At 36.1% G+C, this 71536-nt stretch overlaps 7 protein-coding genes across 14 annotated transcripts; 1 reads left to right on the top strand and 6 right to left on the bottom strand.

The window, feature by feature from the left end:
- Nucleotides 1–16621: 16621 nt before the first annotated feature.
- LOC140819027 (uncharacterized) lies at nucleotides 16622–24604 on the top strand. 6 transcript variants are annotated; one of them, XM_073179029.1, is made up of 14 exons: nucleotides 16622–16779; nucleotides 16878–17027; nucleotides 17455–17505; nucleotides 17806–18076; nucleotides 18159–18230; nucleotides 18314–18372; nucleotides 18471–18606; nucleotides 19842–19938; nucleotides 20026–20092; nucleotides 21743–21841; nucleotides 22323–22412; nucleotides 22943–23097; nucleotides 23748–23849; nucleotides 24146–24604. In XM_073179029.1, the coding sequence occupies exons 4-14, from the start codon at nucleotides 17824–17826 to the stop codon at nucleotides 24267–24269; spliced, it is 1254 nt and encodes a 417-aa protein (XP_073035130.1). In that variant the 5' UTR covers nucleotides 16622–16779; nucleotides 16878–17027; nucleotides 17455–17505; nucleotides 17806–17823; the 3' UTR covers nucleotides 24270–24604. The 6 variants fall into 6 exon arrangements, with proteins under 6 accessions (XP_073035130.1, XP_073035129.1, XP_073035132.1 ...); XM_073179028.1 differs by adding an exon at nucleotides 17200–17268 and having other exon boundaries at nucleotides 16622–17027; XM_073179030.1 differs by lacking the exons at nucleotides 16622–16779; nucleotides 16878–17027 and adding exons at nucleotides 17093–17114; nucleotides 17200–17268.
- A 173-nt stretch (nucleotides 24605–24777) lies between these two features.
- Nucleotides 24778–26328, bottom strand: LOC140819028 (uncharacterized). The gene is made up of 4 exons (XM_073179033.1): nucleotides 26051–26328; nucleotides 25640–25772; nucleotides 25415–25529; nucleotides 24778–24971 (listed from the first exon to the last, which is right to left on the bottom strand). Exons 1-4 carry the CDS (start codon nucleotides 26269–26271, stop codon nucleotides 24922–24924), a joined length of 519 nt encoding a protein of 172 aa, XP_073035134.1. The 5' UTR covers nucleotides 26272–26328; the 3' UTR covers nucleotides 24778–24921.
- Nucleotides 26329–33932: 7604 nt separating this feature from the next.
- LOC140819780 (NDR1/HIN1-like protein 6) lies at nucleotides 33933–34778 on the bottom strand. Its single transcript, XM_073179984.1, has one exon. The coding sequence runs from the start codon at nucleotides 34771–34773 to the stop codon at nucleotides 34075–34077; it is 699 nt and encodes a 232-aa protein (XP_073036085.1). The 5' UTR covers nucleotides 34774–34778; the 3' UTR covers nucleotides 33933–34074.
- A 954-nt stretch (nucleotides 34779–35732) lies between these two features.
- Nucleotides 35733–40357, bottom strand: LOC140819779 (alcohol dehydrogenase-like 6). The gene is made up of 9 exons (XM_073179983.1): nucleotides 40097–40357; nucleotides 39870–39916; nucleotides 38953–39275; nucleotides 38031–38113; nucleotides 37844–37919; nucleotides 37685–37746; nucleotides 37109–37204; nucleotides 36874–37035; nucleotides 35733–36135 (listed from the first exon to the last, which is right to left on the bottom strand). The coding sequence occupies exons 1-9, from the start codon at nucleotides 40289–40291 to the stop codon at nucleotides 36019–36021; spliced, it is 1161 nt and encodes a 386-aa protein (XP_073036084.1). The 5' UTR covers nucleotides 40292–40357; the 3' UTR covers nucleotides 35733–36018.
- A 989-nt stretch (nucleotides 40358–41346) lies between these two features.
- On the bottom strand, nucleotides 41347–47344 carry LOC140819326 (uncharacterized). 3 transcript variants are annotated; one of them, XM_073179359.1, is made up of 4 exons: nucleotides 47194–47333; nucleotides 44640–44693; nucleotides 44001–44403; nucleotides 41347–43746 (listed from the first exon to the last, which is right to left on the bottom strand). In XM_073179359.1, the coding sequence occupies exons 3-4, from the start codon at nucleotides 44345–44347 to the stop codon at nucleotides 41457–41459; spliced, it is 2637 nt and encodes an 878-aa protein (XP_073035460.1). In that variant the 5' UTR covers nucleotides 44348–44403; nucleotides 44640–44693; nucleotides 47194–47333; the 3' UTR covers nucleotides 41347–41456. The 3 variants fall into 3 exon arrangements, with proteins under 3 accessions (XP_073035460.1, XP_073035459.1, XP_073035462.1); XM_073179358.1 differs by lacking the exon at nucleotides 44640–44693 and having other exon boundaries at nucleotides 47194–47344; XM_073179361.1 differs by lacking the exon at nucleotides 44640–44693 and having other exon boundaries at nucleotides 41347–43638; nucleotides 47194–47344.
- A 10650-nt stretch (nucleotides 47345–57994) lies between these two features.
- Nucleotides 57995–64091, bottom strand: LOC140819309 (pentatricopeptide repeat-containing protein At3g29230-like). Its single transcript, XM_073179329.1, is given in 3 exon segments — nucleotides 57995–59183; nucleotides 59186–60824; nucleotides 62927–64091. Coding segments are annotated over 3 exon segments (1833 nt in total). The 5' UTR covers nucleotides 62975–64091; the 3' UTR covers nucleotides 57995–59037.
- Nucleotides 64092–65475: 1384 nt separating this feature from the next.
- On the bottom strand, nucleotides 65476–69231 carry LOC140819907 (phytochrome-associated serine/threonine-protein phosphatase-like). Its single transcript, XM_073180179.1, has 10 exons — nucleotides 69082–69231; nucleotides 68752–68898; nucleotides 68614–68679; nucleotides 67947–68006; nucleotides 67572–67682; nucleotides 67173–67223; nucleotides 66725–66868; nucleotides 66469–66564; nucleotides 66296–66367; nucleotides 65476–65858 (listed from the first exon to the last, which is right to left on the bottom strand). Exons 2-10 carry the CDS (start codon nucleotides 68803–68805, stop codon nucleotides 65775–65777), a joined length of 738 nt encoding a protein of 245 aa, XP_073036280.1. The 5' UTR covers nucleotides 68806–68898; nucleotides 69082–69231; the 3' UTR covers nucleotides 65476–65774.
- Nucleotides 69232–71536: the final 2305 nt, after the last annotated feature.

Here is a 71536-nt window from a genome sequence, read left to right as displayed (position 1 = left end):
TTTAAGGAACCAGACAGGGAGGAGAATGGTAGCCGTCTATTCAACTCCCAAATTCCACGTGTCCCTATAAAGATATATATATATATATATATATATATGCTCACCACATATAATTCAATTTTATGTTTTTACGTTTACATAATAAAATGAAATAGAAACTTAATAACACTCAAACACAGTTTGTAATTTGTAAGATCGAATATTTGTCTTTTTTCTGGGTAACATGTATCTACCCGTCTAATGGTGAGTTATGACAGCTTACGAGCAAACCTTCGAACTAGGGATATTCATCGGTCGGTTCGGTTTGGTTTTCAGTATTTTATTTCGGTTTTTGATTTTACAAATATATAATCTGATATCCGAACCATTTTTCTTTGGTTCGATTTTTTACCGAAATGGCTCGGTTCCTTTGTTCGTTTATTTCGGTTTTGATAAAATATTAAAATTAATAGGATAAATATATTGTAAATTATAATATGTTATCTTTTTACATTATTTCTTCGTAAAATATTTAAATATAAAGTCTAAATGAATTACATAAATAACAATCAACTAAATATCATTCAAAATAGTTCATTATTCACTGATATCATCTCAAAAATATATAATAAAATTAAAATTATTAATTTATTCAAATTTCGGTTTTTCGGTCTGTTCGGTTTTGACATATATAATCCGAAACTGAACCAAATAAATTTCGATTTTAACATTTATATCCGAATTATAAAATTCGGGTTTTCGGTTCGATTCAATGTTCAGTTTTTTCGGTTTGGATTTCCGGTTTTATCTGAAGTTTGAACACTTTTACCCCGAACTACACAAAATTATACATAAATTTGTCCAAATCTTCGAGGGCAGCTCTTTCCGCACTTAAAATAAGTGAATAGCCTCAAAATCATAGGTCGTTATGTCTCGTCAACTCATTTTGACATCTACATTGACAAGATAACTTAAACAACACGTTTCAATCATTCTTCGAATAAAGACGATTATTATATCATATCATCAGTTAATTAATTATTAATATTTAAAAGAAACACAGCCATCTTCATTTGACACGTTAATACTTAATAATACGTTGTGATTCCTTGAAAGGGAATACGCTTTACAAATAGCTTTTTCCTCATTTTCTTGAGATAATATTTTAATAATTGCAGATGAAAATAATAAATAAATAAATTTATATTCAAGAAATAATATATATTATTGATGATAATTGTAATTTTATGGATTTTATCGTTATTATTACTCACAATATATATATTTGATTTTAATTAAATACAATAAAAGGTGTAGCAGACACGTACGAGTGGCAAAAAAATGGACTATTTTTGGACAATACGTGACACGCACCATAATAAATCTTCGGCCTAATTTTTATTATTGTTTAATTTTACTTATAGCTTTTTCCTAAAATATTTATTGCCAAATATACATAAAATATAGTAAATTATTATTATATATATAATTTGTGCATGTAAATAAATACAATATTATTAATTATTATATATAACATATTATTAAATTAGCACATAACTACTAACTAACTTTATATGTTAACGTGACACCAAAATTTCTTTGTAATTTTATTTTTTATAATATGTGTTAGCTAACTTTGTTACAGTGAGTTTATCAGTAATTTTTGTCATATCTCTAATTTTTTCGATTTTTTTTTCAATTTATTTTTAATTTATCTAAAATTTTAAACTATTTCAATTTTTTTTATAAAAATCTTTAATATATAAATGTCATATTTTAAAAATTTAATATAAATTTTTTACATAAAAATTATCAAATAAAAAATTAATATCGAGTAGTTCTACTCTTACCAGTATTAGCCATTCATTTATTGCCACAGTACCTATTTTTCTGGAGGTCAACTGTGAAAAAGGAACGTGGCACCCAATGACTAATCGGCCACAGGACTACTCGATATTTCCCAGTCAAATGGTCCTTGAATTCCTGAAATCTACATCAATTTTCCTTTTCTGAGACAACAAAGTTATATATATATACGGTCTCACGAATCTTTATCTGTAGGACAGATCAATCCTATCGATATTCACATTGAAAAGTAATAATCTTAGCATAAAAAATAATATTTTTTCATGGATGACCCAAATAAGAAATCTGTCTCACAAAATATGACCCGTGAGACCGTCTCACACACGTTTTTTCCAACGAGATATTTATTATTATTGAATCTTAAATCGAAGATCTCGTCTTAAATACGAAAGATTGCTATCCGGAGGATTATTACTCATCGACTTAATAGCAAAAGATTGAGCTGAATTGTTACATTAATTGATATGATTTAATTTGATTGAGCTCAATTTTTGTTACAAGCAAGAGATTTAGATATTATAGTATTTTAGCTTTATAGATTAAAAATCAACAGATTCAGTGTTATTGAAGTCTGAAGACTCCTTGTTTTCAATTTGGATTTGCAGATAGCCCCAGTACAGCATGATTTGTTAAGAGTTTGCTATCAGTAAAAAAAATATTATTAAATTTTGGGTTAAAAAATCAATTTTGTATGTTTATAAACTCAAATTATACGTTAGTGTAGGACCGAGTGTTTTTCGCTTTATCAAAAGATATAAATAGCAGTAATGATGCAACTCAAATATTTTAAACTGCATATCAGCTCAAGGATCATGATTCGATCGCTCTACCAAGCAGAGAAAATTATTGTACCTTACGATCTCTCTCTTAATAATTGCAATCTTTGCAATAAATACGAATCGAACTCATGACCTAGCTCTGATACCAATTGTAGGATCGAACGCTTGTCACTTTAGTAAAAGTCGTAGATAGTGGTAATTGTTCAACTCAAATTTTTTAAACTGCATAATAGCGCGAGCGTTATGGTTCGATCGCTCTACCCAACAAAAACAATTATCGCACATCAACAATTAGGTTCTGCTTAATTTAATTGAAATTCAAAAGCTAATCATATAGTGATTTTGATTATCCAAAAATGATTATGATAGTAAGTTATAACTTTTTTTTTGGACAAGATAGTAAGTTATAATTAAAATAACTTATTCATCGAATATTACTCATTTTCGATTCTTAGTTTTCAAACTATGTACTTCAATTTTTTCCATGAGTTACACTGTTACAACGAGTTATAGCTTGCGGCAAATGCTCGGTTCTACCATTGGTATCAGAGCCAAGGTCACGGGTTCGATTCTCATTGATTGCAAAGAGTACAATTATTGGGAGGGAGATTGTTGGGTGCAAGAATTGTCCCTATTTGATAGAGCGGTTAAACCGCGGTGCTTGAGCTGCTGTGTGATTTAAAATATTTGAGTTGCACTATTACCACCAGTTATAGCTTTTGGAACCTGGATTCTGATCTCCAATATAATTATGTCTAATGGAGACAGATTAGTTAATGTAGGAAATATATTAAGGATTATAATTATTGTTATTATGGTCTTAAGGTTCTTGTGATTGGTCTTTATTAGGGGTGTTCAAATTTCGGATAAAATCGAAAAAACCGAAAAAACCGAACACCGAACCGAACCGAACCGAAAGTCGGATTTTATAATTCAGATATAAATGTTAAAACCGAAGTTTATTTGGTTCGGTTTTGGATTATCTATAGCAAAACCGAAAAAACCGAAAAAATCGAAATTTCATTAAATTAATAATTTTTTTATATTTTTATTTATATTATATATTTTGATATGATATTTAGTGAATGAAAAACTATTTTGAATAATTTTTAGTTGATTGTTGTTTGTTTAATTAATTTAGACTTTATATTTAAATATTTTACTAAGAAAACATATAGAAAGTTAACATATTATATTTTACAATATATTTATATTATTAATTTAAATAATTATACGAAAACCGAAATAACCGACCGAAATAGCCGAACCGTTTTGGTAGAAAATCGAACCGAACCGAAGAAAAATGATTCGGATTATATATTTCTAAAACCGAAAACCGAAATAAAAAACTGAAAACCGAACCGAACCGACCGATGAACTCCCCTAGTCTTTATAACAAGTGACTAAAGATCAAGTCTCAAAATATGTAATAAACAGTTTATCATATGCAAAAAAATTAAATTAATCTTGGCTAATTATTATTTCTCCGATACCGAATCACAATTATAGAGATCGCGTTTGGATCGACGGATTTAAAATAGAAAATCAAAATAAATATAATCAATTTGTCCGATAAATTTTGAACTGGATCATATTTCACATAATAAAAATATGATTTGCAACTACAATTCGATTACTTAAGAGGCTTTCTGATGAATTTTAAATTTTATATAATATATAATTTAGAGTGACGAAGAAAAACTTTATACAATTTTTTTTTTTTTTAAAAACTTTCCAGCTATTTTATTTATATTTATGTGATCTGACGTACGTGGATCTTCACAAAGTACGATAATACACGTGAATAGACCCGATCATAATTAATTATGGGCAAAACTTGTGTGAGACGGTCTCACGGATCTTATTTGTGAGACAGATCTCTTATTTGGGTCACCCATGCAAAAGTATCACTTTTTATGCTAAGAGTATTACTTTTTATTGTGAATATGGGTAGGGTTGACCCGTCTCACAGATTATGATCCGTGAGACGGTCTCACATGAGAGTCACTCATTAATTATTACTAAAACTAACTAACTTTGATACATAATTATGTATATAGATATCTCTTTTATAATTGGATGTTTAAGTAGGTGAGATAGATGAACGTTTGATTAACGTGATCAGTAATGTGATTCCACTTATCAACATATTTTCAGACAAGTTTTTTCATTCATGATTTGTCTAGTGTGGTTTACTTATCCAACGTATTTTGGAGACTATTGTGTCAATCCAAAGCTTTACCCAATGTACACAGAAGAATAACGAATGTGAATTCCCATGTCATAAGAAAATATACTTTTATGCTATAATTTGATGTGACTTTGTGACATCAATAGACTTTTACAAAAATATACATATTAATACATTCAAATATTCACATATTATATTCTACAAAATAATAATCACTTTCTTAAAATTCAAATATTCACACATAATTTTCTAAAAATAAAAAAATTTAATATAGTTGGTGTCATCTAACAATAATTAAAGTATAACTGATCATTGAATGATCTGATAAGTTCTGATAGGCGAGTGCTAATGTAGTGACCCGTTCCAGAATCACCTACTAATCAAGAACTAAGCATGCGATTAACTTAATTAAAAACAATCAGAAATAAATGCGGAAAACTGTCACCAAAAGATAGATATACAACCCAATCGAAAATCCAGGACAACTCAACTAAAATGAAATATACGGTACAACCATATCGAATCAAAAAGATACCGAAGAACTAAACCAACCAGCTACTCAACGTCCTCCTCCTCCTCCTCCTGAGCTGTCCAACCTGAGGCCTGCCCCGTGGGAATGGGGTGTCCAAGATAAACAAAACCGAGGACATGAGCGATAAGAACGCCCAGTACAAAAGCATGAGTATACAAACCTATATGAAATGCACATGCTATGATATGATACCAGGGTAGTCAAGAAACAGGAGTAACAAAGGATCTCAATATGCTCAGTCTAGAGGCGCCAAGTGGATAGTGCCGCGCGGTACTCCTCTGGGTCACTGCATCCACTACAAGAACAGACGTGGACCTAAAATGTCCCGGATCACCGAAGCCCTCCGGACCCGTCGGCCACTGTGTACTCTCGGTGTCCATGCGTCCACAACACAAGACAGGGCTGAGCGGCCCCACAAGATATAGCTTATCTCGAAAGAGATACAGCTCAACAGTAAAGGCTATCTCGAAGGAGATACGGCTCAACATGAAATGCAACATGCATCATACAGCGTGACATAATAGCATGCATCATATGACATATATCAATGCACCACATAATCATGCAACACATATAAGAATGTATACTCGACCAGGATATCTCGGATAGTACTTTCGTACCTCTATCACTGCAATCCTAATCCACTGGAAAACCAGACAAACAGGTCTATTCCAAGCCTATTCATCAAGTGAAAACCATCACTAAAACTTATCTACCAGACTTAACTAGATAATCCTGAAATAATAATGATACAATTCCAAACCTTCGTCCGTCGCTAGCCCGCTGATGCCGCTAGCTCCCAACTAGAGCACAGCTCCGCTACAAAGCCAGTAGCTCCCTGCTAGTGCCTGAACCTCGGGAAAGACTAGAAACCTCTCAGAAACGACTAAAACGCTCTGGAACGCTCTGAAATGGCGAGTAAGAAATGAAGCCTCGCGCCTCTATTTATAGCCAATGTTCGGACGATCCGATCCACTTCGGAAGCTCCGATCCGGTACACTTCGGACGATCCGAACCCACTTCGGACGATCCGAACCTTGCATGCGTTCTACGTGTCCAACCACCTGTCTCGGACGATCCGAACCCTTGCTTGGACGATCCGAATTCTGCATGTCTGCCACGGGTCCAGCCACCTGGCTCGGACGATCCGACATCTGGCTCGGACGATCCGAACCATGATCGGACGATCCGAACCCGGTTCGGTCCTTCCGATCCTACCGAAAATAATTAATCCAAATTAGGAATCGGGATACTACATTCTCCCCCCTTAAAAAGATTTCGTCCTCGAAATCAGGTTTATAGGATGAACAAAAAGGAGTAACAACATTGTTATTATATCTCAATTGTTGTTGAACACAACTGATCTTTGGATTACAACGGAAAACACACACACACATCCATAGTACAACTACAGTACAACTCAAAAGAGCTCTGGATGCTCCGAACGCATACGACTCTCTAGCTCCCAAGTGGCTTCTTCAGTGCCTCTGCACTGCCACTGAACTAAGACAAGAGGAATGATCTTATTCCGGAATACCTTGTCTTTGCGATCGAGAATCCGCACTGGTCGTTCCACGTAAGACAAATCCGAATTTAGTTGAACTTCAGAGGGATGCAAGATGTGAGACTCATCTGCTACGTATCGTCTCAACAAAGATACGTGGAATACATCATGAATACTTGATAGGTATGGCGGCAATGCAAGTCTGTAAGCCAAATCTCCCACGCTTTCCAATATTTCAAATGGACCAATAAATCTCGGAGACAGCTTACCCTTGAGACCAAATCTCAAAATCCTGCGAAAAGGCGAAACTCGGAGAAACACTTTCTCACCTGGCTGAAAATAAAGAGGTCGCCGCTTGGTGTTCGCATAACTAGCCTGTCGATCCTGAGCGATCTTAATCCGTTTCTTGATTACTGCAACCTTATCAATAGCCTGCTGGACTAACTCCGGTCCCTCAACATGTCGTTCCCCAACTTCGTCCCAGAATAATGGAGTACGACAACGTCGCCCATACAACGCCTCAAATGGTGCCATACCAATACTACGATGATAGCTGTTGTTGTACGCGAACTCAATCAAAGGCAAATGATCCTGCCAAGCGGGTCCGAAATCCATAACACAAGCTCGCATCATATCCTCAAGTGTACGGATAGTCCTCTCTGTCTGACCGTCGGTCTCTGGATGATAAGCCGTACTCAAACTTAGTGAAGTGCCCATTGCTGACTGGAAACTACCCCAAAATCGTGAGGTAAAACGAGGATCTCTGTCACTAACAATACTGACTGGCACTCCATGCAGACGTAAAATCTCTTGAATATACAAGCGAGCCATACGATCGAAAGTGAAATCACGGTTATATGGCAGAAAATGAGCAGACTTGGTGAGTCGATCCACCACTACCCAAATAGCATCACTATTCCTCGAAGACAATGGTAAGTGAGTAATGAAGTCCATCGCGATATGCTCCCACTTCCATTCAGGAATAGGTAAGTTCAGCAATAATCCTCCCGGTCGACGGTGCTCTGCCTTAACCTGCTGACAAACAAGACACTTGGAAACAAACTGATAAATGCTGTGCTTCATCCCTTTCCACCAAAATCGTGTCCTCAAATCTTTATACATCTTATTGCTTCCCGGATGAACACTCAACTTGCTTCGATGGGCCTGAGATAAGATCTCTTCCCTCAAAGTATCATCCTCTGGTACTACAACCCGATTAGACAAACACAGAAGACCATTAGACTGATAATGGAAATTACTATCTCCACCAGCCAACCGAGCTAATCTCTGAGTCTTGAGATCAGACATCTGAGCATCTCGAATCCGAGCGAACAAAATTGGCTCAGATAAAATGGTAGCAACACGAATGCTCTCCATACCTTTCCGATGTTTGAAATTAAATCCCAACGAACAACAATCCTGGATAGTACTAATCATAGCACTGGTCTGAAGTGCAGAGGCTCTCACCTTGCGACTAAGAGCATCGGCTGTGAGATTCGCAGAACCTGGATGGTACTTGATCTCGCAGTCATAATCTTTAAGTAGATCCATCCAACGACGTTGTCTCATGTTCAACTCAGCCTGAGTGAACAGATACTTCAGACTCTTATGATCAGTAAAAATTTCAAACTTAACCCCGTACAAAAAATGACGCCATATTTTTAGCGCAAACACAATAGCAGCTAATTCTAGATCATGAATAGGGTACTTCTCCTCGTGAGGTTTTAACTGCCTGGATACGTAAGCGATCACATGATCATTCTGCGTCAACACACACCCTAAGCCTTGAAAAGAGGCATCGGTGTAAACACTGAAACCATCAGATCCTGACGGTAACGCCAAAACAGGTGCAGAAGTCAGAAGTCGACGAAGCTCTCTGAAACTATCTTCGCACTCAGATGACCACTCAAATGGAACATCCTTCCGAGTAAGTTGCGTCAATGGTCTAGCTACCTGAGAGAAATTCACAATGAAGCGACGATAATACCCTGCCAGACCTAGGAAACTACGGATCTCAGCCACCGTCGTAGGACGTGACCAATTCAGCACTGCCTCAATCTTGCTGGGATCCACAGAAATTCCTTCCTTGGAAATCACATGACCAAGGAATACTACACGATCAATCCAGAACTCGCACTTACTCAGCTTAGCATACAATTGCTTCTCGCGAAGAATCTGCAACACAATCCTCAAGTGCTGGATATGCTCTTCCACACTGTGAGAATAAATCAAGATATCATCGATGAAAACCACAACAAACTGATCCAGAAAATCACGAAAGACTCGGTTCATTAGATCCATGAACACCGCTGGCGCATTCGTCAATCCGAATGGCATAACTAAAAACTCGTAATGCCCATATCGAGTACGAAATGCAGTCTTGGAAATATCATCATCTCTGACTCTCATCTGATGATAACCCGATCGCAAGTCAATCTTGGAGTAAACAGAGGTACCCTGAAGCTGATCAAACAAGTCATCAATACGAGGTAATGGATACTTGTTTTTGATCGTCACACGATTCAGCTGGCGATAATCAATACACAATCGCATCGATCCATCCTTTTTCTTGACAAACAAGACTGGAGCTCCCCAAGGTGAAACACTCGGGCAAATATAATCTTTATCAAGAAGATCCTGCAATTGCTGCTTCAATTCTCTCATCTCTGACGGAGCAAGACGATAGGGGGCACGAGAAATCGGTGCAGTCCCTGGCATTAACTCAATGCCAAATTCCACCTCTCTAACCGGAGGAAAACCAGGAATCTCATCTGGAAAAACATCAGGAAATTCACAAACCACTGGAATATCATCTATACCAACACTACCTGTGGAGGAATCAATCGCATAGATGAGGTAGCCTTCCCCGCCCGCCTCTAAAGCACGACAGGCTTTCAGAGCAGATACCACTGGCATCGGAGGTCGCGCTCCCTCACCATAGAAAAACCAACTAGAGCTCTCAGTCGTACGAAACTGAACAAGCTTCTGGTAACAATCCACGGTAGCTCGGTAGGTAGTCAATAGGTCTATACCTAGAATACAATCAAAATCTTCCATCTCCAGGATCATAAGATTCGCAATCAATTCGTTACCCTCAAAATCTAAGGGACAACCCATCACTAGACGCTTAGCTAACACCGAATGACCCATCGGGGTAGAAACGGAAAGAATGACGTCTAGAGAAACATACGGTAACTTATGACGCTTAACAAATCGTGCAAATCAAAACGCCTAGGACCATCCCGACGATGACGATGTTCACGATGACGCCTACGATCGTCCTGGTCACCCCAACGACCTACACTTCCCTGACTACTCTCATCACCAAAGTGGTCAGCCATCGCTACAAGATAGAATGGGGAAAATGGTAAAATGGTCAACGAAAATCCCAAAACAGAAATCTATATCCCAAAATCGTAAGCATGCTCTGATACCATAAATGTAGTGACCCGTTCCAGAATCACCTACTAATCAAGAACTAAGCATGCGATTAACTTAATTAAAAACAATCAGAAATAAAGGCGGAAAACTGTCACCAAAAGATAGATATACAACCCAATCGAAAATCCAGGACAACTCAACTAAAATGAAATATACGGTACAACCATATCGAATCAAAAAGATACCGAAGAACTAAACCAACCAGCTACTCAACGTCCTCCTCCTCCTCCTCCTGAGCTGTCCAACCTGAGGCCTGCCCCGTGGGAATGGGGTGTCCAAGATAAACAAAACCGAGGACATGAGCGATAAGAACGCCCAGTACAAAAGCATGAGTATACAAACCTATATGAAATGCACATGCTATGATATGATACCAGGGTAGTCAAGAAACAGGAGTAACAAAGGATCTCAATATGCTCAGTCTAGAGGCGCCAAGTGGATAGTGCCGCGCGGTACTCCTCTGGGTCACTGCATCCACTACAAGAACAGACGTGGACCTAAAATGTCCCGGATCACCGAAGCCCTCCGGACCCGTCGGCCACTGTGTACTCTCGGTGTCCATGCGTCCACAACACAAGACAGGGCTGAGCGGCCCCACAAGATATAGCTTATCTCGAAAGAGATACAGCTCAACAGTAAAGGCTATCTCGAAGGAGATACGGCTCAACATGAAATGCAACATGCATCATACAGCGTGACATAATAGCATGCATCATATGACATATATCAATGCACCACATAATCATGCAACACATATAAGAATGTATACTCGACCAGGATATCTCGGATAGTACTTTCGTACCTCTATCACTGCAATCCTAATCCACTGGAAAACCAGACAAACAGGTCTATTCCAAGCCTATTCATCAAGTGAAAACCATCACTAAAACTTATCTACCAGACTTAACTAGATAATCCTGAAATAATAATGATACAATTCCAAACCTTCGTCCGTCGCTAGCCCGCTGATGCCGCTAGCTCCCAACTAGAGCACAGCTCCGCTACAAAGCCAGTAGCTCCCTGCTAGTGCCTGAACCTCGGGAAAGACTAGAAACCTTTCAGAAACGACTAAAACGCTCTGGAACGCTCTGAAATGGCGAGTAAGAAATGAAGCCTCGCGCCTCTATTTATAGCCAATGTTCGGACGATCCGATCCACTTCGGAAGCTCCGATCCGGTACACTTCGGACGATCCGAACCCACTTCGGACGATCCGAACCTTGCATGCGTTCTACGTGTCCAGCCACCTGTCTCGGACGATCCGAACCCTTGCTTGGACGATCCGAATTCTGCATGTCTGCCACGGGTCCAGCCACCTGGCTCGGACGATCCGACATCTGGCTCGGACGATCCGAACCATGATCGGACGATCCGAACCCGGTTCGGTCCTTCCGATCCCACCGAAAATAATTAATCCAAATTAGGAATCGGGATACTACAGCTAGGTAATGTCTTGAAAATATGATCGCTTAAATGTGCTCAGAAATCTTGTGATATTGCAAATCAAAAGATGGACGAGAGTTCTTCTTCTTAACCTGAATCTTTATTTTATATAGTTAAAAAGCTTCAACGGTCAGATTTATTTTTCAACAATCATTTGTACTTGTCTCTGACAGAATGACCTTGTCTTTATCAACATCGTACAAATGTCATTGCATGTTCCATTGAATTTTTCGGCTTTAACTCGAATAACCTCTGAAAGTTCTTTTAAATTATGTCATTTTAGGAAATATTTTGTCACATCAGGAATTAGTGAAGTAGTGTTTTTCATGCTAAAACTGGTAGTCTTCAGAATGGTTGGAAGTAATACATCCTCATTTGTTTGTTCAATTCTGATCAATGTTTGGATAGTAATGGTCTTCATTTAATACGCCTGGTCAGAACTTAGATGATCTACCACTTGTAAAGAATGATATAGTGGAGAGGCTGGATTTTGTATCAATGGTGGTAAACTTGAAATAAATATTTTATATAGACTGGTTTCCTGAAACATCTTGATTTTGTTATTGTGTCAATCACCAAAACTTATGATAAAAATAATATTCTAACAATTTCTCCCTTCTTAGTGAAAACAAAATCAAGTTGCAAGTCTATACAAAGATTTCAGGAATAATAAAAATAATGAGTTTTAAAAAAATGAATTTAATTAAGGAAATGAAATTTCATTGCACATGTGCAGAAAGTAAGACCTAATACACCTGTAGAGAAAATATAAAATCTAACGTCTATAACTCAAACCGTTGATGCCATCTCCTCTATTCCTTCTATATTATTCCCTTCTTCTTACTTCGGCTATATTAGATTCTTCGTATTTGGCCCTCTCAACTCGCATATTTTGCTCTCAATCTTCTTGTAGTCCACTATTTCTTCTTTTTTGGCATCACCGTGTTGCATATATTTTAGAATTTTGTGCAACTTGCTGCCCAAAGTATCATACCATTCATCCATATGCTGTCAAACTTGAGCCACTTGGACTTTCGACTTTGCATTCATATTGATTTGGGCTCCAGTGAGTTGAGCCGTCAATTCTCCATTTATGACAAATATTTGACTTTTAATCTGCGATTGAGCAGCAGTTGGCTGTGCGAACTTGGGACTCAATGGTGCTTAGATTTTTGATTACTTGGGCCTTGAAACTATCGAACATCGCTCAATGAGCATAGTTCTTGACTTCAATATCATGGACGAATTGGGAAATGACAATCATTTGGCACATGAGATGATCAAATAGAGTCTTGGTTGAAGAGTTAGGATGTTTAGATAATATATTGGACCAAAGAGATTCATGTAGAGAAGTTCTGAACATCGGATCGTTGAGTTTTTTCCGTTGTTCTTGAAGGTTGATATGAGTTGTTTACCTAACAGATATACAAAAAAATAAAAAGCTTTATCCTTAGTGAAATATATGTTAGGTAGTCCCGAGACTAGTTTTTGCTTACTCAAGCTGATAATAGATTTGAAATTTAAGTGATTGAGATGTTTATGTCAAAACATATTTTTATTACCATGAAAAACAACAAAACACATATGAGCAACAAGTTTGTAATCGTTACAACTTACTTTATAAGTATTTTGTTATCTTATTCTGGTTAACATAACATCTCCATTAGCTGATTTAACTATGCATGTGTGTTTGTGAAATTCAACAGAGTATCTGTTGTCACATATTTGACTAAGGCTAATCAGAAAATAACACATATTTTCAACTAATAAAGCATCTTTAATGATTAACTTGTCATGAATAATCTTATCCTTACTCACGACATTACCATTGAAGTTTTCACCAAAAGTGATTTTGGTCTTTTGTAATAAATTAACTCGGAAAACAACTTGATGTCACCTGTCATGTGTCTTGAACAACCACTATCCAAAAACCGGATTGATTCTTTGATGATGTTTTTCTTTGATTCTTGAAATCAATTAACAAAATTTTTGGTACCCAAAACTAGTTGGGTCCTGAACATATTAATATTTTTGGGACATATACTTGAATTAGTCTAACTGACTTACTCCTGTGTATCGAAAGAGTGTGAGCATGTGTATAAACCTATGAAGTTTTGTGATGTGTTTTCTCTATCACCATATGTAGTTTAGGTCGTTCATCCTTCTCATTCATGTTGTATCTCTTTTGGAAAGATCTATAGTTGTGGTTATGACTAGATGTCGCCTTCACAGAGTAATGTCCAATTGGAGTTGGTTTTTTGCAAGAACAATTCTAGCCAGTGGAGCTAGATTGATTTTATCAGCATATAAGCTATGTTCGATTTAACTTAAAACTCTCCGGTTCTATATGACCTAAACTCCTATGTTTGACCTTATTCTCAAAATTTACATTCTGTTTGGGTTGGTTTTTTGGCTGATTATGTTCATATATCGTGTTAGATCAGACATAGTCTATCATTTCTGAATTTCTTGACGAACAATAACATCGCGTCATTGCTCAGTTGTATTCTCAACTGAAACTGTTGGCTCCAATTTCAGAGCACTGAGGGCGATTGTAACTAATGGGACTACTGGTTTTCCCTCTTTGTTTGCATCTCGAATTCATAAGCTTTTAAATCTGCAAACAAGTCATGTAGTTCCACCTTGTTCAGGTCTTTTGATTCTCTCACGACCATAGTTATACTATCTCATTCTTTGGGAAGACCACACATCACCTTTAGAGCAATCTTTTTGTTTGAATGCACTATTCCTAGTACATTCAGTTCATTTATGATGCAACTCACTCTTTCATCAAACTCATTTATTGATTCTCTAGCTTTCATTTTGATATTGTCGAACTTTTGTACGACAACTGAAAGTTTATTCTCCTTAGTCTGCTCGTTGCCTTCACACAACTGAATCAGCTTCTCCCAAATTTCTTGTGCTGATTTACATATTTTGATCTTGCTGAACGTGTTTTTATCCAACGTCTAGTCTAGTACAGAATGTTCTTGGAAACTTTGTCCAAGTTTGCCTTCCTTTTATCTTCTGTGGTTCACTCATCGCGTAGTTTTTCGATACGATGAGGTGATCCGTCAATTAGAGCAACAAATGTGTTAGCTTTCATAATTTTCACGGGTCTGTCAATTATGACGTACCACATATCATCGTCATGTGCATCTAAATGAGACTGTATTTTGATTTTCTAGTCATCGAACTTCTCTCTTAAAAACATAGAGATTTTGTTAAATAAAGACATTATTATCAGATTTGAGCTTATGGAATATTCAAGACCAGATTTTAACCGCTCTGATACCACTTGTTATGATCAGTTATGATGATAATATGTTTAGAAAAGGGTTGAATAAACACTTCGATTTTTTAATCTTTTGGAGTTAGCTTATCTTCTTACTTATCAGTTTGAAAACTGAATAGCTCTAACAAATAGCCCGGATGCTACGAATAACACAAAGATGTGTGAGCTAAATTGTGGGATTTGTAAATTGAATAAACTTGAAAGTAAATTGCAAATAACTGATAGTTGTTCATGCATGTTGTTTTTGTTCGGTTAACGTTTTCATAGCCTTTATGCAACTGAACTCATCAGCTATAAATAGTCTTCGATTCCAACGATCACATTGAATGTGTTGGGTGCAATAATTGTCCTTGCTTGGTAGAGCGATCGAGCCATGGTGCTGGAGCTGCTGTGCGGTTTAAAAGATTTGAGTTGCACCATTACCACCAGCTATAGCTTTTGGTAAAGCGGTAAGCACTCGGTCCTACAATTGGTATCAGAGCCAAGGTCATGGGTTCGATTCCCATTGATTGCAAGGAGTGCAATTATTGAGAGAGAGATTGTTGGGTGCAATAATTGTCCTTGCTTGGTAGAGCGATCGAACCATGGTGCTTGAGCTGCTGTGCGGTTTAAAAGATTTGAGTTGCACCATTACCACCAGCTATAGCTTTTGGTAAAGCGGTAAGCACTCGGTCCTACAGAATGCATTTAATGATTAATATCTGTTGAATCGTCTTCTAGTCCATGTGGATGACTTTTTCTGACAGTGGTATGATGTATCAGACTTGCTCTGCTTCATCTGTTCTACTTTGGTACAGACTGTCAGTTTATCTGCTGAAATTTCAAATTGCAGCTGATGACGTGGCTAACTGATCAAGAGTCAAACTAGTCGACTGATCAGTTCAGCTGGACTACATCAGTTCTAACCGATGTCTTCTCAATTTAAACAGTTGAGTTAGGTCATTTCAGTTCAGTTTAGCCTTCAGTTCTGATCTTCAATCTGTTTAACGAACTTCGAATCATCAGTTTTATTATTTATTTATACTTATAAGAACTTTAGTCTATTTACTTAAGTTTTTAATCCATTTAAGTCCGATAAATCTTATTTGTTTTTGCGATCAATTAAGAACTTTCAGTTGTGTCAATTCAGTTTGGTTCTAAAGTTCTCTTACAAATTTTTTTGTTTAACTTTGAAACTCATAAATTCCAACATATATTTATCTGAATTTGATTGTATTCAAGTCTCAACCCTGACGTCTCATCCTAAACTTGAGACCCTGATATCAGATGACTTTATAAGCCATAAAGTCAATATAGAGATACATATATATTTTTAGAGTCAATTTATGATACACCGAGAGTTTTAGGTGTTTTTATAAGATGTTTACGTGAACATCTCACTACAAATAAAAATATATAAATAGACTTCACAATTTTGGTTTTGAAATGAAATATTCGTATGAACATTCGGTAAAAAAAAAAATACTCTCGATATAACATAAAATCGTTCTTTTTCATCTATATAGATTTGATTGTTTTTATTTACTATTAAGATTGTAGTTATTTGGTACATCAACTTAGGTCCGTTATAAATATATGATTAAATAAAGAGTTTCAGGTTAGAGGAGCTTCCAACTTCCATTCTCGCTCTCCAAAGTAATAATGATTAGCACGAAAGCAAGCTTTTAGATTTTCCTTTCCTTCTCCTCTTGTTTACTTGCTACGTTTGCTCATCAACATTTTCACTCCACGTCCAAGCTCCAAATTCCTAGTTGATTCATATGTTTTCGTATCGCCTTTCGTTGAATTGTCCATTTTCCTGCAATTGATGTTCATGTTGAATGATTTTTTTTTTACTGAAAATTTCAGTATATATTGACTTTGGTATAGTCTCATCGCTTTTGACCGAAACCCACAAGAGAATTGATTCCACAAACCTTTAAAATCGCATCTTTGTCATTTGTCCGCTCGTTCATGTTCCCGTGCTTGATGGGATTCAACGGTCCTGTTCTGCTTCAGGTGGAGATTTTATTCTGTGCGTTTATGTTGTTTTGTATTGATGAGTTGATTGATCTCTTAGTTTTGGCTTGCGGCAAATTGAAGAGGGTCTCTTTCTTATTTGTTTTCCTTTTTGGGTTTTTTTGGTTTACTGTTGTGAAGACTATAATTATTGTTTTATCGTGTTTTTCAGTATCTAGCTGCAGTCTGATCTTAATTACTCCCCGATTCTAAAGTTTCTATAAAGGGAAAAATAGGAAATGTGAGTTTTTTTTTGTTTAACTGAATAAATGAGGGAACAATAAGGGCTACTAGCATTAGAAAAGGAAGCACAAGTTGTCAATGTGTCATGCCTTTCTTGTGACATTGATGTAACCAGTTTTTTCTTGGATTTTTTTCTTCCATTTTAATTTTGATCTGAATTTTATTTCTTGTTATTCTGTTGCAGAAAGTACTGGACAAATTTACCAATCTATCTTCTGATATCTAAAGACGCCTGGTAAGCACATTTATCACTCAGCATTTATACAGTTTGACGTAATCTTGCCACCACCCGTGAGTTGCCAATTACTTTGTTAGTTGTGTAGTTCAAGGACTTCACCTCTTTATTCTCCACCTCCACTCTGTTTTGTTAGTTTCCTGTGAATGCTTTGTGCATCATTTTAACCTCTGGGTGGTATAACAAGAAACCAAGTCTCGATGTACATTTGTACATCATAAAACTATCAAACTGCCTTTTTGATGACCTTTTGTGGTCGATCTCCTAAATTGTGCTTGTGAATTGTGCTTCTGTTGGCAGATCAAAAAAATATAGGACATGGGATGCCTAGTATCAACTCCTAATGATACAGGTGGAAACAGGAGGAGGCCATCAAATATTGGGGAGGTTTCTGTATTTGTCCCAGGTTTACGGATCCCCAAGCCTGTTGATTTCTCTCAGTCATTAGGTGATCAAATCTCTAAAAGCTTAGTTGAACGCCTTTCTGCTCTCAGAACCAGAATAGTAGTTATGGCAGCGCATGAAGCTCCGACAATTACAAGAACAAGACGGAAAAGTGCTACTCAACATGGTTGGTCGCAGAGATGACCTAAAAATTTCATGCTATCTAAAATTGCTGATATGGATGTTTGATAATCTGTTTCTTGCAATAGGTTCAGCTGTGAGTGATCTTCTTCAGGCTCTAGAAGACTATTTGCCAGTTCTTTTGGGATTGGTTAAAAATGGTAAGCATTTCCAACGCCAATCCAGGTACCAAAACTTTCCATTAAAATCACACTTTTGAGAGACACCCCTTTGTGTTGCGCAGGGAGTCCGTTGCAACACAAATTGCAGTTTGTTTGGGTTAATCAAGAGGACGAAGCAGAGGTCCCGCTTAAATTTGCCTTCAAATCCATAACTTTCTTTCACCTGTTCTCTTGCGTTAAAAGCACTGTTAATCTCATCATCGCTATCATTATCTCCAGGAAACAGAAATGTTTAGCGCTTGGTATGAAATATTATCGGTTTTGCACTTGATGGCCATGCTATCATTAACACAAGCCAATCTATTACTTCTTCCAAGAACATCCATTGATGGCTATCAGCCAAAGTTATCGGAAGGTACTCAAGCTAACTCCAATTCTATATAATTTTAGTACCTAGTCAGTTTTCATTATATACAATCTTTCTCACTCATTTGTCTGTAGATCATCAGACAATTTTCATATTTTCAGACACCTCAAGTAGAGAAAATTGTGATATTGTTTTTCGTAGGTGAATCTATGTATATTTTGTTGGCATATATGATAAAAGATCCTGAATGTGCTTGTTACTCAATTGTGAGCATGCTAGTAAGTCATCAATGATAGATGCTATGGTCATAATTAAATTAGGTTAACTCAATCTTTTTCTTACTGAGATACTCAGTTGTTAATTGGATTGAGTTTAAATGAGACGTTATATAAATGAAGAAGAGATTTCACGCTCTAATTAAGTTGCATTAATTGGCCTTAGAAAACCTGAGAATTGTGAGAGATCATTGTTCGCATGCTTGCAGTCAGGAATGATATAAGATGCTGTTTCAATAGAAATTAGACCTTGTTCATTTACCTGTCTAACGATGATACAATGCACAAACAATCATCACTTGCTGGATGCTTTGCGCAAATGACAATGAACGACACGTAATTTAAAGTGATAAAACCGGTTTAATTGCTTCTAATAGTCGATAATAAAAAGAGAAGCACTCAGTCAAGTAACTGTGGAGCAGGGGAAGGTGCTTCGATTGGCAGGAGATGAGGCCCCAATCTTATTATTTCTTTCTTATATGGTGAATGCTGAATGCTTATGTCTATTTGTTTACATATGCGTTGAATATCATAAGTATCAAATGTCATCTCTAGAAGCTTACAATTTTTATTACAATAAGTTTGCCATTCAGCATGAATCAGAGCTTCTAGCCCCATTGGGTACATGAGTGAGGACAGTCTCTTTGCACCCATTAATAGAAAAGAGTTTCACTTGCAAGTCTTAAAAGGGGCGTGCAGAAATCTTAAAATTAATTGTACACATCTTTAATGAATTAATTTTTTAGATGAGATAGTTACAAGCAATATGTATACTTGAATGAACAGTCAATTATTTCAATGAAATAGTAAATATAACTAACACTTATATCATGCATCCAGCTGGAAGTTAACTGTACAATGTCTTGAACAAACACGATAGGATAAAAAAACAAATTCCACCTTTGTCACATTGAACTTCCAAGTTGTTTAGTGGATGTGCAGCATGTTTCCTTTTTTTGCTTTTAGTAAATTTCTCACTCCTAATGTGCTTTCTATGTTTTACAACAGAGAATCGACGATCTTCTGTTGATGTTTTCTTGAAGGCTGCCGGTTACCTTGATTGTGCTGTCCGACATGTTCTCCCACAGGTTCCCAATGAACTAAGGTATCTTGTTAAGGGCTGTAAAACGATCAATTAGTAGAAGATTATGTGATGGATTCACCTTTTCCCCTAACTTACTTATTTCTTTAGGAGAAATCTTCCCGTGGATCTTGCTGAAGGAGTTCTGCGAGCACTTTGCCTCCAAGCACTAGGGCAGGTATTATGGTTCACGAAGTTACCACCTTACACCATATCACGATGCCACTATTGAAACTTACTTAGATATTGAAAAATGCTGCAATTTTACATTTATTGGTTTTGTTAGTCAGATAGTGTTGCAAAGTTTTGGCCCTTGAATCTGCATAATCGATGAAATTCATGATCATGGTGAAGATGGTTTCTGAGCTAGTGAAACATCTTAGACTTCATTTAGTTTATAGAAATTTCAACAATATGTTTGAACTTGATATAATGGAACATTCTTCGCATTTTCCTCGTGAATGGATTCCAATTGGATGTGATGTATGCTATCTTAAGAGCCAAGGGGAGTGCAAATGTATGAAATTGTTTGATTTCCATTAAGAATCATGCTTTAGTCGGGACATTTTTTGAAGAGCAGCTGCGTATATGACCAGGGAAGCAATCATTTTCTCACAAGTTTCGTAAGATAATTGGTAACAATTTTATGGATGTGACTAATGGCATCAGAGGTCATAAATATTTTGCAAGACTCTCTGACAAATTTATTAGTGATATTGCGGATGTTTGAAGCTTATGACATATCCAGCTCTATCTTTATACACTGTTTTGAGTCCGAGAAGACTTGTAAACCTAACAAGTTAGAAGTAAATCGATAGTTTATTGCCCAAAAGGTGACATCTTGCACCTCGTACCAACAGTTAGCAAGGTGTGTTCAATCATAAAAACCCGGCCTTGCTGAGATGGATTATTTTTTTGCTGTTATTCTAAAATTAAGGTTTCTTCATTGTTGTGGTCTATTAAAATTACTAATTAGTGAATATTGGACATCTTTAAAATGTAGCATATTATGCATGTTTCAGATTATCTGCTGTCATTTCACGCCCCTTCTCTCTTGCATCGCCATTGTGGTTGAAGCAAGTTGATGCATATAACTTAACTAATATTGGAGATTTGAAGGATATGAATGCTCGTGTGGTAGTTTGGAAATAATAAATCAAAATTTAATGAACTTTCTCTAATTATGAACACACTTTTCATAGGGTAAGCATGATAGCATTTTGATGGTTTAAAACTTCAGAAAGCTATCTTTTGCTATGTGTATAATATTTGATGCCATTGCTAATAGAGCTCGGTCACATTTCACATAAGATACCCTACTTTACTTAGACCACGTGGGTTTGTTTTAGTGAATAAATGTTATGGCCTTACTGGGGTACCAAGCAGTTACTGTTTGTTAGTTATTGTCATTTATGTTTCTCATTCATGTTAGTACTTGATATTTGCCTTACAGCCACATGGAAAAGCACAAGCTGTTGTGTACATTATGCTGGTTGGGTTTTCTTCAAGAATTTTGATGTAGATTTCATATATCCCTATTATTGAAATTTTTGTTATGTTGAATTTACATGAAGCTGTTAAGACCCATAATTATGTTTTGTCCTGTAGTTGTCCTGGAACTGTTTGTTGATGCATGATTGCATGAATATAGCTTCTAAATATGGGTGCTTTGTTTTTGTTTGCTTTTTAGTCTGGCCAAGACATGATTCTTGCAAGTTAGTTATCGTTGCTATATGTCTACTTTGTTCGTGCAATTTAATAAATTTCTGATGCTTGTTTAAGTTATATCAAGTTATATATCTCTGAGCCTTGCATCTCCTTGGAATAGTGTGTTGATATTCAGCTGGGACTTGCAATCGATAGTGCCAAGGCCACCTTAGCTGTGAAAAGAAGACTTGCTTGTGAGATGGTAAAATACTGGCAGCAGGTATTAATGGATTTTGTTTTCCTTTTTATCCGCTGCAATAACCTTTTCAAATTGTTTGTTAGCGGTCAATTGTACTAGTATTATATATATTGTGCCATACCTCATTGTGCAGTTTTTCTGGTTAACTTTTGTGGAGAATAACTACTCAAGTTCTTATAGATAGTTGTAACATATGTACCATTAGCATGAACTAATTAGAGAACAAAGGGGGCTTCAAACTCATCACTTCTGGTTTTTGCAAGCATACATCCTGGATATTTCGTTCACTTGTTTAATCTTTTGCTGACTTAGATTCATGGGTTTTAAAGAATAATCAATCCATTATAGTAGTGCAGTTGAATCGAACCTTTTCAATTGCTTTTTGTTTGTTCATACCAAAGGTTGAACATAGTTCATCTTTGTTTCCTTCATTAGCTCCATGATTATAACTCCTTTTTATGATTTTATGAGGACTTAAGTTCGTGAGATTGTAACTTTGCAGGCCCAAGATAACATCATGAACCTTCCACTGGCAAATGGTTGGGGAGAAAAGCATTCTTTATTCGTGAAGTGGAAACACATTGAGGCTAAGGTATGTCTTAAAATTGCCATTATCTTTATGTTGTACTGCAAGATCCGGCCTACTTTTATCAAACTATCCAATAGCAATTACTGTGAGGCATCTTGAAATGTCATACACTTGCATACTTCCTCTGCCCATCAACGCCTTAACCTCTTGACACTGGAGTTATTTCTACTGTTTTGAAATTTGAAGTGCCTCAATGATTGGTCGAGTGGAAATTCTGATTACGATGTGTATGCTAACCAATTGATTTATTATTTGGGGATATATCTCACAGTCCGAAACAAGATATGTGGGGGTTGCTGCATAACAAAGAAGTAGAATTGATGGGATGTGACTGTTCCAATTGATCCCGTCATAATAGATTATAAAGAGCATATTTTTCTACATTATTTTACAAAATTATCACTCTATTTTGATATTTTGGTATCAGTATGCTGTTAAAACTTGATGATGTCCTTTATCATGATAATTTAGTTTTCAAAACCCCTTTCATAATCTCTGACTTGTGTTAACAGAAGACTTTGATATTATGATAGGCTGCAGCATACTACTACCATGGTTTAATTCTCGACGAGGGGAATACAGAGAAGTCCCATGGGATGGCTGTTGCTGCTCTACAAGCAGCAGACGAATATCTCAAAGAGAGCAAGAAGGCTGGTGAAGCTTTTAATGCATCAGTTCCTGTCTCTAGGTAATCTTGGTACCCCCTTTATCTCTTGTTCACGTTTATGAGGAATATGTACAATTAAACTTCCAAATTATCTTATATACGTGAGGATTCTGGTTCGCTCTCTATCCAGATACTTTACAACTTAAATTTCATGGAAATGTACTGCCACTCTTCCAACACTCGGATTTCAGAAATTCTGAAATTTTATCACTGGGTCAAGGAAATTTTCTTGTTCAATCTTCGTTCACTCGATATGGAAATCTACTCTCATCTATTCTAAAGTTCTGAAGCTTTTGTCCTGTTCCCCACATCTCCTCTTTTCAGTTCAGTTTCCTATTGTGATAACAGCATGTTTTGAATGGGCCTCACATATCTTCCTTCAGTCCTAGTGATCAAACGCTGGGTGTCTTTTAGTGATTAGGGTACAACATCACCAGTTAATTTTCTCAGTCTACTATGAGATATAATGTGCATGTTAATTCGTAAAGATTTAATCCTTTCATAAGAAATTGTACTGGTTTAAGCCTTTAACACTTATTTTGTGGGGTGTTCTTTGTCTTCAATTTTTCTACCTGCCTCATGTTTTTGGAGCCAGTTCCTATAGAATAATACACAGCATTGCACTGCTATATGACATAGATGGGAATACTAAATTCCAATTTTTGGTGCAGGAACACACCACTTTGGGGAACCATGAAGTATCTGTCTGAAAAGATTCCCAAGGACACTTCTAGCAAGGTGCGAATCAACAAGGATCTGTACACTTCCGAAAAGTAAGTATTGATGGACAAATCTAAGTATCTGATTATTTTCTTGCACAGAGTTTGTCACTATTTATTAGCTTAATAAGCGGAACTTAATGCATAAGTTAGCTCATTCACGAGTTTCATGTGTTGAGTCGTTGGTCTCTAACTCTCTACTTAGGAGCTCGTAGAGGACATCTATCGTTTATATCAGTCAACGTTTCCCAATTAGGGTGAATATCTTTTAGATAGTGTGCCAGTTATGTACCAGCAAATTGATACAGAATATGTTATTCTCATTTGCATATTCCAATATTTGAGTGTAGAATTATGGAAACAGCACCTACATTACCAGACTTTGCTTTGGCTCTGAAACCTGATGAATACCAGCTTCCTCTTGTGCACGCCTGTTGGAATGATGAAGAAGCTAATGCGTCATCTAAAGTGTAAGCTATCCAATCAAAGAATCGGTTAATTTTTTTTTTGAACATTTCAAATATCTGGCTATAGATCCTCCAGAATAGTTGTAAAAAACACGTGCATAAATTTTTTGGGTCTAGTACCCATTCCTTGTAATTATTGCTGTTGATTGTATGTCACTTCGAAGCTCCATCTACCGAAGGATGTACTTGTTCTTCAGCCGAATATACCTTTTATGATTGAGATTTGTGTGGAAATAGACAAACTATGAGTAATCTATATCTTGTTCATGGTAGCATAATATTGTGTAGACTTTTTTTGTGTGTTTTGACTAATTCAAGTAACGAGGCTCTCCAGGTTAGCTACTTTCATATTTTGAAGGCATATTCATTCAACTATTGTTTTAGTTTTGCAAATTTGTACGAAAGCGCCTCCATACCCATCTTTGGTATGAAGACTTCTAAGTTGATATGTGGGTAAATCGTTTGCATTTGTGTACATAAGATTGTACAAATTCTAAGCAAAGCAATCCATAACAAAAATGGAGGAAAAGAAACAAATTTCTCACACCAAACTCATGGGAAATGTTGAAAGGACGCCAACTAAACTACATGAACCTTAATCTCTGATTTAAATCTAAAGGCCTAAGGACATTTTCATTTGAATTCCCTTCTCCTCCCATTCATGCCGTGCCGTTGTCTTCTACAACTCTCCTTTTTTCTTCTTCTCGTTCTGCACAAGAGAATCTAAATCAAGGCTCAATATTGACATGCAACTTCACAAGCAATGTATATCACGAGTATGTCGTAAGATGCCGAGTAACCTAGCTAATGTATCAAGGGGATGTTACATGCCAGAAATATAGACTAGTTGAATAACTAATCCCTTTAATGTAGTCTTAAAAAGCATTTTCTTAAAGATATTTCTCAAGAAGCAAGGGGAATCATATTTTCAAGATTTCCACCTTGACTTTAAGACACAAATGTACTAAAGTATGCACTACAGCAATCTTTTTACATGGTAATATATTAATGTTCAATAGCAAGATTAACCATGCATTTGATCGAGGCATATCATGTGGATGTATTGGACAGATTTCTTTTCCAGACAAAGAAAACAAATGTGAGGATGTGTGCATCGAGTAAACTACTCTCAAGGGAAAGAAGATACAATACCCATGAGTATCAGCATTGCTTTCTGAGTTCGTCTTTCAAGCTTGTCAAGTCTCTTCTGTACATCTCTCCTCAGGTCCCAATTCGGTTTCTTTGGTGCAATGTTCAGAAATGGATCCTGCAATTTGTTGGGAACACATCCAATCACATGAGTGATACAGGGGAGAGTGAGAGAGCCGGAAGGGGGGACGGAGGAGCAGGAGTAGATAACAAAACACGATAAAAGACCTCAGTTTTCTCCTCCGGTGGAGGTGCTGCCAGGACGGGGTCTTCAAATTTCGGTAGCACTGGCGGGGTGACTTTGCCTTCTTGAAGCTGCTTGTCATGAGGAAGGTAGTTTCGGAATTGCATAGTGACATTGCTGCAATCAATAAAAATACCATTTAACCTAAAAAGTAAATCTGTAACAAGAATCACACAATTACATGCTGAGCACCAGTGGTTTTAACATCATCCGAAAGTACGACATCAACTTTACAATGAAAATGTGAAACTGGAGACAAAATCAAAGTTGGCCGAAGTAGCGAACCTTAATTCTATTGCTCAGGAAGAAAAAGACTTCCTAATTCCTACAGATTGAGACCCATGCCTGTTTTGCCTAGGAAAAAACAAAAAAGAGGAGGAACTTCGGAAACTTACTCCTCTCCTGCATCTTCTTCTTTTTCATCATCAGATTGAGATTCCATTTCACGAGTATCCTCATAGTTGCGATTTCCATTTGTAGTAGCTTGTTGAGGTTTACCAACAGAAGTGTTGTCATCGGGAGTGTTGAGGAGCTCCTGAGCGGCTTTCAGCGCTCTGAGCCTCTCCCGCCGCGAGGCCGCCGCCGCCTCAATCGATTCCTCCTCTCCTCCGGCCATTCAGTTAGATTGCAGCTATGAGCCTATGACTGGGAAATTTTGCAGACTGAAGAGTGAAGAGATGGGTTTGTCCGGCCCAAAATATATGGATTTAGATGGACCAGAATAATAAGATCTAATACCCATCGTATTTTTAAGGCCCAAATTATATGGATGGCCCAACAGGCTAATCAGGTCCGGCCCAAGGTATATATGGATTAGCCGTATTAAAATACTCATTTTATTTGTCTGGTCAACAAACCAATGGGCTAAACAGGTTTACAAAACAATTTTAAAATATTTATTTTATTTGTCCAACCCTAATCATAATAAAAATATTCAGGTTGTGTTTCTGGCCCAAAGTATTAGCCCATATTAAAATACTCATTTTATTTGTCCAGCCCAAATTGTATGGATAGACCAATGGGCTAAATTTGCTCGGCCCTAGTCATATTCAAAATAAACAAGTTGAATTTATGGCCCAAATAATTAGCCCATCTTAAAATACACATTGCATGTCCCGGCCCGATGAATATGGATAGCCCAAATGGCTAAGCCCATTTTAAAAACTTATTCGTCCGGCCTGTATAGTCGATGGCCTATCAGGTATATGATTATCCGATTGGGCTACACCTGATTCGCCCATTGGGTTAAAATATTTTTGGGCTGGACAAATAAAATGGGTATTTTAAAATGACTAATTTATTTTCGGTCCAACTTAATTGTATCACACCATTGCACTATCAAATATAATTTGGGCCGAACAGATGGGGAACATAATAGGTGAGCTGATCTTGCCAAGATTGTACCTCTATTTCCAACCTCAGCCATCTGGATTTCTCTGCAAGGAACCGCCGCCTCAACGGTGGAAGATGCAATGAGAAGGGTTTTTTTTTTCTCTTTTTTTTTTCTTTTCCTTCAGTGTGTGTAGATGCCATGAGAAGGTTAGCTGTGTTGGTCTCACGTGTGGAATTTGGGATAATAAAACCAGAAAAAAAAATAAAGAATAAACTGGACACTGAGTTTTACGTGAAAAATCACTAAAAATTATTAGGATAAAAACCACGGGAAAGATGAAAAGAATTTCACTATAATATTTTATGGAGTACAACTCACTCACTGTGTTTCCAAAGAGAACACACACTCTCTTAATATAGGAGAACAAAATACCTCACAAATATTATATAACTAAGCACTCAAATGCTTATAAGATGAGAAAAAACTCGAAGAAGAGATGATTTCAGAATGAAAGGGGGGAGCTCTATTTATATAGCCCCTGTCAGTGTGAAAACGCTTGGCGTTTTCTCCTTTGAATTTTCCTGAGACAATTCTGCCAACCTTGGTTTGAAATTTCAAAGCTGCAAATTTGTCCCTACCTATTGCAGACATTTCTCCCACTTGGAGATTTAATTGAGAATCAAACATATTTCCACACATCCTTTCAATTTTGCCATTACATGTTGCTTACGTTTCTGCTAGGCCACTTGAGGTTCTACACCACTCAAACTTTTTAATGTTCACTGGCTTGGTCAGAACATCAGTTATGTTGTCCTTCGTATGGATCTTCTGCATATCCACACTTCATTCTTCTACTACTTCCCGTACAAAGTGAAATTGTATTGTAATGTGTCTGGATTCCTTGCGATGTGTAAGGCACTCTGACTGTCACAAAACAAAGGATCATTCTCTTGTTTGTGTCCGATCTCCTCCAATAACTTTTTAATCCATATTGCCTCCTTGCAAGTTTGAGTAGCTTCCATGTATTCTGCCTCTGTTGTAGATAACGTTACAACTGTCTGCAGTTTTGAAACCCAGCTTACTGCTCCCCCTGCAAGTATAAACATATAACCAGTAGTAGATTTCTTCTTATCAGGACATAATCTGAATCGACATAACCCCTGAGTGTAAAATCTGATCCTCCATAACATAATGCAACATTCGAGGTACCCTTAATGTGTCTAAAGATCCTCTTAACAGTGCTCCGATGCTCTCGTCCAGGATTCGTCATATACCGACTAACTGCTCCCACTGGTTGAGCAATGTCCGGTCTTGTACAGACCATGACGAACATCAAACTTCCCACTGCTAATGCATATGGTACTCGAGACATCTCCATCCTCTCTGCTTAACTGCTAGGACACATGTCGGAGGATAACTTGAAGTTAACAGTAAGAGGGGTTAAAATTGGCTTACTATCTTGCATGTTGAAGCGTTGCAAGATTTATTCAAATAATTTTTCTGGGAAAGCCAAATCTTTCTGTTACTTATGTCTCGGTGAACTTGCATCCCTAGGGTCTTGTTTGCTGGTCCCAAGTCCTTCATATCAAATTCTCTAGCCAACAGTGCCTTCAATCCTTGGACCCGATCTTTGTTGGGGATGCTACCAACATGTCGTCCACATACAACAACAAAATAATATAATCATCACCAAACCTCTTGAAATACGTACAAAGGTCTGCACTCAGTCTGTTGTATCCAAGGCTCATGATATAGGAATCAAATCTCTTGTACCAATACCTCGGCGCCTGTTTGAGACCGTACAGAGATTTTTTCAACCTACAAACCAAGTTCTCTTTGCCTTTTTCCTCTAAACCTTCTGGCTGGAGCATATAGATTTCTTCTTCAAGATCTCCATGAAGAAATGCCGTTTTTACATCTAACTGTTCTAGATGTAGGTCAAACACGCACACAATCCCAACACTACTCTGACTGTTGTAAGCCGAACTACATGAGAAAATATCTCATTGAAGTCAAAACCCTTTTACCACAAATCTAGCACAATACCGCTCTACTTGGTTATTGCCATCACGCTTGATCTTATAGACCCATCTATTTCCAATGGCTTTCCTCCCTCGTGGTAGTGTAACAAGATCCCAAGTTTTATTTCTGTCTAATGCCTCCAACTTTTCTTGCATTGCTATCATCCACAAAGATACATACGAGCTTTGATAGCCTCGTGGCAACTCGATGGCTCACCGTCCTCTGATAATAGACAATATGCAATATTGCTTTCAGTGACATAATCTGAAAGCCAACCTGGTGCTCTTCTGTCTCGAGTTGACTGCCTCACATTGGAAACTTCAGACTCAACATGTTCTTGTTCTTCGTGCTCTGGTACTGCTTCACAAGAATTTTGACTTTCACCCGTCTTATTTTCCACCTGAAAAATAATAGTTTCTGAATTCGGTGTGCCTTTGTCTCCCTTTACTTTATCTTCCTCGAAAATAACATCCCTACTGATGATAAGCTTGTGAACAGTAGGATCCCACAAGCGAAACCCCTTTACTCCATCAACATAACCCAAGAAGATACATTTTCTGGATTCCAAATCCAACTTTGATCTTTCTTGCTCATTGTACAAAACATACAAAAGACTTCCAAATGTATGCCAATGAGAATAATCTATCGGCTTCCCAGTTCACATCTCCATCGGAGTCTTCAGATCAATCGCCACTGAAGGAGAACGATTGATAATATAACAAGCGGTTTTGACTGCTTCCGCCCAAAATGACTTTTCTAGAACTGCAGTCCTCAACATAGCTCTTGTTCTGTCCAACAAAGTTCTGTTCATCCGTTCCGCCACTCCATTTTGTTGAGGTGTGTGAGCCATCGTAAACTGTCTTTTGATGCCCTCATGTTGACAATATGCATCAAATTCATCATTGATATATTCTCCTTCATTGTCAGTCCTCATACACTTGATTTTCTTTTCTGAATCAAGATCAACCCGCACTTTGAAATCTTTGAAGATCTGGAAAACATCTGATTTCTTCTTGATAGAATACACCCAACATCTCCTAGAGAAATCATCAATAAACGAGACAAAGTATCTTGATCCTCCTAGGGATACAACTGGTGCTTGCCAAACATACGAATGAATCAGTTCCAATATACTTTTTCTCCTGGCAGTAGAAGTGCCAAACTTTAATCTGTGTTGTTTACTGATAACACAATGCTCACAGAAGGGTAGTGACACTTCTGTAAGTCCCGACAGCAGCTTCCGTTCTGAGAGAATTTTCAACCCTCGTTCTGACATATGCCCGAGCTTTCTATGCCATAAAACTGTTAATTCTTCTCCTGAACCAATTAATGCAACAGCTAATTCCGCCTCTTTGTGTGTTTTTCCCAAAAGTACATACATATTTGCAATAACTTTTTCCGCATTCATAACCACAAGCGCACCCTTCACAATTTTCATGATCCCGTTCTCGATCCGTGTTTTGCACCCTATATCATCCAATTGCCCCAAGGACAAAAGATTCTTCGTTAGTCTTTTCACATGTCGTACCTCCTGTATGGTGCGAATGATGCCATCAAACATTTTTATTTTGATAGTACCGACCCCAGCGATTTCCAAGGCATGATCATTTCCCTTGAATACAGGTCCTCCTGAGACTGGTTCATAATGATCAAACCATTCTCTCCGAGACGTCATATGCCACGTTGCTCCTGAATCCATAATCCATGTGTCACAAAATTTGTGCCTGCTTTCTACAACTGTTGCTGCTTCGCTGAATAATATTTCACCATCGCCTGAAGTACTGGCCACATTTCTTTGAGAACTTTTCTCGATTCTCATACACTCTTTCTTGAAGTGCCCTTTACTGCCACATTTAAAACAGTAAATATTTTTCTTCTTACTTTCTTGACTTTGATCTACCTCGTCTTTGGCTCCTACTGGAGTCACGGTCCATGAATCTTCCTCTTATCATCGGTAAAACCTCTGCCTGCTTCGAGGTTACCAACCTATCTTCCTTATTCTTGCGCTGGTTTTCTTCTCCGAGAACCGTAGTTAAGACATTATCGAATCTTAGAAAGCCCATAAGAATATTTTTGGTTATGTTGATGACACGTTGATCATATGAATCTGGTAGATTTTGAAGTAAAAGCTCCGCACGTTCATTTTCCCCTATTTTATGCCCCATGGAAGTGAGTTGGGCAAATAGAGTATTAAGTGCGTTGATATGATCGGTTATCGATGATGATTCCGCCATCCGAAAAGTATAAAGCCTTCTCTTTAGGAAAATCGTGTTGTGTAACAACTTGACCTCGTACATCTTTGTCAGAGTATCCCAGATAACTTTGGCTGTTTTTATCTCAGAGATACTTGACAAAACTTCGTCTGCTATAGCCAAGTGTAAATTGGCAACAACATTGTCATTCATCTCATTCCACTTTCCATTATCCGTAATCTCCACCGGTCTATCTCCAATAGCTGCCAAGCAATTCTCCTTCCTTAAAACTGCTTGTATCTTTATTTTCCACAGTATAAAATTGCTTCCATTGAACTTTGCTATCTCGTACCTTCCCGCAATTATGTCTAAAATAATTTTAGTATACTGGACAAAATAATCCCGCCTTAAATAAAAAATCTCAAAAAAATCTTTTCTGATGTGGAAGATCAGTCTAGGCTGCAACCACAGAGCATACTCGAAATTTTAAGAAATTTTAAACCAAGGTTCTGATACCACTTGTTGGTCCCAAGTGTGGAATTTGAGATTAAAAAAACCCGGAAAAAAAGAATAAACTGGACACCGAGATTTACGTGAAAAATCCCTAAAAATTATTAGGGTAAAAACCACGGGCAAGATGGAAAGAATTCCACTATAATATATTGTGGAGTACAACTCACTCACTGTGTTTCCAAAGAGAACACACACTCTCTTAATACAGGAGAATAAAACACCTCACAAATATTATAGAACTAAGCACTCAAATGCTTATAAGATGAGAGAAAACTCGAAGAAGGGAAGATTTCAGAATGCAAGGGGGGAACTCTATTTATAGAGCCTCTGTCAATGTGAAAACGTCTTTTCTCCTCTGAATTTTCTTGAGACAATTCTGCCAACTTTGGTTTGAAATTTCAAAGCCTGCAAATTTGTCCCTACCTATTGCCGACAAGTTGCACTCAGGGAAGGGATGATTCTCGCCACATTTAGACCTAAATGTGTGGTGGGTGGCTGTCATTTAGTCAAAAAAGGTTAGCAAAATGTTTGTCAAATATTGCTGCAAATTTGGTCGAATGACATAAGGAATTTTTTGCATTCAGACATGAGGAATCACCTATAATAGGTGTTTCCTCTTATCCTTCAAAGCATCTCGAACATCTTATTCTAAGCTCATTTATCTCATCTCATACACTCGAGTGCTTAGTTCTATAATATTTGTGAGTTGTTTGTTCTTCTATATTAAGAGAAAATGTGTTCTCTTTGAAAATACGTGAGTGGTTGTACACCATAAAATATTATAGTGAAATTCTTTTAATATTTCGTTGTTTTTACCTTGATAATTTTTAGGGTTTTTTATGTAAATCTCGATGTCCAGTTTTATACTTTATTTTCATATTATTATCAGAAGATATTGCACATGGGACCGATAAGTGGTGTCAGAGCTTTGGTTTAAAATTTCTTAAAATTATAAATATGCACTGTGATTGCAACCTAGGCTGATCTTTCACATCAGGAAATATTTTTTTCAAATTTTTATTAAGGCAAGATTATTTTTTCAAGTTTATTAAATTATTGTAGACATAATGACGTACATGTGCGAAATAAAAAAGTTCAAGGGGAGAAATTTTATACTGTGAAAAATAATGGTACAAATAGTTTTAAGAAAAGAGAATTATTTGACGGCTATTGGAGATAAAACAAGAGAAATGACGAATGATTGAAAGTGAAATGAGATGAATGATAATGTTGTTGCTAATTTACCCCGCCTCGCCCCATTGCCATCCCTATGATGACCATATTAACACAATAAATACTCTATTTGACCATATCACCTCTATGAGGTATAAAATAGAGGAAAATGAACTTGTGAAACTTATATTTCAAAGTTTAACAGATTCATTTGATCAACTTAACCAACAATATCCTTATGAGATCTTTGAAATTTGACGATGTCTTAACTGCGGTTCACGGAGAAGAAAGTCGACACAAGAATAAGGAAGATATGTCGGTAACTTTGAAGCAGACAGAAGATTTGCCAATGATAAGAGTGAGATTTGTGGACCATGACTCCAGTGGACCAAAAGCGAGGTAGATCAAAGTGAAGAAGTAAAAAGAAAAATATTTACTGCTTTAAATATGGCGGTAAAGGGCACTTCAACAAAGAGTGTGCGATTATTGAGAAGGGTTCTCAAAGAAATGTGGCATGTACATCAGGCTGTGGTGAGATATTATTTAGCAAAGCGTCAACAGTTGCAGAAAGCGCACAAATTTTGTGAAACATGGATTAAGAATTCAGGAACGAGATGGCACATGACGTCTCAGAGAGAATGGTTCGATCAGTATGAACCAGTCTCTGGAAGATCTGTATTCATGGAAAATCATCATGTCTTGAAAATCGCTGAGGTTGGTACTAATAAGATAAAAATGTTTGATGACATCAATAGCACCACACAGGAAGTGCGACATATGATGTGTTGATTGAATTCTTGTTAGAAAAGAAATAAACTTTTTATTTGTATATTTTGAGTGCAAACATGCGTTGGTTGATGAGATAGAACAACATTATGTGAATGATTATTTTCTATTACTTCCACAAGCCCAATTTCTTTCACACTCTTGTATAGTATGGCTGCCAAGATTTTGTTATGAATTACAATATGTAGAGGCCTTGTCGAATAACTTTCTTGACGAAGCAAACACCATTAGATCATAATACTACTATGAAATGCTTAAAAAATTATATACCCATAGATATCAAAACAAAGAATAAGAGCCGTCTACACCAAGCTAGTTATGGATGAACGGGGGGAGGTGAGGGATGATATTACTCAATAGGAGAATTGTGGGAAAAAAAGCCATGAGAAAAAAATAGTTGTCAGAGTTTGAGTCCAAAATTACAGTTACTGGCTTTGATGCTGATAAACTTGTTGGTAGACAGGCTATCTACAATCAACTTGCAGCTGCCTAATGTCCTTACTTTCATCAGCTTAAGCTTCCCCAATTTAATTCTGACCGGCACATCTATCTTAAGATCCAAAGGAATCCTTCCAGTCTGTTGCTGCTCTTGCAAGGCCTGGAGCAGAGTTGTCCCGTATTGATTTTGGCCTGTTAGCCCCACTTCTAGCACTGTTGTATTCTGGTGACCTTGGTAGAATCTGGGAATTGATCCCTGGCACAGCTTAGTTTCTTTATACCAAACACTAAGACGACTACCTTTCTCATAGTATATCCCAATCTTTTTGTTGGGGTTATTGGCTATGATGCTGACATCGAACCTCGCATAAAGCGTCAAGTCGAAATTAAGTGTCAAATCTGTTATCCTGAGATTGTCAACAGAGTATTTGGGAAGCTTGGGTTGGAAGACAAGGTAAAGAACTGCTAAAGCAGCCGCAACTATGATGAGTAGGAGGATGAAGGTGGTGATTATCCAACAAAAGCACTTGTACCAACAATTTTTCCTTTTCACTACTGGAGCATCATGTCCTGATGGATCCACCTTTACCGATGGGAACGGACCTTGAGGAGGACGTGTAGGTAGTACCGCGACCGGATGAATTCTTTGTTGGTCTGCCATTCACAAGTATGTATGCACCGCACCACTAATATCAATATTTCTTGGTTTTGAAATGGTGATACCTAGCATCTGCTTACGAATCTCTTACTTCTGCCAATTGTTTAACACAAAAAATATTGGTTGAATGGAGACAAGTGGCATTGAGTATGGTTAATTTATGTTTCTAATTTTGGTGGGTTAGGAAAAGTTGGTCACCTTTCTTGACACCTAATGCTAGTAAGGTGGCAATGGAATTTGGGAACTCATCGATACCGTGTTCCTCAGAGTCAAACACACATTGTGGTCTGTGTGTTTGTTAAACTGAAACACTAGCAAGTTTTAATGTTAGTGGTGAAAATTAATAATCCATCTTTTTTGTCATTAGTATTGTTGCACATAAGTTGCATGTATTTAAATTAAAATGAGTATTAATTTAAAGCATGAAAGAATATATATCAAGAAATAAGATACTATATATTTTAATTTTTTACATGATCAGTAGAATGGTAATTAAAATTAGAAAGGCATGCAAAACAATGAATTATTTTACAAATATGTGAGAAATATAAGAAGGGTTAAGGGAAGTCATGTGTACTGATCAAGATAATCATAATATATAATTAACAACCAAGGAAGATGAATCTGGAAACTAGATAACTTTTTTTCCATCATCAGTATAATGGGCACTCAATAAATTTGTAATTAACAATACATAATGCATCATGCATGACTAAACTTCAATAAGATGGTATGTACAAGCCTACTTATTACAAGCAAATAAGTTATCATTCAAGGCTACATGAATAAAATTTGAGAGCTAGCTGAGATCAACAGCCTATGGTCTAGACTTTGAAGTGTGCATGAGTATCACTGCTTCTTGGAGTTCAATGTCTAATAGGAAAGCTACAACCAAAATGTGTCTAAATTGCTACATACTGCATCATTTTTTTTAGCATGCATTAATTCGGAAAATGAGACAGTTAAATGAAATGTGCTCGTCATACATTCATTTTCAAAATGAGATCAACAATGATACACGAAGTACATACTTTTTGACAGGATATGTGCATTCCCCTCATATCATTAAAAACTGTGATTTGAATAGCAAGCCAAAAATGTATTTCCTAGATGAGTGCAAAAACTAAAATCTTGGCACAACCTCACAAAAATGTTCTTAACTAGAGCAAACTCCAGTAGCCTACAACATAATTACTGTGGAATTTGCATCTGTTTCATTGATTGTGCAAAAAAAAAAATTGATCTCCCCTACTTAGGCATGTGCATGACACAGCGCAAGCATTGCCCTTGTCTCATCAGGTCAAATGCTTTGTTAATATCTTCAAACATCAGGTTGTGTGTGATGTACTCATCAATCTTGATTTCCTGAAGTTACAATTACAATCTCAAAATTATTCACATCTGCATATCTCAGTTGCAAAACGCATATATATTGCATTCCTAAGTCGAGATATGGAGCTATAACACCAGTGACAATTTTGGAAGGCAGGAGAAAAGAAATAAAACAGGTAACACCAGAATATCGCCAACCATACATATACACATGCATATGTACATATATATGTACAATAAATATCACGAAAAAATTAGTAATTTTCCACTTGTTAGTTCAAGGAAAAATCCTTTCTAAGATCTTATAAGAGCATCTAAACTTTTCTGCCATTTTCTCTTTGTGTATGTACTGGCTAACCTCCTCCAAGGAAGAGTAGAAAGAAGATGATATCAAATGCAACAATGTGGAAACATATTTTATATTCTTATGCTAGCCATTTTTCACAATGACAATGACAGAAGCTAGCCATTTTTCACAATGACAATGACAGAATCAAGATTGTTCGGTATCTTGAGATAACCTTTTAGTGGAATGAACACTTGCCTCACATATTCTTAAAATTAAAAGTACTAGTACTGCATGGGACAATAGACAGCATAATAATATGTAGATCAGTAACAAATTTAGGTTATGCGTACACAATTGTTAAGTCAGGGTGTAATTTTAAATCATATACCCTTCCAATCCATTATGTAGAAACCAGGAGTCGTGTTAACTGTAATTAACTTGGTACAAATTAAATATTATGGGATAATCAAGTTTTTGCTTACCTTCTGCAGGTACTTGTCAACCAGTGAAGGAAGTTCAGATTTCGGTTTCCATCCACCGAAAAGAGACCCTGTTAGTGTTCTTCCACTAAGAAACAGTCCATAGTGAGCCGCGATCTCTGGATTCTCTTTGGGCACACCAAGGGTCACTGTCAAACCCCATCCCTAATAAATGTAAGGTTGATTAAGAATATTTTCTATTATCAGAAGTTTAGATGTCAGATGATACAGAATTTACACTGCAGCAAGACTGCAAAGCAGTGGCAATCAATCCAGTATCTCCTACGCACTCAAATGCATAGTCTGCCCCACCGTCAGTCATCTGGTGTATAACCTGAAATCGAGTTCACTTTTATAAATTTGGGAACATAAATTGTGATCATTTTATTAAACCAATTTACTTTCATTCTCGATGTATTGGTGGAATTTGGCTTTTTTGCTGGAGTGTCATCAGTTTACTATCAGGTTATTCCTCAAAACTCAACCTACCAAACAAGGATCCTGGCCAAGGACTTGTTTGATGATTTCTAAACTTAATTTGTAAGTTGGATATTTTACCATTAAGCTTTTTGCTAATGGTGTGGCGACATTCGGAAGCAAGCTACTTTTTGATAAAAAGAAAGCATTTATGCACTGGAACTCTAGCACACCAACGGAGTGGTATTGCTTTTTTTTAAAAAAAACCATGTTTCTCGCTACACCAAATGCATCTTTTGAAATTATTTTATGGTACCATTTTTCTAATTCGTATAATATTTGCATAGACTTTGAGAACTTAGGCCAGTTGCTGGCAAATCAAAAGATGAGAACAAACCTGCTGAATCGGTTGATCGTAGTCATTTGGATTTAAAAAGTCAGTCACTCCAAAAGCCTTAGCTGTAGTGTCAAGAAAGTTAAATCAACATCTTAAAACATATTCAATGGCATTAAATCATGCACTTCCTTAGACATCAATGGATCAACCATTCAGTACCTTTTTCGCTCTTCTCAGGATTTATGTCGACACCAATTATGTGAGATGCTCCCCTCAGCTTAGCACCTTGAGCAACCTATCATTGATACAGTAAAACTTCCCAATCTCGATACAAATCCAGACCTTTATTTTTGCTAAAAGATATCAATGATAGTGTAATATGTGCTGATGAAAAGTTCTCACTCACAGAGAGTCCTACAGTTCCCAGACCAAAAATGACAATGGTTGATCCTTTAGAGATGTTGGCAACCTTCCAAGCTGCACCTAGACCTAGTCATGGCGCTCATTCAGATTTTCTCATCTTTATTAATGAAATTTGAAAAGGATGGTTGGAAACAAACATTAATAGAATTATAGAACTATCATATTCTAGATGGGGACACAAATTAGTGATTACTTCACAACCTTAAGACTAAGGTGTAAGTGAGTCAATTTACTCGTGGTAGCTCGTGAGCAACTCGATCAAAACTTGATTCGAGCTCAGTTTGACCGAGTTCGAATAGCTCGAGTATTTTCTCTAGTCGAATTCGAGTTTCGATTATTTGTGAGGACTAAATATATATTTTTAGAAATATAAAAAATAAGGGAATTTTTGTCGATCCGAGTTCGAGCTCGAATCAAGCTTGTGATCTATATGCTAGAATTCAGACTTTCAAGCTTTTCGAGCTCGAGTAACTCGACATATACACGAGTAGAGCTCAAGCTTGAAATTGATTACTTGGTCGAGCTCGAGTAGACAAATTTTAAATCGAGTCTACTCGAGCTCGACTCGGCTCATTTGCACGTGTAAATAAGATAGTAAATAAATTTCAAGAATGCATTCACGTGTTTTAGGGAAACATGGGGGTACGGAAACAGGGGCACAACTTATGACTGGAAATATCACAAGTAAACTACCAGTGAAAAATACCAACATGCATGTGGAAATACTCAAGCATCCAATTAATTAAAAAACCACAATTTTATAAAAACAAATATTATGAACTAGATTTACTAAATAGAATCGTCTCCAACACCAACAACCACGCGTAATAGAAGAAATAAAAAATAACGATAATGACATCTATGCTCAATATGAGATGATCCTGAAATTCAAGTGAGAAAAGTACCTGCTGCAACTCCACAACTAAGAAGGCATATTTTCTCCAGAGGTGCAATTGAGCTAATCTTGACGGCACATCCAGAGTGCACAACAGTGTATTCACTGAAACTTGAAACAGCACAATAATGATAAATGGGCTTTCCTTTCACTGAGAAGCGTGTTTTCTTTTCACTGTGCATTAAACCTTGACGCTCCAATCCAAGCACTTGGCAAATATTGCTTTTCCCTGAAGCACAGTGTCTGCAACTCATGCATTCTCCAGTAAACAAAGTGAGCACATGGTCACCCTCTTCAAATTCAGTAACCTCACGGCCTACACTCTCTACAACTCTGCAGAAGTTGCACTGAAAAGTTTAGCATGTCTTGCATTGTTCTTGGAATTTTGAATGAAAGAAGCGCATTTTGTAAGAGACTTCGCATTTCAAAATCTTTACATATCTTCCTCCAAGGTAATAATGGAAAGTTCACGTGTGTGCTATCATAAAATCGATTAAAAGACTTTGGAAAGTCTATTTTCAGAAAGTAGCATCCCATATGAACTTCTATATGGCATGATATTGGAGCATCAAATAGCAGGCAGCTAAATTGGTTTTACAAGAAAATAATACTCAAGTTGGATTGATTTCATTAATCATATTCCGCGGACAAGGAAAACACTCAAGTTAGACTCAAATGTTCAGATCCCAAAAGGCACCAGGGCACAGGCAGAGTACGAAAAATGTCTAGGTTAGATTTGAAAAAATAGAAATCTAATAGTCTGAAATAAATATAAGAGAATCCAAGTAAAAATTGACCAAGAAATTCAAATAAAAAAGATGCATCAAATGTAAAAGATGTTAGAGAACCAGAAACTAGTTAGCTTATATCGCAGGCAACTGTATTAAGAAATGAACAGGCAAACAGCAATAGACAATTAGAACTCACCCTGAAGCTTCGTGGCCAAATATTCGTGGAAATAGTTGAGGTTGAGCCTGCAAAAACATTAATTAAGTTAAATTTCACGAGATTGTGAGTACGATATGCAGACCGATTACCATGAGCAGCAGGTCATGTATCAACAGTGGAAGTGGAAACAGATGCGATGAACGATTCACCACATTTTTCTAATGCATGAAGCAGCAACTAGTCACAAGGATCAACGAATGAATTACCTCAGAGATCCAGGCAGTGAGATCGCTGCGGCAGAGGGAAGTGGAGACGACTTTAATGCGGATCTCCAAGGGTCCAGGAGGGCTGAGCTGCACTTCCTCAATCACCAATGGCTCTCCGGCGGCCCAAGCCACCGCTGCTTTGCAACTGATCACGCCCCCAGCAACACCTTCCGCCGTCGAAGTGGTTGAGTTCATTATCGGAGCTGTCCTTGACCAACTAACCAACTACTTCCGTTTTTTGCTTTAGTTTTGCTTCTTAAGACTTGGCGGTAGGTAAAGCACGTGACATCACGTGAGACTGGGCGCGTGGATCTCTCTCGATTTCTCTCTATTTATTTATTTTTTATTATTATTAATTAAAAATAGAGAAAAGACATAAAAAAAATAAAAAAAAATATTTCCTATATTAATTTCTTTACTTGACTTAATTCAATTTTCCTCGATATGAAAAATAAATCAATTTACATCTTATATTTTAATCCAAAATAATATACTTTTTAGGATTCAAAATATTTGATACCAGTAATTTCGTTCATTTTTTAAAGCTCTAATTTTATTTATCATTATGCTAATTATTTTATTATATTAAATATACAATTCTAAGAATGATATAAATAATAAATATCTTTCAATTAATTTGAAAGAACGAATTCGAATTCATGTTAAAACACAACTTAAATTTCTAAGTTGTTATACATATAGCGATTCAAATCCTCATCAATTAATTTTCAAGAAAGAGTAAGTCTCTTATGAGACCGTCTTGGATCTTTATCTGTGAGACGGGTCAACTTTACCGATATTCACAATAAAAAGTAATACTTTTAACATAAAATATAATATTTTTTCATTAATGACCCAAATAGATATCCATCTCACAAAATACGACCCGTGAGACCGTTTCACACAAGTTTTTGTCTTCAAGAAAATATCATATTCATTTACATAAATAATATTTTAATATAATTTACTCATATTTATAATATTTAATTTACTTTAAAAATTCATATATTATATCTACAACTTACAGAACAATAACAAAATTTTATTAATAAACTCGATTTATTAATGATTATGATCTTGATTCATATTCATAATAATCATTATTTTATTCGTTCGTTAGTATGATTAAAATATTTAATACCCATTTATCATAACAAATTTGATTTTATTTATTTTTTTAGATTTTCCATAGAACTGAAGAGTGAACCTACTAACTACATGGACAATTCTAAGAATCAACAATCACTCCAGAAAACAAAATCCAGTATCATATCAATAGCAATATTTTATAAGAGTTTTGTCTCTAACTTATGGTCGATTATACAAGATGTACAACAGCAAATTTCCAAAATAAGCCTGCCTAAAGGGTGAGGGTAGCCTTACAAGAAGATCTATTGTGTCCAGGTTCCTTGCACCTCGAACAAGTGACCGTCCTTTTATCTGGATCCCATGTTTTAATCAGTTCCTTATTCTGTTGATACTGCGCAGGAGGAAGCACCTGTGCAGAACTTGAATCACCCTCTTGTTTTACTATTTGTGCACCAATGTCAGGAATAGGATTTATGGATTTCGAATAAGTCATCCGGTAACTCTCAGCTGTGAAGTGCCTAGAACAATAGTCATACATGATCATCCCGGCAGAGTTGCAAACGGCAATAGCATGGCGACAAGGCAGCCCCCTTTGCGTCCATTCTAAGCATGTACATTCCCATTTCTCAATATTGACGACGTGAGTAGAATCATCATGAACCTCAAATAGTGTATTGGAGGAGATGAACACTCTCAGGCCATGAGCTCTTAAGGCTGCTTCTTGTAACCTTCTCTCTTTGGATGGTGTCAGTCTCGTCGTCCATGTACTCGACTCTTTTTGACGAGTATTTATCAGTTTAACCATCATGTCCATCAGTGCTCCTATCTTCTGCATTATTGTTGATTCTCTTACTTCATCGACCAGCTTAGTGTATGGTTCTGCCACATTGTGAATAATATAGTTGTATGGTTCCCCTTTAAATGATAAACTAGTAAAATGCTCTGCCTCACTCTGCATAACCCAATCATAAGCATTCAAAGAAATCTGTTTGATCTCCTCAGTGAACTTCTTGAAACTGCTGGATCTAAGTGCACGTGCTGCAGCCAAAAATTTTCCAGGTAAAACACCTCTTCCTTCTCCATGAAATGGACCCTTCAAGTTCCTCTTGAAACTTTCTAGAAGATGATACATGGAATAACCATGGTGAGCATTCTCATACACCGCTTGCACTAACTTATTTAGTCCCTTTTCCCTCTCTGAGACAAAAGTTATGGGTGGGGATGTAGAGACCGCAAATTTCAGTTGCTCCAGAAACAAAAGCCAGTTGTTATCATTTTCTCCAGCAACTATGGCCAGTGCAACTAGAAAGAATCCATCATCTGCATCAACTGCAGTAGCTGTCAACAAACTTTCTTGGTACTTGGATTTCAAAGATGTGGAATTGAGAAAAAGAATGGGACGGCAAAAATTCAGGAAGCTCTGTGTACAGGAATAAAAAGAAACAAAAAGGCATTGCAGTTGTTTCTCATCATTAGTCACCAGCTTGACAGAACTACCAGGATTTGTCTCCACCAACTTTTCGCAGAACCAAGGCAACCGATTATATGACTCTTTATATGAACCCTGAAGTTGCTCCCGTGCGTCCTCCATCCCACGCCTTACTTGTGTATACTTCAGTTCAATTCCTAAGTCCTGTGAAATGCTTTTAGCAATATCATTTGGTTTGTGATGTGGGGAATCTCGTAACTTGTCCTTTATAACACTTACCAACAAATTCTTTGCCGGATGAGCATTTTTCCAAGACTCTCCTCCACAATTATGTAAATTGTTGAACTTTTTTATCCTAAATGTCTGAGAAGCAGGAACCCAAGATGCATGTACAGTCCAAGAACAGCCTTCATCAACACACATGCCACTTGCACGATTAGTGTCGTTCTTTTTTAGCTTATAAACAAAGCGGTGAGCTACAGCATACTTTTGCAGTGCCTCCCGGAACTCTTTCACACTTTTGAAATCCTGACCCACGCCAGTTATGCAATCTTTCCATGAGGCAACTAATTTTTCAGGTAAATCATCATCACATAAAGCAACAGCAGCTAGACTGTCACCATCAGTTCCATGAATAGCATCTCCTTCGCCTTTCATCTTGTCGTTGACAGTTAAAGTACGACGATCTTTGATATTTTTCTTCAGCTGTCTTTGTCCCCTATCAGTATCACTAACTGCAACAATAGTCGGACCATGGACACCAATCATCCATGAGGCAGTGCGCCGCCGTTTCTTTACAGTATCTGCTGGACTGCTATCCATTTCAAAACCAGATGAACTCTGGGCACCATCAACTGCAGCAACTAAACGTGGCTTGTAATCAGAATCATTTTCAGCTTCATTTTCAGAAGGCAAGGGTGAGACTGGACATGATTGACTGTGGTTTGAGCTGTCTACGCTTTTTTCAGCAATTGCTGCAGAATTGATCGGGACATCAACTAGTTGGTTAGCATCCTCAGGTACACTGTTCATATGGGAATCCAAAGGTTTACCATCATGGACAACTGTATTAGCAGCAACTAAGGGTGTAGAAACATGATTTACTGTTTCAGCCAGCTTCATACCAATATCCCTGTGGATATCATTCACACAGTAATACGCAAAAAAAATTAAAAAATAACTACACAAAACAAGTGCCACGGAGTCCGTGAATTGAAAGTAAAGACTAAAAAATGCTGAGAATAAAAGAAATGGTAAAAAATCAACAAAAATCAATTTTCAACTCGCGTGGTTTGATGGTAACACTTGGAAATCATAGGGCAAACTTCAGAATGCTATGTTTGAACTTTGAAGAATATGAAAATGAGATGTACTACGATCACTTGCCTGCTAGAGTGCGCTTTTATCACAGTGGGGTCAAATCCTTCTTTTCCATCAACGAAAATATCAGCGGTAACTGAATTCACATGAAAGCCAATCATTCTCTTTAGGTCTTTGTCATTTCTCAATGTGATGAGATTTCTCTTGTTTCCTGGGAGGAAATACTTGATAGAAATTGTTTTATGATCTAAATTAGACATTTCAGCTAGCTTTAATTTGAGATCATCAAACAAAGTTCCATGGCTGATATTTACAGCATTTGCTTCTCCCCCTTCATATGACAAGTTGCCATCACCATTAGTTATTAACTCACCACCAGACTGACATATCAGTATAAGCTTTCTCTTTGCCATGGTGTATCCTGAAAAAATCAAAGAGTACAGCCTCGTTCGTTGTTGAAAACACAACCCTGCATGAAAAATTTGATGTTATGTATTAGTTCAAAATTCTTCACATGTAACACGCCCTGCCGCCAACAGAAAACAAGGAACTGAATAAAAAATAACCCTCTTTCGTGCTTTCTGTGTTTAGGGGCATAGAGAAAGTGTAAATTAAAATTTGGGGAAAGTATAATAGTAGCAACACTATGAAGGAAAAGTAGGTTTCTCGTCAACTTGAAAGTGAACCGCGTTTAAAATTTCTTACAGATGATGGCAAGTGAAAGTAGTATACTATGATTCCAAATGGTGTGGCATGTATCTGCAGTGAAGAACGAGCAGAAGTGGGGACGATAACGCCAATGAAAAAATGAAATAACAAATAAACTACATTTCTGGCCCCTAAGCTGCATGAGAACTTGCACGATCATTCCACAGGAAAGAATTGCACAAACCAAATTTATCCCTGGGATGGTAATTTTGAAAGTAGAGAAATTTAGGTAGCTCATGCAATCACAATGCCTTTGACATAACAGCAAAATTGACTAGGGTATTTGTTTGTTTGTTCATTTTTACCAAGGTATTTATTGCCTTAATGAGTTGTTTCTTGTTTTTCTACTTATACTAAGTTATGTAAACACAATGGGAATCAGAAAAAAAAACATCAATAGATATTTTAGAATTTTCCTTTCCATTTGCAATCTTCTCCTTGGGTCATTAGAATTGGTGCTGAAGCAGGATCTTGGCAACTAGTCGTGATGGAGGAATTAGAGGGTGGAACAAACTAAGGGTTGGAAGATAGAGTCAGGTGCTGAAAGAATTGGTATGACAAACAAGTAATAAGCTTACAAGAATTATCCAGCACGCCACTAATACGAATGTGGAATTTGAGCAATACAAAAATGAAGAACAAAGAGTTGATGACATATTTCAGAAAACACAGATTTTTGTTCATCATTGTATGATGTTCTGAGTAATTTGTGTATGTTACATGTCAGGTGGTTAGCTGTCGGCTCAAGGAGTTAATGTTCTTGTAAATCTCCTGGGCATGCCCAGTTTATTTGTACTCCCTAATTTTTATCTTAATGATATAACTGTTTCATGTAAAAAAAATATATATCTTTTTATTGGAAAAAATATGAAAAAGGAAATCAGTAGATTTTGTGAGTGAATGTTGTTCTTGTCAGTGAAACAAGACTAAAAATGCTGATTTTCCTGTCATTTTGTATCCATTACCATTACCTAAGAAAATATGGTTTCAAATCTCTATGGATTTCGTCAAGGGCCAAGGGGTTATCTAGGTCGCATGGTAAGGAAGTTATTATGGTTGTGGATAGATTAAGCAAATGTGTTCATTTTTTTTTTTGCATTGACACACCCTCAAACAGCCAAGATGTCTCTAAATTGTTCTTTGACAATATTTAAAAGTTACATGACTAGCCAATATCCATTTTAGAGTGATACAGCTCTTGCTTTTAAAATCAGTTTGGTAGCAACTTTTCACTAATTTGGGTATGATCAATCCATCATACCATCCCAAAATTGAAGGTCAGACTTAAATATCAAATAAATGCTTGAAACAGTACTTGAGATCTATGTGCACCAACAAGCCAAGAGACAGAGACTAGATGGTTGCCACAAGCTAAATGGTGGTATAATATTTTGTTGCATTTCTTTTCTAAGGTCACATCAGTTGAAGTTCTATATGGTTAGCATCCACCTATCTACTCAGCTAATTGTTAGAAAAACATTAGTGGGATCGGTAGATCGGGTCTTGAATGAAAGAAATATAACATCGTGTCTTCTCAATTGTGCGAAGCTCGAAATAGAATGAAGATGTGTGCTGACAAAACCTAGACTAAAGTAGACTTTGAAATTGGTGAATGTATGTGGACCTATCTCAAGTTAAAGCCTTTTAAACAAACTTTTGTAGCCTAATCCTCCAATAGGTAGTTTTCTCTTTGATTTTATGGTCCCTACAAAATGCTCCAAAAGATTGGCCAAGCGGCTTATCAACTTGACTTACCTTGTAATTCTAAAACTCATCCCGACGATCATGTTTATTGCTCTAAATGGAAGTTGCTCGGTTGCTCCCATCTGATGTTCAACAATCACACTTTCCTTTGATCCAAGAATGTCAAAGACTTTCGGTGGTTGATAGTCAGGTGGAGAAAAAGAACAATAAACCAGTTGTTTAGTGGCTCAATCACTAGTCTAATTCGTTTACCAAAGACGCCAACTGGGAAGATGCTTTCAAAATTGAGTAAAGGTTTCCGTAATTTCAGCCTTGATCACAACTGTTTTAAGTTAAGGGGAATGCCACGCCACATTAATTTTATCTTAGTCTACTTTTAGTATCGTCCTCATTCGAAAGTTACCATTATTTTTGTTGCTACTTCCAAAAACTTCATTTTGTTGTGTACTTCATATTCTAGATATCAACTATTGGCTATCTTATTTATCAGAGTCCTGAAATGATTTCTTGTTTTTAGATTTATACAAAGTTCTGTAATCAGAATGGGCATCACAGACAAAACAAATACACATAAATTTCAAAATTTCCATTTTCTATGGTGCAAGTTCTCCTCAAGTCATTAGTTTAAGTTCGATCATATCACTCAAAGCAACATCATGGCCATTTTAAATTCTACTTCTTGATATTAAAAGCCAAACAGATTACTATTTCCATCATGAAAATGCGCTGGGCAATAACATACAAACATGAAATGCAGGCAGGCAAAGCTTGTGGATCCACCGTATCAATCAGCGGCACAAGCAAACAAATAAATAAAGGGAAAACTGAATTGGGAATTTAGAATTACCTGATTATGTGTACAGAGTGATGAGTGGAGGTTTGGGGAAGGGGGCGACGGAGTGAAAAACCCTAAAAATTGTGGGCTGATTTGGAATTTGCTGCGAGGTTGCAGCGAAAGAAAGATTGGGGTACCATTATTCTTAATTACAGAAAGTTGTAGGGGTTCCATCAGAATTATGTATAGTTTTTGGGTACTTTGGTAATTTCATTGAATTGTCTCTTTAAGATGACAATAATACTGGGCGGGGCCGGGTCCGCGGAATCAAATCTTCGTTCTGTTTCAAAAATATTAATTAAATAAAATAGAAGTAGATTTGCGGATTTTACGAACCAAAAATTATTATTATCTATCATTATTATTGCAAATATTAATATTGACATTTATGTCAATAATAATAACAATATTATTATTAATATTTTAATATTGTTATTATTATTTTGCAGTGGGTTCATATTTGTCCTGAACTATTTCAGAGATTTTAAAAAATCATCAAATCCGAACTCCAACTCGAAAAAATCTGATATCGCCATCTCCATTTCGGGTTTTCCTCACAGGACCCCAAACCTTGAATCTATAATATTTTTGGGGCAAATACGAGGTGTGTGCATATTTTCTTGAGTAGGTCTCATGTGAGACCGTCTCACGGATCACAATCTGTGAGACGGGTCAACTTTGCCCATATTCACAATAAAAAGTAATACTCTTAGCATAAAAAGTAATACTTTTTCATGGATTATCCAAATAAAGATCCGTCTCACAAAATACGACCCGTGAGACCGTCTCACACAAGTTTTTGCCTATTTTCTTTTAAACCATTTGAGGGTTTTGGATCTGAATATATTCACAACAATTTATTCATATTTTTAGTTAGAGTATAAATATATAAATTATATTATTTCAAATGGTTTAAAAGACGAAAAAAATATAGAGATATGTAAGGAATTTGACATTTGTGTATCTCATGTGTGGTATTTTTTTCGTACTTGATAATATAGATAAGCATTCAGGATCGTTCCTATTAAAAGGTCTGAAAGTAATTGATTCCAGAGAGGGATGCCCATTTTTTTTTATTTAGCGACGGTTTTTTGAAAACCGTTGCTACTTTTGCGACGGTTCTAGTAAACCTGTCGCCGATGGGGATCGGCGACAGGTTTATCAAAAACCGTCGCAACTATTAGCGACGGTTATTGCTAATACCGTCGCTAAATTATTAAAAAATAAAAAAAAAAGTGGATTGGCGGTTTTAATTAGCGACGGTTTATTCAATAGAACATCATTACCACTTTGATGTTTTTAATGCAGCAATAGATATCATTTTGATGGAGTTAAATACTCGGTTCAATGAGTCATCGGTGAAACTTCTTTCTCTTAGTATAGCTTTAGATCCTAAAAATTCATTTGACTCATTTAACAGTGGTGATATTTGCAAGCTTGCGAAGAAGTTTTATCCTGGAGATTTCACAGATCAAGAAATTGTTGTTTTGAAGTATGAATTGATGCATTTATAAACTCGATGTGATGCAAAATTTAAAGGTTTCTACACTTGTTGAGTTGTGTCAGCAATTGACCGAGAGTGGACGGTCAAGTGTTTATGTTATGTTGACTAGATTGATTCATCTTGTTTTGACATTATCTGTGTCTACTGCCACTATTGAACGGGCTTTTTCAGCAATGAAGCATGTGAAGACGGCACTTCGCAATAAAATGGAGGATGACTTTCTTGCCGATTGTTTGACACTCTATATTGAACGAGATTTAGCTAAACATATTGATGTAAATTCTATTATTGATGAATTTTATGTTTTAAAATCCCGTAAGGCACAACTTCGTTGAACGATATAATGTACTTTTTTTTTAATAATATATAACTTATCATATTGAGTTCAAGCCCACCTCAACTCTTATTCCTGGATCCGTCCCTGATTGACTCAGACCCATTTTTTTAGAAGATCATAATTTTGAAAAAAAAACCTATTATATAGTAGTGCAAATTGACTCAATATTAAATTTATTAACTTTCGTTACATCTTGAGTGCGAGAAAACGGTATTTCAACAGTGATATCAGAGCCTAGGTTCTCGTCTGTATGATTTGTATTGTTTATTGTTTGAATCGTGTTGAAACGTTTGTTTCTAATCGCTTCAGAAATTCTAGAAATAAGCTATCGTAAAAATCAGGATTTGAAAAAAAAAAATCTGAGTGTGGTTGCCTTGAACAATTATGGTTAGCGCACGTGCGTGGCGACTACCCAAAACGTTTTTTTAATTAAAAAAATCAATTTCGGGCAGGGCAATACACTTCCATACCCAAGGAATAGGTTGCCTGCCGCAACTGCCCGTGGACCTCGGACAGGGGGCGACGCATGAGCATCCTTACTCCACAAACTTGAATTATTTGGTCACGAGTGCGATTTTATAATTTTATAAAAAAGTATTTGGTCACGAGTGCGATTTTATAATTTTATAAAAAGTATTAGATTAAACTGTGTAGGACCGAGCGTTTGCCACTTCACCAAAAGCTATAGCTGGTGGTAATAGTGTAACCCAAATCTTTTAAACCGCACATCACAAGCACCACGGTTCGATCGCTCTACCAAACAGGGACAATTATTGCACCCAACAATGTCTCTCCCAATAATTGCACTCCTTGCAATCAATGGGAATCGAACCCGTGACCTTGGCTCTGATACCATTTGTAGGATCGAGCGCTTGCCACTTTACCAAAAGCTATAGCTGGTGGTAATGATGCAACTCAAATATTTTAAACCGCACAGCAGCACAAACACCACGGTTCGATCGCTCTACTAAGCAGGGACAATTATTGCACCCAACAAACTAATATTTTGTGAAAAAAATGGCATTCATCTTTGAAATTAATTTTTAAGAAAATTATAGATTTTTCTTATAAAATAAATAATTACAATGTAAATTTTATTTATATATGGTAAAAAAAGATGTATTTCCAAGAAATTTAATTATTAACAAATTAATTGGAATATTAAATAAAATTATTTATTTAATTTATTGATTTACTTTGTATTACGACGGTTAGTAAAAAATTTGTAAGATACATGATTTAGTTATAATATATGATATTATGTATTTTATATATAATATGCGACATTATGCAGTGTCAAAAACCGGTATATGTAGATCGTATGCATAATTTAATGAGTTAATTAATTTAAATGATTTAAATGGATTGAATGATGCATTCAACATGTGTAATTTAGTTTAAATATTTATATGTTTGTCGAAGTAGCTCTTTCGTTTCTCCACATCTACCTACAATATTTTGGTGAATTTTCACAAGTTTTTGGCAAAGAAAACGTATAGCAATCATTCTTCGTTTATCCTCTACGTTTTCTCGCGTCGGTATTCGTTTATTCGAGTGTTTAAACGCAAAGACGTATTCTAAACCTTTCTTGACGTATCTATCTTGTTATATACTTTTGTCTGATGATATTTATGAATGAAAAGCATTTTTGTACATGAAATATTTGAATCAAAACATGAATTTGGATGTTGAAATTTTCTACGCAAGAGCCTTCAAGTTTTCACGAGTTTTTGATGCGTAAGCTTCGTGTGGATCATCCGGGTTGTTGCTGCTGTATATGGGGATGTATGAGGATGTGTCGTGCGAAAAAAAAAGGCGGAGCGCAAGCTGCCGCCGTGTGGGCATGGGGGTTGTTTTCGGTATTCGGCTGGTTGGGGCTGGACTAGAGCTCGTGGCTAGGGTCTGTACTATGTCTTAGGGTGTTAAGGTGGGTCTGGTCTTGGTCGTTTATCTTAGAGTAGATGATCTGCAAGCCAACGGTTGGCTAGAAAATTTATTGACTCAAGTATAATAAACAATTTTTATTTTAATATAATTCAACTTTTTATGGTCTTGTTTTACTTTATCTGTACACACATGCAATCAGCATAAATAAAGTCATTGATTATACTTTAATACAAATGAATCGTAATTCGATGTGGAAACTCATTTGTAAATACTGTATAATCTAAATTCGTTCCTAGTCGATTCAACCGCCTAAAACATGGATAAAGGTCGCTTGAGCTCGAGAATAGCATCTGTGATGTTTTGTACCGTGTTTCTTGGTAAGGGCATAGAGATGTCCAAACATGCAGAAGAGTAGTCATATGATGATTATACCGAACTACCCTCCCTCGGACTTTTCAAGTGGTTATCATTCATCAAGAGGATAAGTCTATGGTTATGATAGTACACCATTAGTCCTTACGACCCAGGACAACACTGAGGCTCTATATGCTAGGGTTGTGCTTTGACTCGTTTACCGATTTCAAGAGAGTCATCAGGTGGCGAGATTGGATACAGTTGCGACATATGTAGGAGCCAGTGCGTTGTAGTCGGGAATTCACCGCTCACCTATGGGTGTGGATATCCTATGTGATCTGATGGAATAATAGTACATAGAATCTCTGGTCATAGTATGAGATGTACGTTAGAGAAGGAGTTCTCCAGTTATACATGCGATGCCACTATTTATTCTCAAAGATGTGTCACATAGTTATCGAATTATTATGCAACCCTCGATGAACCAATGATTGCAGATTCGATCGGGATATATGAGATGAATGGACCGTATTATCATAACCGACTGGTTCTTGCAGGCACTATCGGTGATACCTAGGGAGTCATGGGGCGATGCTACTAGACGCTCTTACCATGATTCGATGAGTTTAATCAGAAAATAGTTTCTGACATTCTCATGATCAAATGTTGGTGCATGGAATGAGGCGAATTAGGGTAAGCCCGAATAAAGGATTATGTCTTGAATCACAAAGAGTTGTGAATCCACGGCTAGTTGTATCCCTGAACCATTGAGAGTCACACAAGTACTGGTTTACTTGTTCCCATTAAGATAATAAATTCAATGAGTTGAATTTATAAGAAATAAGTTTGATATGATCAATCGATAAGCTTATAAATAAAGTTTATAAAAGCTTATAAAAATTTTGAGAGCATGACTGCTAAAACAATTTAAGAGTGTGCATGTAATGCCCGAGATTTGATTATTGTAATCAGACGTCGAGTAATTGGTAGAATTGAGATTGTAGGAGCTTACGTGGAAAAACCGCGCGTCGGTGCAAGACAAACAAGATTTTTGTACAGAGCTCGTGGCGCCCGAGCGGTAGAAAGAGACCTCCCGAGCGCCAATGCACCATAAAATTGATACTCGAACAGAATGTTTGGCGCCCGAACGGTAGAATATTACCGCCCGAGCGCCAGTGAAGGATAAGTTAAACCTTCGGACAGAAAGCTTGGTGCCCGAGCGGTAAAGATTAACCGCTCGAGCGCCGATCGAAAAATATGAAAATGTGCCACGTTTCTCTAGCATGCAAGTTGGTATATAAATATGAATTACATGTAAATTCCTCACAATTTCAGAAAAGAATCGAGAAAAGTTCTTGTGAATGTGTTGAAAATCCTTACGCCTTTATATTTTGATCCGACCGTCTGATTTTCAATCTGAACACAGTACCGTATTCCTATCAATGCGGGCTACAACTGGACGTAAGTTTTGCTACGTTCTGACATGTTCTAAAATTATGTTGTTTTCAGAATTGAATATGAGTCATATATGATGTTCTTGACATAGTAGACATCGTATAATTGAAGTCAGATTAAAGAACGAACTGTTTATGTAATTGTTATGATTTTGGAATCGATTTGACTGAGAATTCATATCAGATATGTATTGTTATTGAGATTATGACTGGTATTGATATTGATTATGAGTTCTGGTATTATACCTGTGATGTTCGGACTGACGGGGGTTATCAAGACTGTATTGTTATACCGTCGAAACATCAGTTAATTGACATTGATCAGATTATGTGTTTTGATTTGAGTATTGATCAGAACATGTTCTGAATTGAGTTGTTTAGTGATATTATATCTGTTCGGTATTGTTATTACCAGATTGGGAATGGACCGAGATAGAGTCGGGACTTCTTCTTCTTCTGAGCGAGAAGATAAAGGTATAAATTAATGTTGAGTTGGGATTGCACAACTCGAGTGAGGTTTGGCTCGAGTTTCCCTAAATCACATGCTTTATTTTATTGCATAGATAATTGCAATGAATGTATTGATATGCTTGTTTTCTTGATTGATAGATAGCAGGTATTAGACAAGTAATCTTGTGGTAGAAGTGCCTGATAGTGGCGGGATCGCCACGGGCCCTTGCACGATGCCACAAGATAGTTATTATAATTGTTTGAAATATTCCTAAAGACGATTAAGGAATGAATTAGCGTCCGGGTCCCCACAGTGCACCTGTCTAATTTAGATATTGGTGATCTCGAAATTAAAGTGTGCATCATAATAACGAATAAGTTGAAATTGTCACATCGATGATGTTGGATTTTCGATCGGGATTATGATGATATTAATATAATGTGAGCATGAATCATCAGCTTGTAAGCGTATAAGTCTGTCTTGCTAATTTATTAAAGTTCAAATGGGCTTTAATAATTATATTTTAATTAAGTTAAAATATACTTCATTAAGTTTTTATAAAAAATATGGTATTGATTTATATAATATGGAAATATTCATCATACCGTAATTTTTAAAACTTGCACACAAAGCAAAATAATAATGATGCATGATATTATATGAAATATATGCATCATTCGAGATTGACCATGTATGGGATGCATTTTTTTTTTTTGGAATTTTTAATTAACTTAATTAATAAGATTAATTAAGCAAAGAAATGATTAGAAAATTAATAATAAGAATTTGATTCTTATTTAGTGACATGCATCCGAGAGTTTCATGATTTCATTGATTTGGCATGCAAATATTTGTAGAATCTTTAATTGACTTAATTAATCTAATTAATTAAGTAAATTGAAGATTAGACATAATTATAAGATTTTGATTCTTGTTTAATGTAAAGAGGCATCCAAAAGTTTTAGAAGGAGATTTTTTAACTTGCGGCTCTTCCAAATTGCAAGAAAAGTTTTTGCTCTCAAAAGGGTTTTTGAACCATTTTGTTTTCTTAATCTCAAATGCAAAAATCTTCTACACTTTCTAGTGCAAGTTAGAAGAGGAACAAATATTCCAGTCGTGGACCTAATTCGAAGATCGAAGAAAGTTCGTAGGGAAATTCAACAAGATCTATATCCAACAATATCGGAATAGTTGGAGCCGAGTGAATTAATTCACTAAAGGTATTACTTCTAACACCCTATAAATGTTTATGTTTATTAAAACCATACGAGTGTCCAAAAATATTTTGAACGTCAAAATAAAAATAAAATTTTAAAACTTTCGCTGCATTTTAGGCACGAGAAAACCCGAGATCCAACAGTTTATAGGCTGATCGGGTATGAAAGTTGCTTGAGACAAAAAAGAGCAGCACACGAGCGAAGCACGCGCAAGGGCATGTCACGGCCGTTGCTCCATGACGTCCACATGCGACTTGAGTTGGTAAGGACCATATCAATGGCTTGGTTAGGGTATATTGTCATGGTATAGGGCTTGGTTAAGGGCTGGTTCGAGCCAAGGTAAGTTAGGAGCCGTATAGAACTCGAATGTGTCAAAAAGAGACCGAATAGAGCCTAGTGTTGATTGTCTTGTTTCAGGGTTGTTTGTGACTGTTCCAGAGGTGATTCTAAGGCTATGGACAGTTTTCTAGGTTGCCGATCAAGGTTGAGTCGAGTCCCGAGTCGTGGGAGTAAGTCGCAAGTCGTTTTATTTTAAAAAGGAGTTGTATGAATAAGATGCAAGTTTATGTGTCGTTTTGAGTTGTAAGTTTTAAGTTGGGGCAGCATACCTAGGGTCAATCCAATGAGGTCCACGACGTTAGTAAATAAATATAACCTGCAAAAACATTATTTTTCAAGTATGTAAGTTGTCTTGTGGCAAAATTACGCATGTACGGGTCTGGAAGCCGGAGAACGTGTCCGGAAACTTTTCCAACTTATATTATGATTGGTAGTGGATATCCAGTTCAAGGACTGTGGTGATCCTTGCCAGTCAAACGGTGTGAGGTTAGTTTGATCAAAAGAATTATGTTATGGTTCCACATTTCAATGTACAGAATTCTACGCAAAATGTCCAAGTATGTTATGTCAAGAGAAGCAAGTTTTATGAAAAATGTTTATGCAGGAAAGTCACTTCATATTTATTTATTTATGCCTATGTAATTTACATATCAAGTATATTTAAATTGCATGAATTTTTATTATGTTGTATTCATTATTCACGGTTTATGCATGCTGAGTCTTTACATTCACTAGACTTGATTGATGCATATGACGTTGTTGAGGAGTCTGGAGGTGATGATTAGTGAGCAAGGTCGGGCCGTAGACAGTGCACACCCAATGGACTTGCAGTTTATGAGTTTTATGCATATTAAAACTGATTTAGTATTCTGATTTATGTTATAGCATTTTTTGTAGGGAAACAAATTACTTCTTTGGGTGTTTATTTAAATATTTTATGGAAGTCGACGTGGATTGTTTTTACGCCTCAAAATAATCAGTATTTGAATTGTTTATTTGTATTTATTTCGAACTTTTAGGTTTAAGTATTGAGAATTTTCGAAAACTATGTTAGGTGTATGTTATGATATTTTACATTATTTATTTTTTAATCAAATGATTATTATTAAAGTGCGTCTGGTTTATGACTTGTTCTAATCCCTTAAATTTGTATCATAATGTGCCATAAAAATTCAATTTAAATATTAGATTCAGTGAGAAATCAAGATTTTCCTTTCATATCACAAAATTTTATTTTTCAAGGTCAAATATAAATTTTTATTATTATTATTTATGGGTCTCTTGATAGATTTATTTATAAAATTTATTAACTTTGGGTCTTATGACAATTTTTTTTCTAACATAAAATTATTTTCTGAGCTAAATATAAACAAAAAATCTTTTTTATTCTCTAAATTTATTATATAGTACTATAAATTGGCAAATAAAACTTATTTGCTGTCTCATTGGGGTTGTTCTGATATTAATGTAGATTATTTATTTTCAGAATTGACGTTCTTGAAGTTCTAATTAACATGTAGTGAATTACTTTAAGAAAGTGTATGTATGTTTCTCAAATACTCACCGTACTTATAAAATCTTGTTAAAATAGCAAATGTAGAACGAAGTTTCTCATAATTAAAGTTTATCAAAACTTTTCTCAAATCATCCATGTGACAAGAAGAATTGAATTTATTAACTATGTTATCAATTGAAAAATAAACTAATGTAAAACATGATTATATAGACTGAATTAGTATTTTTCGTTTTTAAATTGTAAAACGGTTTTTTTAGTGATTATTTTGGACAAATTTAATATTATTATTTAATTTAATTATAATAAAAATATTTTGACTAATATGTATTGTTTGATTTTTTATATTATCTTTAATACATTAATTTAATTCGAAAAGTTATGGAACTAAAAGAATATTAACAGACATTATGATTTATGGACATTTTTTAAAATTAGACTCGAACTCAAAAATGGTTAAAATCACCTTGTTAATATCAAATATTATAAATACTTTAGAGGTGAATGCAAAAATCATAAAAGAAAATTATAAACATCTTTACTACAAGATGCTATGGGTGTTATTATCTCACGAGGAAATTCTGGAAGGTAAATTAATCTTGCAATCAGGGATGACAATTTTTCCCACGGGAAAAACTCGAAACGGGGACAAGGATCCCCATTTTCTTCGGGTTCGGGTTTGGGGATTTTTTTAAATCCCTGATGTAGTCCGAAGCGGGTATGAGATTACTATCCACATCCTCGAACTCGTCTCGAAAATGATATCAATAATAAAATAATAGTATTATTAGTATCAATAATATAATAATAATATTATTTTTAAAATATTAATAATATTGATATTAATATTCTAAAAAGCGTGAAACGCCCGAAGTGCGGATGTCGAGCTCCAAGCTTTTCAAGCTTAAGCGAGATTAGCACATGCTTAAGCGTGAAAACACGTTTTTTATTTTTAGTGTAATTGTAATTATCTCAAACCAATAAATAGATAAAATAATACATAAATATGATAAATTTAAGTTTGATGCATTAATTCTCATATTTATAAAAGCATAAAAATCTCAAAATTGTAATCTTTATTTGTTTTTGCAACTAGATCACATTAAAAAATGCTAAATATTTGTCAAATCATTATCACACATGCTTAATCATAATGAAAATTAAAAAATAAACATCTAAATCATAAACTTAATTTATTATTTTAAAATAAAAAGACATACCTTCAAAATAAAAAATTTAAAAATAAATAGATACGATTCATTGTGTTTAAGCACACTTAATTAAACGCTTTAATTACGCTTAATTCAATTAAACTACAGTTTAACCGTTTTTTTCCGCTTTTCTCCGAAACGGGGCGTTTTTGTTGAGCTTCAAGCTTAAGCGAGCTTTTTAGAACACTGCTAATAATAATAGATAATAATTTTTGGTTTGAGAAAATCTCTGAACCCGTCATCGTCTTGCCATAATAATATTTTTGAAATGAGGATGCGGCGGGGATGGGAAGTTGATCCCCGAAGTTTCGGGTTTGGGGATTCCCTGAACCCGAAAAACCGGGTATCAGGACAGGTATGAGAGTGAGGATGGAATTCGAGGACGGGGATGGCAAACCCACCCCGTCCTGCCCTGTTATCATCCCTACTTGCAATCCCTTTCTTATTGATGAATAAATTTGCAGATCAAAGAAAAAGTACTACAAAGAAAAAAATACAACCACTCAGAACATCCATGATAAAATAATAATAATAATAATAATAATAATAATAATAATAATAATAATAATAATAATAATAAAACATCCATGATAGAATACATAGGTGCGAATACATCCTAAATCAGTAAATCAGAAAAATGAGTATCTAAGGAATACAATTAAGTACAAAAATCCTAGAACATGAACTCGAATTTTCCCAAAGGTAATGGCGATGGGATGGTCGATTCCGTCAAACTTAGCGCTGCGTGCGACCAGACATTATAAGTTGTACCTGGAATACAAGCTCTAATGTTCCATAATCCCACGATACGTTGTTTTCGATCCACTTCAACATACTGGTTAACATAGAAAACTTGATTCCCAACCAATTCCGAACCCTGAACCAGAGATCATTGCCAAACGAAAATTCCCAGAAGAGATCATTTCTGAATAAAACATCTCTCTTGTACATATGAACATCATAGAATCTATATCAACAAAATGTGGTAAATGCTTCCAGCCCGCTCATCACTTAATCAACCGGTTGTTTGGGACTAGAATTCAACATTCTACAATGGATGACTGAAGAGAGACACTCCCCCACAGGGTGTACAAAGAGATATAACTCGCATACCAAAAGAGAAGGTTACGTCAAGGATGAAGGGGCGAGTAAATGAAGCCTCCCCATCAGTACTATAATATGGTAGATCGTAGTGCATACATTTATAACTTGCACATCTACAGAAGTTCGATTTACACTTTCAGTACTTGAATATATATTTGCCATGTGCAAAACTTCATTCCATCTGTACAAAAAATAACACGATATGGATGTTTCATAGCTGCAAATTCATACCTGATCAAATAAGCACTGAATATGCTGTGTGCGAGGACTTTCAGATCCACATCAAGAGTATATATATTAGGGACCGCCAAAGTTTCTAGATGAAAAAGATCAGCAATTCAAGACTTCTAAGATATTGACTTAGTCAGATGATCTTGCCTATATTCTCTGGTTTTGCGAGAAAAATGACGAGATGTAGAAACAAGTAAATCTGCAGATTTCTGTCTGCTCTACAAGCGTTTAATATCTGGGACATAACAAAGTTTTTAGACACAGACATCTGTTGCATAATCAATCTTTTTAAGATGCTGGCTCATCCCATTGACCAACTGATATATACTGTTTGATTCATGATAAGTCACGTCGATAATAGTGAATTCATGAGATCCAACATCCAACTCTATCAAATTACTCCAGGTGGATTTTTGTCGTCTGCCTTTCGCATCTGCATTCTTGTGTTTGAGACATTTCCCCAATCTCCAGACGCAGCATATATATTTGACAACAGCGACAAATTTACAGCATTAACTGGCTCGAGTTTCATTAATTGATTGAGTACCTTCTCAGCGAGGAATGCATCATTGTGCATTCGACAAGCACCTAACAGAGAACCCCAAATAACAACATTTGGTTCAAATGGCATGTCATGCACAAGCCGAAAAGCTTCACTTAGACACCCACCACGACCTAAAAGATCAATTAGGCAACCATAATGCTGAATCTCAGGAACAATCCCATAATCTTTTTCCATACCATAAAAATAACAAATCCCCTCCTTAACCATACCGGCGTGACTACAAGCAGATAAGACACTGACAAATGTCACTTTATCTGGTGTACACCCCTCTTGTTTCATCCTAGCGAAAAGCTGAAGAGCCTTCCATTCATATCCATGCATTGCCAGTCCATGGATCATGGCGTTCCAGGTTACTACATCTTTTCTTTCCATCGCATTAAAAACACCCCATGCCTTGTGCAAGCTGCCACACTTTCCATACATGTCGATCAAGGCATTACTCACCAGGATACTACACTTACGTCTACTCTTTATTATAGACTGATGAACCCTCTTCCCTAAACCTACTGAACCAGATTCAGCACTAGCAGATAAAATACTAACAAAAGTTCCATCATCCAAATGGAACCCTCCCTCCTCCATTTTATCATACAACTCTATTGCCTCCTTCAAAAGCCCCATTTCAGCATATCCAGATATGATTATTGTCCAAGGAACCAAATTTTTCACTGGCATTTTATCAAACAATACCCTAGCCATTTCGATATCACCCAGTTTTGCATAGCCTGATGTAACAATAGACCATGAGATTACATCCCTCAATGGCATCCTCTCAAACAGTGCAAATGCCTCGCTCATCTTTCCAGCCTTCACATAACCATCCAATATCGTGTTCCAACTCACCTTATCTCTTTGTGGCATTTCGTCAAACATAAGCTTAGCTTCACTCAACTTACCTGTCTTCACAAGCCCGTTAATCATTGAATTATAAGTAACAACATCCTTCTCATCCATCGCATCAAACACATTCCTGGCCGCTCTAATACCCACTATCCCACACTTCAAGTACGCATCAATCAATGAATTACATACAAATAAATCCAAATAAAGATTGAGTTTTTCCACATGGGCATGAATCATTCTCACGCATTCAAACCGTGAACATGCATTCAGAAGAAAAAGATAAGTCCAGTTGTCTGGAGAAATTCCAGATCTCAGCATTTCACTGAAAACATCAAAAGCTTTCAATGAATCAGAATTTCGTAAATGAGCTTTGATCAAAGTATTACATAAACGAGCATCTGGGCAAGGAACTTGATCAAACACATTGATGGCCAACCCCGTTTGGCAGCAAAGTGATAAAGCTGAGACGAGTTTCAGAGCCACAAAGGGATCTATATGAAGATTATATTTGTAAATGACAGCATGGAGTTGTTTTAGTTCGTTGATGTTTGTGCATTTGTCGAGGTCTGCGATTTTTTGCTCAAAAAACCTTCGTTTGGAGAAAAATATCGGAGCTCGAACTGTGGCAGGCATCTGCATTTGTTGGTGTTCAGTGAGCAAACGTGTGCGAAAAATGGAAATAGACCAAGAAAAACTTAGCAAGGGATTGTGTTTCTGAACACGCAAGTCCATTACACTATTCAATGACCAACACCCAAAATAATTTTCAAATTATATATCTAAAGTTAAATTATGTTCTTTTTTATATGCTACATATGGTGCATTGCACTTTACCTTCCTATGTAACTGAAAAATACCACTGATATATTATCTCTGATATTTTAAAAGAGAGGTAACATCATGTTTGTTTCTATTTACAAGTGTTTTTAACAATATCAAAGTGCTTTAGCAAGACTTAGCCCCCCACAATGCAACCAAACTAGCGTCGAGCAGAGGTTTAAATATAAGTTAAAACTGCCCAGTGACTAGATTTTTTTGGTTAACCTACTCGAAGGTGAAACTATTGGCATAAGAATAGGGCTAAAAAAGATCCGTGAAACATAGTTGGAAAAAAAATCTGACCACCTAATTACTATAAATAAACTCATATATACACTTCAAATTCAATTCAATTCAATGGATCTGGAGCAAGACAGAGCGATCTAAGTTTCTAACAAGAGCCTGAAACTCTTTTACAACAAATCAAAATCTACAAAAGCCGCAAGGGTTCAGTCTGCTGAAAAGAAACCAAATAAATACTTGATATTCCTGTGAAGACGTATTAAAGAAAAGAAATTCAGATGTACTAAAGAAAAGAAATGGGAGAAAAAAAAATGAAAATCATATAACAGATACCAATTACAAGTGACCACAAAACATGATTGATAAGTGCAATAATTGCACTTATATTATATGAGAATCCATTTGAATTATGTTAGTTTCGGACGGAATTATATGTGGTATTTGTTATTTTCGTGCCGTGCAAGAGATGAATAACTATTGGATGATTGATGACGATTAGAGATATTTTTATGTTGAACTGTTGATGGACTAGCGGATGATTTTAAAGCAGACTCCCCGTTCATTAGATAGAGAAGATCACCAAGACTGCGCACGAGAAAAAGAAGCGCTCTGCGACGCTACACGTGGATTTTACGGGCGCCTAGGCACTACTCAAGCAGCTCCGCCTGCGCGGGAAGACAATTGGGCTTTAATTTACGGGCTCGAGAGAATGATAAAAAGAAGAATAGGGTTTCAGAGAGGGGGCAGCCGTTTTTGGGAGAAAAAATACGTGAGAGACAAGAGGATACATTGGAGAAGGAATTGGAACTCCATGACTGATCTTAACAACGAAGAACGACGAATCTGAGGACAGAGACGCCGCTTCTGATTTGTTATCTAATCTGCCACCTTTAATTTCTTGCGTTGAGATGTCTAAATCTTCAAAAATGATTTGTTTTTGTTTATATTTCGTTATGCACTAACTTTTCAAATCTAGAGGATTATATGCTTCGTTGACCCGATAATTTTGACTCAGTTGTTTATATGATTGAACCCTGTTGATTTAATTGTATTCTCTAATTCTTATCGACTTCAGTTTACTGGCCATAAATTGATTGTGATCATATTAATTCTACAACTCGGGAGAGAGAAGAATTATAGAACATTAAAGACATATCGTTAAATGTTTATATTGTTCGGAAGACGTATAACTTTAGCGAGGCTTAGGTAAGATTATCATTTGCATATATCATTTGAACGTAGATTTTTATTAGGAACATTTGAATCGAAGTTTGAATGATATACTTTATTCGTCACTTGGGAAAGGGGGAATAAAATAATTAAGTGTTCTTGGCTGTTAAATGACTGGAGTTCTTAAATATAAATTCAACTGGGAATAATTATCGTAGAAATTTAGTGAAATCATTCCTCTATATACTTTCTCTCGTTGATATTTGCTCAATTCGGTGATTCGATTAATATTCATTTCAAATTAATTCGTTTTCAGTAAACTAAACCTCTTATTGATTCTTCTAAATAAAGTCATGGCTATTTTAATTACAAGCATTAATATACTTTTATATATACACTCCTCGTGGGAACGATACTTTACTCTCTTATATTAAACTTAACAATTGTGCGCTTACGAGCAGAAAATACGCAACAATGATACATAAGATAAGAATAGCGCTTACCTTTAGTATGGGTGGTTGAATGGTATTGGGATTGAAGAAACACGCCATAACACAAAACTCACGGCACTTAGCTAAGGGATCACTCCTTCCCGGATGCCGCTGATTGGAGGTGAATGTTAAATGTTTTCCAGGTACAAAAGCCTGGGAATTGACTGCCACAGATTGAACATTGACGTTGTAGCATTTTGACAACAACAAAGATAATAACAGAATAAAATGAAGTAGATTAATTACAAAAGAGTAGTTAAGGTGGATTGGAGATAATCATGCTGCAAAAGGGGGAAGGAAGGGGAAGGGGAATTTGACTTAATGGGGCAGAGCATACTGATAGCTCCATAAGCAAAGCCATTCCCTTCCCTAATCTGCTAGCAACATCATATACTATAGTCAGCCTCCAATTGTTTTTATTTTAATGAATTGTTTTCCATAATAATATAACTGTACTACAATGACAGGTAGTTTAATGCGAAGTCGCTCAGTGATCTTAAGCTAACATGGAGCCTGTTCTTGGGACAACACAGCTAAGCTAATCATGAGTCCATCAACAAAATTTCTTAACAAGAAAGAACAGCCTCACACGCCGAATTTATCCCCGAGATAGCAATTCTGAAAGTAACGAAATCTAGTTAGCCCATTCAGTCGCAATGCCTTCAACATAACATCATCAAAATACACAAAACAAGAACAGCTTCCCATTTCTAATCAAAACAGTATAAACTGTGATATTATTCTAGTATGCCACGATCAAGAAACCAAATACTACATTAAATGGTATAACTTACAAGTTAATATTTGGAACTTTATAAAAATCTACTTCAAGATAGTAAAATCCAAAAAGGTTACAATTTGCAGCAAGAAAATGCTGGGGCATAACATACAAACATGAAAAGCAGGCGAATAAAGTTGGTGAAATCCACTCTATTAACCAGTGGTCCAACAAACAAAATAAAAGAAGTGAAAATGGAATTAGGATTGAAAGAATTACCTGATTATGCGTAGATAGCTATGCGTGGAGGTGACGATGGAGGGGAAAATCGAGGGCCGACTCCGAATTTGCCTGAGGATGGCGATTGGGTCCTGTTATCAATTTCACTGAATGGGTTCTCTTACAATTTCATTGAAGCGCCTCTTATCCTAATTTCTTGTTCGATTTTTTTAGAGTAATTTTCTTATTTATTTTAGCATGAGTAAAACGTATATATATACGTATTATTACATTTATGGGGATGAGCCAAATCTAACTCAAATTGAGCAATAAAATTTTGAAATAATATAATCTATCAATTTACATTCAAAATGAAACATTTAACTTATTTAAAATCGACTCATTTGTATCATTGTCACTTGATAGAAAAAAATTGAAGCGGCTAGAGCAAAATTGAGTGAGTACCATTGCTTATGAAACAGTAAGAAAAAAAGTACTTTAGATTAGGGATGACAATTTTTCTCATGAATTTGGGGCCCCGTGAGGAAAATCTGAAACGGGGATGGGATCCCCGATTTTTTCGAACCAAGGAAATTGATCTATAAAATGTATCATCATTAATTTCTTTTCATTCCAAAATGTTCTCATACATCCTATAAAGAGAGTTATAATTTGATATTAATGTACCGAACACCATGTGTAATATGATTTTGTAAATTTGAATTTATTTTTATTTTTTTTTATTATTAAAATGTTGAGACAGTGGTAATTAGGACTCGGGATAGTGGGAAGAGAATGTGAGAAGTTTTTTAGCGATCGATTTATTTTTTTTACACCCTAATTATTAAATATAATAGAAAAATGATAAATATAAATTTGAATATCTATTAAAATTACCAAATAGTGTTTCTCCAACGGCGAAAACACTATTTTAGATCGACACTGACAATGAGAGACGAAAACTAGGGGAGCGAATGAGATTACCCCAGTAATCCTAGCCATAAATAATGGATTCTAGACGTTGTGTGTATCGACCAGTGCAGTATTGTACCTAAAGTATTAAGTATCTCGCCTATTAATTAATAAGTACGTTCGCAAGAATAAAACTCAAAAGAATTAACGAGATCCCACAAACGATGGAATGTGTGGTTATATTTCATGTAAAGATCTTGACATGCCTCGAATCTTCTTGAAAGAGAGGGTGGTGCCTTTTGAAACACGAACACAAGTGGTGCATGTCTATTGTCAACTCATGCCTTAGGTGTTGGATTATATCTCGCAACGAGCGCAACCCTCATACTTAGTTGACGTCGTTGAGTTTGGAACCTTCTTAAAAGTTTTCTGTCATAGTGAACATTTTATTAAAAATTATATTGTTAGAAACCAAGACAAATATAATATTTCAGAAAAACCTGTCAATTTTGACTGTAATTGTAATCGGTTTGATTTTAAGAATAACCACCGAAGCTAAAACAATGTAATAAAAAAGAAATTTAATTACCAAATTAAATTGTTGCAATTCTTGTGTATTGCTCGCTAGTTTGTCTTAACCAGTTTAGCTCCACAATACTTCATACTCCACAATGGACATGCATTTTAGGCAAAAGCTTTCTGTCAATAATGAGCGCAAATATCTTTTAATCGAGAATCACAAAAGTGGTTTCATTGTATACAATAAAATTATAAATAAAGAACAAACATATAATCTGGTCTAAAACTGCACAGGAAGCTATCCGGGATACACATCAAAGAACAAACGATGTAAAAGAAAGGAGGCTGGGTAATTCTGGTGCCGACTTTGCGTAGACGGAAATTTGTTAGTGAATGCAATTCTTAGCTCCTATTTTAATCAGCAGACAAGCGTGTCGAACTGCAATACAACAATATTGCAGTCCAGGGCTTGAAAGCAAAGGATTTCTTCGCCTAAAGAAAATATGGGACTCCGGTTCTTGGTCCTCGCATGTGGTTGTTCTGCTCAGTCTCAGTAAAAAACTTCACTTCTCTTTCCTAATCAAGGGGAAGGTAGAAACCGAGAATGATCAAGTTCACATGAATAATACTTGAAACAATGGTTTCCAGTTTTGGTGCCTAACAATGCCTTGTTGCAAAGGAGACCTTTACTTCAAAAGTGAATAACTTATAGCCTAACAACGTTTTGACGCACCAGGCATCCTTTTAAATATTTGCTGAAAGTTTTTTCCCCATACATCCGTAAACATGATCTCCCAAGGTCATTTAATAATCATAAATAGGATCTCATTTCAGGCAGTAAAATATAAGCTAAATTATTCAAAAACTTATAGGCAAATTCATTTTACCGAGACACACACAGACAGTAAAATATAAGCTAAATTATTCAAAAACTCAGAGATAAATTCACTTTACCGAGAGACACACAGACATACACAGATAAAGAGAACACCACGAGGATATGAGCCTAATACCATGTTTTCATTGAAGATCAATATTGAAGCAACATTTCCGCAACGGTAACAATAGTTTGGGGCAGACCACACCTGCATGATACACAGACACAATTAAATTATAAAACAAACACGACATTCTTTATTTGAGCATGGGATACAACGTCATCCATGATACAGAGTTAGCAACTCACAGTCACAAGTCCTTTATCTTGAAACATATACTTTAAACCTTCTTGGACAAGTTGGTGGGCCCGACAAACTAAATCAAGTTTGTTGATATGATTGAACTGCAGAAAACAATAACTATGTTAGCGTGACTTCTCATATATTGAAATGTGCTAAGCAATCCAAAGGTCATTGAGTGTTATGCCATCAAAAGTCCATCACAAGCTAATGGTCATGTGCAGCGCTATTTTGGCCATTTCGTCGGACATTTCATTGCCTCACCTCAGATGTAACCCTTGATCCAAAAAGCCAGCCTGCTCCTCGAGGACTGACTGCCCACGTCTCAATATCTTCAGGATCACTCCACATTAAGTCACAGAAGGGCCCTTCATGAGGGATTTCACAGTTCCGCTCAATGACACGAATCTGCCAATCAAAACCAAACAAAAAAGAATCTAGCATAACTTACTAAGACCGATAATTTACACTACAATGCATATCAGATCAGCAGTATCATTTCAATATAAGTGAATGTTAGTTATGACAGGATCAGAATATGATTAACAAAAGCAAAAAAATAATGTAAACGCATGACATGCTCAACTCCTTATTCTCCTCGGAGAGCATATAATCACAATCTCATCTTATATCTGAGCTTATCATTCTGTCAATTTGAGATTTTGATGCATATGCACAAAAATAATATTCTTCAAACTGATGTTGATCTAACCTGATCAACAGTTCTAATATCTGGGGATAAGCCACCATGCACGCAAAGTACCTGGAATTCCAAAAAGGTGATACTTACTACCACCAGCAAACAAAGGGTGCATGAGAATAACAATGATGCTATTATAAGTGGATCTTCTGAGTATAATAAGCCTTTACATTCCATTTCAATCGATTTTGAAAACCCTCAAAACTAGGTCAACATGGTACCAATATCGGAAGAAAATAGCAATTCAATGGTTTAATTTTTTTCAACTTTCAAATAATATAATATTTCTCTTGGTGGTGTTACTATTATTTTATTTTATTTTAAATTTTTTTTTTTTGGTGGTGGTGGTGGTGTGTAAGGCAGTGTGGATTGAGGTTTTGGGGGGTCAACCGGGAGGGGGTAGATGCATACTGTGCCATCTATAATTGCTGACAGAGTTAGATAGTCAAAAACATCTGTGCAGTATCGCCAAGCGTTAGCATTCCCATATTTTCTTTGACATTCATCATAGAATCCATAAACCTGCAAAAACAATCATGTGAAAACCAGTAAGCACACATCAGTTTCCTGTCACGATGAATAATTATCTTGAGTAAAGGCTGTTGTTAGTTGATGCAAGAATCAGTAAATGTCATAATGTGGTCTCGTGATTTCTATCTAAAGAAAACTTGTAGATGTAAATATGAATGAGGATTTCATCACCAGCATATACAGTTCTTTTATAAACTTAAATAATTGAACTTAGTAATAATTACAGATGATGGCCAAGTTTACGACATCAATTACCTGTGTTAGTTGCCTGCTCTCATGATTCCCACGTAGAAGAGTTATGTTAGCTGGGTATCTGGTAGCAAAAGAAAAAGGATGAAAATAACCATCAAACTGGAGGAAAAATATGAGCTCAAAACCATCTAAATTTACTTCAAGGCTTCTGGCTTATTAACTAGCTCAAAAATAGACTCCAAAGTGGTTGGTAATCCAACAAGTCAATTTAAATATTGCAGTAAGACGAAACAGAAAGGCAGCATAATTCTATTAACAACAATGGCATGTTGAATACAGAGGTTTCAAGATATCCCTAATAGTGTTTTGTTAAATAAGGATTAAGGTCGCAACAACAATAACTTTAGGAAGTTGTTTTAAATAAAAGGAATAAGAAGAATTCCAGTTTGAGTTATACAATTGAAAAACTACGCGTATTTTATTTCAAGAACAGAAAGAACAGTTAACCAATATCAACCAGCAAGTCAACTTTGAAGATCCAGAGATTTCAAATAACATAATGCTGTTGACACATGTTCGTGAAAAGTTCTATATTAAATCAAGTGAGCCAAATGCTTGATGATTTCGGAAAAACAGCAATCTTAAAAAAAAGGTTGTGAATAAACTAGCAAGCAGATTAACAAATGCATGTATGATCTTGACAGTTAAATCGCCCAGCATTTTACGCACCTGCTTTGAGAAGCAAAAGAATCGTGAAAACTTCAAGACTATTATAACCACGATCAACGAAATCTCCCTGCCAAGAAAATGCAGTAAGCAAAAGTGGGGAAGAAATTGACATATTGCTAAAAAAACTCCAATGGCTTACCATAAATATGTAATTTGTTTCTGGTACATGACCTCCAGTTTGGAAAAGTTTCATTAAATCATGAAATTGTCCTTGGATATCCCCACAAACGATAACTGGACTATGGACTGGTTGAACATTTGACTCCTCGATCAATATCTCCTTCACCTGAAAACGGCAAGAGCAGCTTAAGTTTGGGGGCGAAAGACGATCGCCTGTGCTCTTTATAGAAGCCGCACAACCTCCTTTTTTTCAAGTTTTTGCAGACTTAAATTCGCACTTTTACTTAAAATTGCAATTTTAAGTATGCCTAAGGCCCTAACAATTTTTAAAAACAAAATTAAGCCCAACCTATTTAAACCATCGTTGTCTTGCTTCTCAAATCTCAACACTCTCACTGCCTCGCCTCAGCGTCTCTGCCTTGTTGCCGCCTCGTCTTTGCCTTGCTGCCACCGCTGCTCCGCCGTCCTCTTCTATTTTGCTGCCCAACATTGGTAAACCCTAATTTTAGGAATTTCTGTAAAAAAAATGAACTGTATTGTTTTTTTTTTTCAGTTATTTAATCATGTCAATCAAAACAATTTCATTAAATCGAATGGATATTGCTCGGAATTATGTAACACTTCCGGATCCTAAAAATCCAAATATTGTATGTCGTTTTTGTGGTAAAATAACAAATGTTGGGATATATCGTCACAAACTACATTTAGTTGGGGGTAATAGAAATGTGAAAACTTGCCCGAAATGTCCAGAGAACATGTTAAATAAGAAATTAAAGAGTTTATGCAAAAAAAAGATCTTTGAAGAATCAAATGGATGTATTCCTCATTTAGATGACAATGTTGATTTGGAAGAAGATGATATTCAAACTAAACTGAAGGGAAATATGCGGTTCAAGTATCTCTACTACTGGTGCAGGGTAAAAAGTGTAAACAAACAGGGCCTATTGACCTTTATTTTGTGAAAAACGTAGAAAAAATTGTCAGACAATGGCGTGCAAAAAATAAAGGCCAATATGATGAAAATAAGAAGAAATTGAGAGAAGATATAGTTCAAAAATTTGTTACGTGGATGTATGATGCCGGAATTCCTTCCAATGTCGTTAAATAGGATTTTTTGCAGCCCTGTAGTGATGCTATTGTGACTTTTGGAGTGGAAATGAAACCTTCATCATATGTAACAGCTAAGTATTTGAAGGAGGAGTTGACAAATACGAACCTGCTTCTCACATACCACGAAGAAGATCGTGCTAGATATGGTTGCTTAATCATGGCAAATGGGTGGATGGATAAAAAAAGTAGAGCTCATATAAATTTGATGGTAACTGGTCCTAAAGGAAGCATATTTGTTGAATGGCTAAATGCTTCGAGTTATTCTCACATTGTTGATAAGATGTATGAGCTACTTTCAAAATTTGTGAATCAAATTGGAGAACAGAATGTGGTTCATGTTGTAACAGATAATGCAAATCACAATGTTATAGCAGGTAATATTTAAATTGTAAATTGAATTCAAAATCAGAAAAATGGGCAAAAAGTCGATATTCTAAAGAGGCGCAAGAAAACATGTAGCAGAAGTAATATTGACTGTTTTCTTTTTTGGAAAACTGCAGTCTTTGATTCAAAAATTGGTGGCCCATTGCTGAAAGTATTGCGGCTAGTAGATGGTGAAAAGGTCCTCTGTGGGTTACGTCTATGAGGCAATGGACAGAGCCAATGAAGCTATCGATCATTTAATAATAATGAAGAGAAATATTCTGGTATTTTTAAAATCATCGACAAAAGATAGAACGTTCAACTCCGTCATCTTTTGCATGCAGCTGGAATATTTTTAAATCCTGAGTTCTTTTACTCAAATCGCGACATAGAAAATGATGAAGAAGTGTGGAAGGGTCTGTATAAATGCATAGCTAAATTGGTGTGAGGCGAAGATTTAATAGATAAGATCACAAATCAATTGGAGAAATACAAAAAACATAATGACTTTTGGGTTACACGTGACTATCAGACAAAGAGCTTCAAAATCACCAAGGTAAATAATATTTGGTGCAATATCAATTTATTTCTCAAGCATTACTTACAAAATAGTTACAAACATTGGATGATAAGAAATTTAATATTATATTTTTTGTGCTTCAACTTTCAAGCTGATTGGTGGCCTTCTTATGATGCATCAAGACATGAATTAAAAATATTTGCAATGAAGATTTTGTACCTCACATGCTCTTCTTCAGGCTGTCAACGTAATTGGAGTGTATTTAAACATATGAGTTATAATTTTTTATAAATATTAAATTTCATATTATGGAGTATTGACGTAACTTCTTACTTTCTAATTTTTTGGTAGGTCCATTCTAAAACAAGAAAAAAATAAATAAGTTGTCTCAACAATGATTGAAATATTTGGTATATATCAATTAAAATAGAGCATTAAGACAGAGATATATCATGCGAGATAAGATTGATACTATTTCTTTTTCAGAGATAGATTATAGTAATAAATGCTTGTTGGGAAACTTGAATGACAGTGATAAAGACAATGATGATAAAGATTTTGTCTATGAAGATGATAATTTGCTTTGGAGTGATGTAGAGTGATGTAGCACAAGCTGTTGGGGTTTGTGTTTCGATCTCGAAATGCATCTACTTCGCACATCACCATCCACCTTAGCAAAAAGAAAGCAATCTTCTGCTCGAACTAGTCTTGTGGATGAAGAAGACTTAAACATTGATGATGAAACTGAAGAAGATGATAACGATGGATACAAATCAAGCGACGAGGCCGATGATGTAGATTAGGAAGATGA

This window comes from Primulina eburnea, chromosome 18 (genome assembly GCF_022965805.1).
Source record: "Primulina eburnea isolate SZY01 chromosome 18, ASM2296580v1, whole genome shotgun sequence".
NCBI lineage: Eukaryota > Viridiplantae > Streptophyta > Magnoliopsida > Lamiales > Gesneriaceae > Primulina > Primulina eburnea.
This window is presented reverse-complemented; position numbering and strand designations above follow the sequence as displayed.

Bases quoted from the DNA above. Each gene is read 5' to 3' on its own strand.
- LOC140819027 (XM_073179029.1), top strand. From the start codon at position 17,824: ATGGGATGCCTAGTATCAACTCCTAATGATACAGGTGGAAACAGGAGG. The intron at 18,373-18,470 runs GTCCCGCTTAAA...CATTATCTCCAG, and splicing joins ATCAAGAGGACGAAGCAGAG to GAAACAGAAATGTTTAGCGC. The intron at 19,939-20,025 runs GTATCTTGTTAA...TTATTTCTTTAG, and splicing joins CAGGTTCCCAATGAACTAAG to GAGAAATCTTCCCGTGGATC.
- LOC140819028 (XM_073179033.1), bottom strand. From the start codon at position 26,271: ATGGCCGGAGGAGAGGAGGAATCGATTGAGGCGGCGGCGGCCTCGCGG. The intron at 25,773-26,050 runs GTAAGTTTCCGA...TATTGATTGCAG, and splicing joins GAAGAAGATGCAGGAGAGGA to CAATGTCACTATGCAATTCC. The intron at 24,972-25,414 runs GTATTGTATCTT...TCTCTTGTGCAG, and splicing joins AGCAATGCTGATACTCATGG to AACGAGAAGAAGAAAAAAGG.
- LOC140819780 (XM_073179984.1), bottom strand. From the start codon at position 34,773: ATGGCAGACCAACAAAGAATTCATCCGGTCGCGGTACTACCTACACGT.
- LOC140819779 (XM_073179983.1), bottom strand. From the start codon at position 40,291: ATGAACTCAACCACTTCGACGGCGGAAGGTGTTGCTGGGGGCGTGATC. The intron at 37,920-38,030 runs GTGAGTGAGAAC...TATCAATGATAG, and splicing joins TGGGAACTGTAGGACTCTCT to GTTGCTCAAGGTGCTAAGCT. The intron at 37,747-37,843 runs GTACTGAATGGT...TTGACACTACAG, and splicing joins TCCTGAGAAGAGCGAAAAAG to CTAAGGCTTTTGGAGTGACT.
- LOC140819326 (XM_073179358.1), bottom strand. From the start codon at position 44,347: ATGGCAAAGAGAAAGCTTATACTGATATGTCAGTCTGGTGGTGAGTTA. The intron at 43,747-44,000 runs GCAAGTGATCGT...TGATATCCACAG, and splicing joins ATAAAAGCGCACTCTAGCAG to GGATATTGGTATGAAGCTGG.
- LOC140819907 (XM_073180179.1), bottom strand. From the start codon at position 68,805: ATGAAACTTTTCCAAACTGGAGGTCATGTACCAGAAACAAATTACATA. The intron at 68,680-68,751 runs GTAAGCCATTGG...TTTTCTTGGCAG, and splicing joins AAACAAATTACATATTTATG to GGAGATTTCGTTGATCGTGG. The intron at 67,224-67,571 runs GTATGCATCTAC...TTGGAATTCCAG, and splicing joins CAGCAATTATAGATGGCACA to GTACTTTGCGTGCATGGTGG.